This window comes from Natator depressus, chromosome 6 (assembly GCF_965152275.1).
Source record: "Natator depressus isolate rNatDep1 chromosome 6, rNatDep2.hap1, whole genome shotgun sequence".
Classification (NCBI taxonomy): domain Eukaryota; kingdom Metazoa; phylum Chordata; order Testudines; family Cheloniidae; genus Natator; species Natator depressus.
Window position 1 is genome coordinate 80,602,318 of NC_134239.1, and position 72,089 is coordinate 80,674,406.

General features: G+C 42.3%; 1 protein-coding gene and 1 long non-coding RNA gene across 4 annotated transcripts; both read left to right on the forward strand.

Moving 5' to 3' along the window:
- The first annotated feature begins 34,850 nt into the window (after positions 1 to 34,850).
- LOC141989308 (uncharacterized) lies at positions 34,851 to 52,450 on the forward strand. 3 transcript variants are annotated; one of them, XR_012639961.1, is made up of 4 exons: positions 34,851 to 35,036; positions 42,734 to 42,870; positions 48,748 to 48,792; positions 51,724 to 52,450. It is a non-coding gene; the product is annotated as an uncharacterized LOC141989308 (long non-coding RNA). The 3 variants fall into 3 exon arrangements; XR_012639960.1 differs by lacking the exon at positions 34,851 to 35,036 and adding an exon at positions 42,252 to 42,651 and having other exon boundaries at positions 51,724 to 52,449; XR_012639959.1 differs by lacking the exon at positions 34,851 to 35,036 and adding an exon at positions 42,300 to 42,409 and having other exon boundaries at positions 51,724 to 52,440.
- FOXG1 (forkhead box G1) lies at positions 36,115 to 38,483 on the forward strand. The gene has a single exon (XM_074957089.1). It carries the CDS (start codon positions 36,156 to 36,158, stop codon positions 37,554 to 37,556), a length of 1,401 nt encoding a protein of 466 aa, XP_074813190.1. The 5' UTR covers positions 36,115 to 36,155; the 3' UTR covers positions 37,557 to 38,483.
- Positions 52,451 to 72,089: the final 19,639 nt, after the last annotated feature.

Sequence of the window (72,089 nt, forward strand, 5' to 3'; positions counted from 1 at the left end):
TCCAGATTCACCGTCCCAGAACTAGTGTCCCCCCATCCTAATCCAAGTGTCCTTGTCCTGTCATTCCCAGTTCCCTACCCACCCACCCTCAGATCCTTTCTCCTGGCTCCTTATTCAGCCAGTCCCAATTTCCCTCTCCTGGCTCCTCATCCAATCGGTCTCCCACCCACTTCCATGTCCAGTCACTCCCACTGAAACCCCAATCCTCATCCATGTTTCCCATCCCCACTGGATCCCATTCTCAGAGTCCTTTTCTGGGGTCATCATCCAGTTTCAATGTGTGTATCCCTCCCTGGCTCCTTTTCATAGTCTCTTTGCCCATCCAGTCTCATTTTGTTACCCAGACTCCAATTCCTCATCAGATATGCCTCCCCTCTCCCACCACTTCCTTCCCTCTGCCCCATGGGTTCCCCATCACAGTCTCCTTGCCGAGGCAGTCCCAGTCCCCTCCCTCCATTGTTCCTAGTCCCAGTTTCCCTCCCTGTCTCCACCAGCCTCCAGTCCCAATCTTCCTCCCCACAAGGCTCCTTGTCCCTATCTGCTCCCCACACCAGCTCCAGCTCTTCTCCATTCTGCATTTGAATCAGGCAACTACCTCCTCCACAGTGCCTGGACCCAGTAGGGGAAATATTGAGAGCAAAGGAGAGACAGTCTCTCAACCCCCTACCCCACCCCACCATAGCCCATTTGCAATTGCAAGAAAGTAAAAAAAGTAAATTTTATTAAGAACAGAAAGAAAGGGAATACATCTGGAACTTAGGTTATTGCTAGATTTAAAAAGAGCAAATATAATAATTAAGCATCAAGAATGGTTTTCTTGAGGTCCAGCTTAATGGTTACGAGCAAAACAGAAGCATCTGGGGATTAGCACAGAGGAGTCAACAAGCCAATATGGGGAAGAAGAAAAAAAAAGAGAGATAAACCTAATCACATCTTCCTAGACATTCCCTGATCTACTTACATATCTGGGGGTTTCAAATAAGTAATCTCTAGTGTGGCAAATTGCCAGTACAATTATGATGGGTCCCATGCTTCCTCTTCCTGGGGGCGGGGGGATTCAGGGCACAGTTTCCTGTCCCTGAACTAGGGTATCTACTGTCCCACTAGTAACCCAGAGAAGCGTAGTGGAGAGGGAGGGACCCGGGCCCACCCTTTACTCCAGGTCTCAGCCCAGGGGCCATAGGGATAGTGGTAAACCACTTGAACTAGTGCTTCTTTCCCCTGGGCTACTTCCCTCTCCTGCTCTTCAGCTTGTGGAGCTTCCTGCCCTCTCTCTCTGCACAAGCCAGGTGTCTCTTTACCTAGGGTCTTGGTCTTCTAGCCAGCCACAGCACTTCTCCAAACTGCACTCTGCACTCCTCTATTTCAACTTCTCCAAACTGCACTCTGTTCCAACTCCTTTTTCTGGCTGATTGAAGCAGGGGGGTTTTATCAGGTGACTAGCTTCAGGTGCTCTAATTGGCTTCAGGTGCTTTTAATTAAATCTATAGAAACCTTTCTTCCCTCTACATGGGAATAAGGCTTCTCCTCATCCTGGGACTTACATATCTCTCCTAGATCACTCTCCTGCTGCCTTCTGGCCATGCTGTATCACACTAGATATGATCTGATGGTTTTTCATATCTGGCTTAAAGCTTCCTTCAACATAGTTCAGCCCTGTTCCTGCTCTGCGTCTCCTCTCTCCGGACAATAACAACAGACAGACAGACAAAGGGAAAGTTTTTTACCATTTTTTAAAAAGTTCTAGCCCTCCCATTGCCTCTTTTGGTCAGGTGCCCACTCTCTTTCTTTTACCTATGGGCTTTTTTAACTCTTTACAGCTAAAGCAAGTAGAAAACAGCTACTTTTATAGCTAACTGACTGGCTGGGTGTCCATAAAAGGGAGCTACCCCCACACCCTACCTCCCGCCCATTCATTTATCACAGCCTGACTCTCTGACATGGTGTACGGTATAAGTGGGAGGGTGAAAGGAGCCTTTCCCACCCATTGCATAACCATAACTTCTCTGAGCCTACAAGTATTTTGAGGAGGTGGGGCCTGCCCACTTCCTAAACAGCCATTGGGCACAAGCAGTATGCAGTGAGAAGTACCCTGGACTGCATTAAGGGGTGTAGCAGAAGACGTTTCCCTGCACACTAGGGAGCTATGGGAGTCATGCTGCTCCTGAATGCTGGGAGGGGATGTTCCCCATGATGCAGTATAGTTCTGCACCACTCCCAACGCAGGGCTGTGATTTAAAGGCAAAAATGAACCCTTCATTAGTAATATTTTGCTGCTGTGGTTTCTTTCTTTCTTTCTTTCTTTCTTTCTTTCTTTAAAATAGTAATGTTTAGATCCCATCTAGAATATCAAAGTGTCCAGGGAAAGTGTACTCGTATGTTAAGAAATTAGAAGATTTGAATATCTTTCTTTGTAAGCATTGCCCTATTTCAGTAATACAACTTAATCCAAATCACTTGAAAAACTATATATTCTACTGTTGATGGATTTAATTACAAAGAATACTGTTCTAACCTTTCTCCAATCTAGCGGCAGATGTTTTCACTGTATAGTAACTGCCTTTTTAAAATTCACTAACGATATATCATTTTAATAGACAAAAGAACATCGATGATATCCATAGAACTAGCTAAAGCTTTTGATTTAATCATCATGTTCTCTTGATTAAAGAAATTGCTACTCTTTGGCCAATTTATCCCTGCTATTATCTTGGGTAAATTTTCTTGGACAGTTATACAAACGTTGGAGAGACAAGTTCTAATAAAATCTGATACAGTTATGAGTTATTTGGAAATGTTGATTGACCTGTTATTGTGATGAAAAAACAAACTGTGCAATAAGGAATTGTACATGGAAGTGAATACTGAGGCAAAGATTCTGTCTTTCATTCAGCCTCCACTGAGGGCAGCAGAGTAGGGGGCAGATCTATGCCACCATGGGCTCCAGAATAAGACAGAGGAACCTGGCGCTGCTCTAACTGATGCCAGCTGGTTACAGTTCCAAAAGGCTCATACACTAGCTAAGCAAAGCCAGAACTCAACATATGCTAGACATGCTGCTGACATGCCCTCTATGCTGAGACTGAGTGGCAGGGTGGCATAGGGACAAGGTGTCAAATAAGAGTGCATCTGTGCTGGAGAATCTGCTGCTGACCAGGTCTAACTGCTGTCTGGACTCTTCACACTGCTCAGATGGTGCAAAAGGACCAAAACCAAGCCAAGAATCTGGGTCTGTGAAACTTTCTAGAACTTGGGGCTGAGACCTGGCTGCACAGAAGTGAATGGCAGAACTCCCAGTGACTTCTAAGGCTGCCAGTATTTCACGCAGGATCCTTTGTGCGACTGGTTATGGTACTTTATGCTAGGTAATGTCGGTAAAGTGTGCCATTACATTTTCCCGTCAAACTAAAGGAGACTGCAATCCAAGTTGAAAACTTTATTTCCATCCTCCCTGCTTACATAATCATGTTCCTTTACCAGTGAAATCTCAAGCAATGCAAATACAGTATTCCTACTATGAAAACTTCAGTAAGTTTTTAATAGCATATCTTTTGTTTAGCTAAAGTATACCAGGTTCCAGTGTCATCTGTTTGCCATTATGAATTTAGACTTTTCTTCATTTCAAATATTATGAAAATGTCTCTTCATCTAGTCAGATTAAGTAATGAGTTTTTAAATATATTATATCCCGGGAGATCAGCAACTATGATTTTACTCTATATGATTTAGAACAACTCTCCCCTCATCTTTTGCCAGGGAGATGATTTTTTAATCTCAATTAAAAATTAAATCTGAGACAGGTTGGTAGCTCTGCATAGACAACATATTTTATGTAGCTTTCCTTTGCAGATAATTTCTGAAGATGTGTCCTTGGAGATTTTCCTTGGAGATAGTCACAGAGCTTTGGAACACAAGATTCAGCAGCTGGAATACAACCTACATAAACTGGAGAATATGAGAAGCAACATACAGATTGTTGTCCTAGCAGAAGGTTCTCAATCCACCAAGCTCATTTGTTTTCACAGCAGATGACTCAGTAGACCTGAAACCCTGCTAGTAGGCTACACAGCCTCCACGCATAGCATACACAGTTCTCATTATCTCTCCACAGTATCACCAGGAATGGCATATGAGCCTCACTGCAGGATAGAGACTCACATAATCATAGAAATTAGAGATTTTAAAGATCTCTTAGATCATTTAGACTATCCCCCACTGAAGCCGGATTGTTCCCTGGGGGTACATTTTCTAGTAATTTCTCCAATACGTTTTTAAATTCCCCAAGTGATATAGCTTTCACTATTTCCCTTTGAAGACAATTCTAGAGTCTTATAGCTTCTCTTATAACTCCATTAGGAATATTTTCCTGATATTCAGGCTAAGTTTTCCTTTTCTCTATTTCACTCCATTATCCCTATAGTACATATTCATTTGTGCACCCTAAAACAATTGTTTCCTTATTATAATTCACACCCTTCTAAATATTTGTCATGTCATATCAGCAGCTGTCATGTCCCTTCCTCTTAATCATTTTTAACCAAGGTATACCTATTCAAATCTTTTAATCTTTCTTCAGAAAGAATCCCAGCTGATTTTACACCTCCCCACCCCATGTCCCCTTCCCCACATCCCCCACCACCACCCGTGATCTCAGCAGAGTGTCTTTTTTTAGGGTTGGTTGAAAAACATGAAATTTTTTACAGATCATTTTAATTAACACATTATCATGCTTTCCCTGTGGGAGGGAATCATCTACCAATGTTATTCGTGACTGAAAGTTACTATCATCTAATGGTGGTTTTGTGTTGTTACAGGTTGCTCACCGCAATCCCTCATCTGTTCAGCACTTACATTTATGATACAGCCTGAAGCTTTAAATGGACATCCAAAGTTTCTCACTGTGACGGTTCTCAGGGAACCCAGGACTCTGAGTCACCTTGTTACCTCATGCCACCCCCATGAAGGAGTCTTGCTTGTGTTTATCTGGGTGTCAGCTCCCTGACACCACCAGACTGTTAGCCACTCAAGCACTCTCCTCTGGGCTATGCCAGTCCTTAGTTTGCCTTGCATATTAACAATAGGTGTGCCACATGCCCCATTCTCCTAGCATTCTCCTGTAGTGTCCAGCCCCTTATCCACTGAATGCTCACAGAAATGTCAGGTCTGCTATCACCAAAAGAGCAGTATCCACAGTACCTTGTAAGATTCAGTTCAGGACCAGCACTTTGTTTAACAGCGCAGCACTGAGATATATTTATGGTGAAAACAAGACTAAGTGTATTATCAAAGTCTACCGATTCAGGAAATAATGAGTAAGGATATTGGAAAGAAATGGTGAGTCTATAAAAGAAAATCATAACATGCTTTCTAAATACTAAACTTAACTATTAGGTTAACCTCCTGTCTGAAGAAGTTTATCTCACCCAAAGACTTTTGCTGCGTTTTCAATCAAGGTTGGCTGAGATCCCATTTTCATGATTGTAAACCCACAGCCCTGCAGGATAAGAGGCTATCTTCTTGGCCTTCTAGAAATATCCCCAAAGTTATTTGTCTTTACACACAGGCATTTGTCTTTACACACAGGTCAACTCCCCCCCAACCATGGCTTGTTTTTTCCTGTGTGCCTCTTTCCTGTTGACTTTGTATGTAATTGCGCATCCACTGTATTAGTGTACAATGCTTAATTTACACCCTGACAGAGAGATACACATCTCATTCCTTCTGTCTGAAGGGAAACTTGTTTTTCACCTCTGATGGGGACTAATGCCTTGATACAGACTTTAAATATGTATATTACTCCTTACATAGTATATGTACATACATTTCACAATGATGTTAATGATTAGTGTCACCCCAGCTTTCATTTAAAACCTCCCACAACATTCTTTGGTGAATCAGAATGTACATACCAGAATCAGGACATTCCTGTAACCTCCTCACCAGTTGGTGTTAACGTGTTCTTGGTCACGCTCATCAGGGATGCAAAACTCTTGAGCTGGTGTAGAATTTTTGAAAGGGAACCATTTTGGCACTGGAGATAATTCAAAGACTGTTTTCCTGGCCAGTGAGTATCGATACCTATAACTGACAGGCTTTGTTACCATGACTTCAAGAGGCATATCCAAAGTGTGCCCCTTTAAACCACAGCACAGTCAGAAAGCATTATGGATGGGATTTACAAAAACACCTCTGTGAGTTAGGAGCACAAATCCCATTGACTTTCAGTGGGCTCCATTTACTTTTAATGGGTCATTTTTTCGCCTCATGCACTTAAGCACCTTTGAAAATCCCAACTTATAGGTATGTCTTTATTTCCATTATTTACATCAGAGGTTCTCAACCTTTTTCTTTCTGAGCCCCCCACCCCCATAAAAACTCCATGGCCTACCAGTGTCACAACAACTTTTTTTCTGCATATAAAAGCCAGGGCCAGCATTAGGGGGTAGCAAGCAGGGCAATTGCCAAGGGCCCCATGCCACAAAATGTCCCCACAAAGCTAAGTTGCTCAGGCTTTGGCTTCAGCTGCAGGTGGCAAGGCTGGGAACCCTGGGCTTCAGCTCCACACTTCAAGGCTTCAGCTTTCTGCCCTGGGCCCCAGCAAGTCTAACACTGGCTCTGCTTGGCATACCCCCTGAAACATCCTCACAGCCCCTAGGGGGCCCCCGACCCCTGGTTGAGAACCACTGATTAATATAACAGATGCCAAGTCACAGTCGAAAAAACATGACAATAAAAAGGGTTCTGCGACAACTGAATTACTGCAAAATTAACTAGTACATTTGGGGTGCTAGCAGAAAAATGATGCAATAAAGAAAAAAGAAAGAAACACAGCAAAACTTGCGAATGCCTATTTGTGAAAGATATGTGTAAAACACACCATTATCTATGTGTCTACCCTAGAACATATGTGTAAGAGTGTGAGAGAGAAATACAGCTATATGTTTTTGTCACTAGCATGGTAGCAACAGAGGATCCCAGTCAGGCACTAGAGCCCCATTGTGCTACATGCTGTGCACACTACTCCAAAGAATTTATAATCTTTTACGGCTTTCTTGTTATCTCTCCTCTCTCTCTATGTTTGAAGATAATTTCTATTGCTGAAACTGAAACTCTCATGCACCAAAAAAAAAAAGAAGAAGAAGAAGAAGAAGAAAACCATAAAAAGCTGTTGCAAATTCAATTCCCTGAAGCTGGACTATTCTAAACTGCAATTTACTAGATTTTTGTCTTTTTGGAATAAGATTATTGTATAACCTGGGCATGGTCCCCTCAGGTGTACAGATGCTCTTTTAGTTTGCTGTCAGTTCTCTCTGCCTCTTATGCCTATTATGACAGGGTCGGGCCAGATGGCTGCAGGAGAGTAATTTTTTTTTTGAAGCAGAAAAGAATTTTATTTGCATAACACACTTACAAAAAATCACCAAAAAGGATAAAACAAAACTATGCAACAAAACAAAAGCAAATGCAAGGTATAACACAGCAGCCTTCAGGAGGGAGAAGTGTTCAGGCTAGCCTGGGCCCAGAGCAGGGGGGCTTCCTCGACACTCGTGGTCTTCCACCCCCTCGAGTTACCTAGTGCCACGCCCAGTGTCACCGATTATTCCTCTCCTGAGAGTGCCCGACAAGATGGGCACGGCTGTGGGGTGGGCAGTTTGGGGGGGGGGACGTACACCCACATGTGATAGGACCCCTCCTAGGTGACGGTGATGATGGTATCCACAGCAGCAATTGCTGGGGGTGGGGTCTCTCTTTCTTCCCCTCAATCAAAGGATCAGACAGAGGGAACCGGATGGGGTCACCGAGCAGAGAACCTCGGGCAGCGCCCACTGCTCCTTGAAGGCGTCAAGGGAGTTGGTGGACGCCGCCCAGAGGAACTCCACCAGGATACGTGAATGTACTGAGGATCGGAAAACAGCCCTGTAGTCGCAGGACGCTTCATTGGCCAACCTCCTCTCTCTGGTTTTATAGATGGCTGTTTTAGCTAGGGCTAGGAGGAGGTTAACCAGGAGATCCCGCGACTTTGTGGGACCATGGATGGGGAATGTGTAAATAAAAAGGTGAGGGGAAAAGTGCAGCCAAAAGCGTAATAAAATATTCTTGAGGACCCGGAAAAGGGGCTACAGCCTGGCACACTCTAAATATACGTGTGCCAGGGTTTCCCTCATTCCTTCTAAATTTTGCCAGTTCTCCGGCAAAGGGTGCGTGGCAGAAAGGTAAACGCCTAGGTAGAGCAGTGGACCCGTGCTCCACCAGATGGTCTAAAGCACGGGTGGGAGGGAGCTCACCTGCCACCAGTCTCATACCGCCAAGCCAGAGCTCTTGACCCAGTTGACTCGGGCAGAGGAGACTGCCGAATAGATGGCCTGGCAAACCTCCACCCACGCCAAGTCGCCTGGGTCCTGGACCACGAGGAGCAAGTCATTGGCGTACACTGACAGGATCAGCCACAGCTCCGGCTCCCGCAGCACCAACCCTGTCAACCTCCTTCAGAGGAGACAGAGGAAGGGCTCAATCGCCAGAGCGTACAGCTGGCCCGAGAGAGGGCACCCCTGCCGTACTCCTCGCCCGAAGCTGACCGGTTCGGTCAGGGTCCAGTTGAGCCTAACCAGACACTCGGCGGAAGCATACAGCACCTGGAGAAAATTCACAAACTGAGGTCCGAATCCAAACACCTGCAGAGTGCCCAGGAGGTACCCATGGTCCACTCTATCGAAAACCTTCTCCTGATCGAGAGACAGGAGGGCGAATGACAGACCATCTCTACGCCAGAGTTCCAAAAGGTCTCGGACTAGAAATAGGTTGTCAAAAATGCTGCGGCCTGGGACAGTGTAGGTTTGGTCTGGGTGGATCACGTACGCCATCATGGACCCTAGCCGCAGCGAGATTGCTTTTGCTACGATTTTGTAGTCCGTGCTAAGGAGCGAGACGGGGCGCTGATTTCATAAATCGCAGAGGTCCCCCTTCTTCGGCAACAAGGCGAGCACCGCTCGCCTGCACAAAAGAGGGAGGACCCCGCCCTGCAAGGACTCAGCCCAAACAGTGGCTAGGTCTGGGCCAAAGATGTCCCAGAACGCGCGGTAGAACTCTACAGTCAGCCCGTCCATGCCCGGAGATTTATTGGTGGGCACGCGACGGAGGGCTTCTGAGAACTCGGCCAGGGTGAGAGGCAGCTCTAGTCAGTCTCGGTCGCCCATGCTGACCATAGGGAGTTCCTCCCAGAGCACCCTGCAAGTGCCAGGATCAGTCGGATCTGGGGAGAAAAGGCTTGCGTAGAAGTCACGGGCCATCCCACTCATCTCCACCGGATCCGTGAGGGGGGTGCTGTCTTCTGCTAGAGGGCAGGTGACGTGTTTCTTGGCCCCCCTCATTTTCTCCAGGGCATAGAAGAAACAGGAGCCGTGATCCATCTCCCAAAGGAGGCGGATGCGGGATCGAACAAAGGCATCTCGGGCGTGGTGGTCCTCGAGGGCCCAGAGCTCCTCCCGCTTCTCCCAGCACACTCCGCAGAGGAACGGGTCCTCGGGGCTGGCGGCCAGATGCCTTTCCATCTCTAAGACCTCCCTTTCCAACTGCTCTATCGCCGCATTTCTCCGTCGGCTAGTGCCCCGAGTGTAGTCACGGCAGAAGAGCTTGGTGCGCACCTTCCCTAGATCCCACCATCGCCGCGCCGAGGGAAAGGCATGCCGCTGCTCTCGCCAGGCCAGCCAGAACTCCTGGAAGGACACCACAAAGCCCTCATCCTCCAACAGGCTGTTGTTAAAATGCCAATAGGCCGGCCCCGGCCTCTCTGCACGGAGGGAGGCTGTTATGGTGGCTAGATGATGGTCGGAAAATGGGGCCGGCCAAATGTTGGAGGAGTGGGCTCATGAAAGATGGAAACGGGATAAATAAATACGGTCCAACCGAGAGTGGTGTGACCGATGGGCCTCCACCTGGACAAAGGTGAACGTCAAGTGTCATCCAGGTGGTGGTCACGCCAGGCATCCACTAGGGAGTGATGTTCGACTATGTCTCGGTGAATGTTCGTGGCAGCCGGAATCAGCTCGGCCCCTGAGCGGTCCTGCTCCTCGAGGGTGGTGTTAAAGTCCCCTCTCAGGACTAGGCACTCATGAGAATCTAGGGTGCTCAGGAAGTCGGACACCCGCTGATAGAATTGCGGCCGCTTCGGTCTCATTGTCGGGGCATAGATGTTAACAAGGTTGATCACGAGCCCCTCCATATGGACCCGGAGATGCAGCAGGTGGCCCGGCACAGCCTCAGTGACCCCTAGCACTTCAGGCCGTAGGTTGCGGGAGAACAGGGTCACCACTCCAGCCTGTCGAACCGTGAAATGGCTAAAGTAGACCCCGTCCCCCCACTCCAGCCACCAGCTGTCCTCGGCGGTCGGATCCGTATGGGTCTCCTGCAGGAAGACCACCGAGTCCCCCCCCCCGAAGGAAAGAGAGCACCTGGGGCCTGCAGAGAGCCATCCTACAGCCCCTGGTGTTCAAAGTTGCGATAATGAGAGGCATCATGCGGAGGGCTGGGGGTGTGGGGGTTCCCTGTTGGCGGGGGTGTTTGCGGCCCCCAGCGGGTCGCGCAACAGTCCGTGACCCATCCTGTAAGTGAGTAATTTATCACAGAAGCTGTGGACCCGCCCGTAGGCCACGGCACCTTGCCTTCCTGTCCCTCTACCCTCTCTTATAAGGGCCCTTGTGGCTTGGAGGATTTGGTCAAAGTCCCCCCATCACTGGAGAGCTAGCTGTACCTTGTTGCGGGAGCCATGGGCGTCTTCTAAAAACTCCCACAATGCTTTTCGCAGCTCATGGGGGGGTGGTGTTGCGATTTCTCCGTTATTCCCTGGTGGGGCTCTTGGTGCAGCCTCATGGTCTGCTGAGGCGGGCAAACAGGGTGCGGACCACCGACGGGGCGTCTGACAGGCCAAAGTTATTAGGTCCGTCTCAAGCCTTGGGGTAGAAGGGGATAGCGGAGGGAACATTGCAGCTCCTAATGGGTCGCGGCAGGAAAATGCAAAGGCTGCTCCTTGGGGGGGATCCACAAAAAAAGGGAAAGAAATAACCCCAGGGGCAGCAGTAGCATTGCAGGAGGAGGTGGATTGGGCAGGGACACGGGTGGGGGCAGGGGCAAAGGCGAGGCTCTGGGCTTCAGGAGGCAAGCAGCTGAGAGGTGGCGCCTCCCGAACAGATTCGAGGGTTAAGGAGGTGAGGAGGGGGCTCCCAGTGATGCCAGGCGCAGGCTCTGTGGTGGATTTGGCAGCCACGGCATCAGGTGGTGGACTACCTTCTGTAGGGTCCCTGCCTGGGAAGGCGGTTAGGGGGAGGGAGCATGGGGAAAGGGGGACTGGAGTGAGGTTGCCCAGATCAAGGCCAGCTGGCAGAAGGTCATCCTCTCCCTGGGTGACCGGGGTCAAACCTAGGGCCTTGATCTCCTCATACATGGAGGAGAGGTTGTCTTCCGCCACCCCAGGGGTTTCCCCTCTGGTGCCCACCTCGACAGTCGCCTCGGGGTTCGCGGCAGTTTCGGGTGATGTCCGGGCAGAAGGGGCTTCCCCAGGGCTCTTGGAGAGAAGGGTCTCCTGTGGAGGGGAGATCCTACCTTCCAATGCTATCGTGTCTTCCCCACCCGACACCGGCGGATGGATCTCACTCGTGGGCAGAGGGAAGGCTTGGTGTCAGTGCCCTCCTTCCTGGTCTTCCGGGGGGCCTCCGCATCCGATGAGTAAAGCGGAGCTCGAGCCTTCCGCTTGCCTCGCTTCCCCTGGACTAGGTTCCAGCCCTCCATAGCATCGTCTGGGGGCTGGTTAGCAGGGGTCGTGTCGGGGGGCAAAGGCAATGGTTCAGGGGCTCATGGGGATAATGGTGAGGCAGCATGGGGGAGGGGGAGTTCCCCTTGGGGCGGGCCCTCTCCTATGCCCAGTATTATCTTTGCTGCACCCTCCTCCATGGTCTCTGCTGGATTGTTAGCAGCGAGGGCGGGGCTCCCTCGCTCGTCTGGGCATTGTAGGGGAGGTGTCCCTTGGGCCCGGGCGGAAGTAGTGGTGGATTGAGCAGGAGGAGAGGTGGTTTCAGGTGCCGGGCGGCCAGGGGCGTCAGCAACGATGGAGCCCATGTCCTGCCGGGTCTCGGGGGTCTTGGGTGCCCCTCCCCGCCGGGCCAAGGGGCAGTCTCTTCGGACATGCCCTGCTGATCGGCAGAGGTTGCACCGGGCCTCTCCCGTGGAGTAAAAGACCCGATAGCGGGCTCCCTGGTAGGGGACTAGGAAGGACCCCTCGAGCGCCTCTCCGTCACGTGCCGCCGGCGGCGGTAGAAGCTGCACTTGCCGGCAGAAGGAGAGGACATGACGGAGGGTGGGGTCCTTGCAGCCCAACGGGAGAGGGCTGATGACAGAGAAGGGTTTCCCCAGGGTGGAGAGAGAGGGTAACAGGGCGGCATTGGGTAGAAAAGGAGGGGACGGAGGTCAGGACTAGGCGGATGCCCAGGTCCTCTAGCGGCTCCAGGGGGACGAACACCACCCCCCACCACCAGGCCCTTCTCCACCGCCTCTTGCCTTAGCCTCCGATGCTAAGAAAAGGACGACCTTCCCTTACATTTTGGAGGTCACCACAATAGCCATGGGTCCTACCACCCTCGCCAAAGCCTGCACGTATGTCTCCACGTGGGGTGAGGTGGGCACCAGGAGGCAATGGACGCCGTGTTTCCTGGTCATGGTGGGAAAGGGGCCCTGGCCGCTATTGATGGTAGCGGAGGCGATGGGTGGGCGAGATGACGAGACGGCAGAACAATCAGGAACCTTCTGGAGACAATTAAGACAGACTGATTAGAACAGCTGCAGCCAATCAAGGAGCTGCTAGAATCAATTAAGGCAGGCTAATCAGGACATCTGGGTTTAAAAAGGAGCTCACTTCAGTTTGTGGTGCACGTGTGAGGATTTGGGAGCAAGAGGTATGAGGAGCTGAGAGTGAGAACACAGACTGTTGGAGGACTGAGGAGTACAAGCATTATCAGACACCAGGAGGAAGGTCCTATGGTGAGACTAAAGAAGGGGTTAAGAGGAGGCCATGGGAGTAGCCCAGGGAGTTGTAGTTGTCGCACAGCTGTTCCAGGAGGCACTCTACACAGCTGCATTCCACAGGGCCCTGGGCTGGAACCCGGAGTAGAGGGTGAGCCCAGGTTCCCCCCAAATCCTCCCAACTCCTGGTCAGACACAGGAGGAGTTGACCTGGACTGTGGGTTCATGAAAACGTTCAAACTGAGGGCTGCGTGAAGCTCCAAGGCAAGCTAATCCACCAATAAGCGCAAGACCCACCAAGGTAGAGGAGGAACTTTGTCACAACTGGTGTAACAAGTGGGATCTGGTGTCCACAGCACAGCGGAAGAAGAAGGGTGTTTGGAAAAAAAACAAAAAAGGGAGAAGGTTTATTTTTATTTTTTCACCACAATGGAGGAGGTAGTGCAGGCACTGATACAAGCCAAGGCTGCCCAGCAGGAAGCTACTCGTGTCCAGGCAGCCGCCCAACAGGAGGCAGTGCGCCTGCAGCAAGAGACTAATCACCTGCTGATGGACCAGGCTGCTCAAGACCGGGCTATGTTGAGGGAACTGGTAAACCAGGTAAAGGCCCTTACAGAGCTGAACCACAGCCATGATGGGATGCAGATCTTGCGGGCCAGCAATTGGCTGCAGAAAATGATGCAGGAGGACGATGTGGAGGCATACCTCCTGGCCTTTGAGAGGACAGCCCTGCGGGAGGCTTGGCCCCGAGAACAGTGGTCTGGCATCCTCGCTCCATTCCTGTGTGAGGAGGACCAGAAGGCCTACTATGATTTGCCTGAAGAGGCTGCGGCAGACTACCCCCAGCTGAAAGCAGAGATCCTGGCCAGATCTGGGGTAACGACCGCAGTGCGGGCCCAGCGATATCATGAGTGGAGATACCAAGAAAACAAAACCCACAGGAGGAGTTGACCTGGACTGTGGGTTCATGAAAACGGCCAAACTGAGGGCTGCTGTGAAGCTCCAGGGCAAGCTAATCCGTCAATAAGCACAAGACCCACCAAGGTAGAGGAGGAACTTTGTCACACTCTCAAGTCAGGTGTCACTGCTGTCAGTCTAGTAAAACTAGAGGCTATGTTATTTGGGAAGTAGGAATAAATTTGCATGTCACTGCATTGCCTGTGTTATACCTGATCTGTGGGTACTTAGAGCCAGTATCTGGGACTCCCAATCTGGCATCATTGAATGCATAAGAAAGACTTAAAATAAAATCCTGGGTTTTAAAGTAAAAAAGAAACAAACAAACAAAAACAAATTTGTAAGAAAGAAAAAGAAAATGTTGCCCAGTTGGGGTCCTATTCTTCACAGCACAACAATCCCTAAATAAAAATGGAAGCTGAAATTTCAAACTAATGTTTCAAATGTGATGAGGCAAATGAAGATCAATGTTTATCTTATAAAAGCTTCCAAGAAGTCCTTTTGAAGGAAATATTTGGGCAGCTTAGGGTTAGAATGTTCAGTGCTGACAACCCCAAAAATTAAAAAATCACGAGTCAGGCCACAAAAACTCAGAGATTGATTTAGCAATCATTAGATTTTTCTTAAATAATACATTTTGGATTCTTTTTATTTCCCTTCTGTTCCGCAACCATGAGGGCTGGCAACTTGTTTTTGTTTTCATTTTGTCATTTTAAATTAAACCTGAGATTCTCCCCTCCAAGGGCATGGGCTGTAATAAACACTAGCTATCATGAGACTTGTGATGAACTTGTGAGAGCTGGCAATGCTGTGTGTTCCAAAGGCTCCGCGCTGTACCTTTCAGAGGCTGGAACCGGAGGCACTGGGCAGAAGCTCATACATGTGAGGCAAGGCAGATCAGCGCTGAGTGATTTCTGAACAGCTCAGGAAGAGGTGGTGCATTGCTGTGCTTTCCCAGACCACTCCTGAGTCACAATTCCTTCCCTGCTTCTCTCTTCTTCCAGGGGATGGCTGGACATGAACAGCAGCAAATCACCATCCTGACCATGCCACAGCTCCGCCAGCTGGAGTGCTGGGGAAAGGGGGTGGAGGCAAGACTTCTCGCATTGCCTGGCCCTCCTCACCCCACTCGCTCCCCATCAGCGTTGCGTGGATGCAAGCAGGCATGCAGTGCCCCTTTACCCTGCGCGCCCAGACCTAAGGTCCTGGTAGTCTACATAGGGAAATGAGGGGAGATCTTTCTCTCCCTCCTGCGGCTGCATGGGTGTTTAGTATGGGCTACAATTTGGTCCTGAAGGGGGACAGAAAGAAAACATTTCACCCCAGGGTCTAAATTAACTATGGCAGATGTATTACAGGCAATGAGAAAATGGTCGGCTAGGCAATAGTTCCAGGTAGACTCACAGCATCAACAGCACTGAAAAGTGTTCAAAGAACTTACATAAAAACCTCTTGGGAATAAGGACGCTGTACATTCGAGAGAAAATCTTGGTCGCAACTGAGAAAACTCAGCATAGAACCGTTTGTGATCAAGCAAAAGATCTAATTTTCCCCTAATCTTCCTTCTGTGCTCCGAAAGCTCCTAATGAAAAATATGCATTCAAAAGATAGAGATGAGGGTTTTTTAGTCGAGTGTGAGCTGAGAAGCAGCTATTCATGGAAGCAAACCCTCAGCAGTTAATTTGAAACACTCTACCCGCTAATATCAGAGTGGGCATTCAGAACAGAGAGGGTGTGTTTTGGACGGAGCGTATTTTTATAGTTACTATGCGGTACGCCAAGAAAAGAGCACAAAGAAAAGCGATGGGAGGAACGGACGGATAGAGTGGATGTGGTTGCATTGACATTACTATAATTACAAAAGTTTCCCAAAGCGCCCTACATATAAATGCGGTATACATTACTGGGTACTAAAGGTATATCATCCAACACACAGTTAAAAGTGTTCCTAAATTTATGCAGAGTAAATACATCACCAGCAGGAAGGTCTGGAGAGATGATATCGCTGCTAAACACCCTGGGTGCTCCTTTGATCGTCATTTCTCCTTCTGTTTCTGTCCATTACATGCTGAATGGATAAAAGGAGTCAAACACCATTGAGACAATCCTTGAGCCACTTTCAAAGGCAGCAACACAGTTAAGTATTTGCATAGTCCCATTGGTTTCAGTGGATTATTCAGACACTTAAAACCACGCATGTGCTTTCTAGGTAAGAGACAACCTGAGTGTTCTCAACTTCAGCGCTAAAGATACCACCAGAAACACGAAATGTACACTTGCCATTTTAAGCAACAATAATTTGTTTAGGAGAGCTCAACTAAGAGGCCATATCCAGTATTTGGAAAAGGTGCTTTGTTTTTCATCTGAACATATTGTTGAGAAACTAAGTTACAGAGTTAGTTCTAGTGGATCCAGTGCAATGGGTCTAGTACATTCAGTGCAGGTTGATTTAATGACTAGTGTTCTCTGATTATCATAATAAAGTACAGGACCCTGCTAAAGGGACAACCTCGCTACACTAAAATGTTGCTTTTTTATCAGATTTACAAGCGTTTGTTTAAGAATATTAAAAATAGATATAATCGGGTTACCCCTTACTGCTTTGTTTAGGAATCTGCTCTGCAGCTAACTGTTCTCATGACTTGTTGGAGACTCTGGTATAGTTTAAAAGGCATATTTCATCATATTAAATATATGGTAAGACTAAACAATTCTCTTTCCCATTGGTGAAGAAGGCCGTCAGTGAAATGATTGTTACTATATATTTGAAATGTCCCAATAGCTTTCAAATGGTTGGTTATTTTTACAAAGCAGTGTGAAAAAACCTCGATTAAAATAGTTCACTTGAGAAAACAAAGAAGTAACTGTGGTTACAAACTTTATCATGTTTAACCTCTCTGCCTCACTTTCTCTGTAAAATATAGATGAAAACAATAACACCAATCTGGTAGAGCTATCGTGAGGATTAATTAGCTAACATATTTGAAGCACTTTATATACATTCCAGGTATTATTGGTAGAAGTGGGTATTAATTGGTTAGCATTCAACAATGCACATCTGTAACCAAATTAACCATTGAGCTGTGGTTGTATATAATCTGAGTGTCCTTCCTTTTGCTACCCACGGTTTTGGGAGTGCTGGCAAGTATTTGGTGGTATGCTGGGTCTTTTTCATCTCTAGCTATTATGATTCTATAATGGCCTAACTTTCCGGAGAAGGTAAAAATGTTGGTCCCAACCTACAGACGTAGGTCCACAGGATTTTGGATAAGTGGCACCAAAAGTGGAACCATGAACTAGCTGCTCTCATCAGGGCTAGCCTTGGGAAGATCCATGGGGATAGCCTTATCTGAGTCCTTGATGCTTGCGTCCTGAAGAAGTTGTCCTGCCTGGAGGAAGCAGGCACAGTGTAATGTAGCGGAGTGAGGCCTCCCCACAAATTAATGAGCATCCTCCTGTCTGAGGTTCACCTTCCCTATGGATCCCCAGGATCTGCTGGGTTGGGAGGCTGACCCTCACAGTTTTCTGGTCCGTCTGCCTCCCTCCCATGGATTTCTTTTCTGAAAAGGGACCTAGGGGGCTGGAGGGAAGGTGGTCTAACCACCTACAGTAGTTAAATGAGATCCCACACATCACTCTATAGAGGTCTCCTACTGAAACCCTCCTGATTGATTGGTGGAATTTCATCTATGCATATCTCTATATGTCTTCTGTATAAGTCACGCCTCCTCTCTGTAGGGGGAAGGAAGCAAGGCAAAGCAAGTTGGTGTTTGCATCAGGGAGCGAGAAGACATGGGGAACGCACTCTTCCATTACTTATATGCAGGGCCATGTTAAGAACGAGTTATGTTTAAACACAATTCCTTAGACTAGTTTACTCTGAAGCTGTGTCCCTTTTATCAGTGGAACAGAACCCGAGGAAATAGCTTGGAGAGCTCAATAACTGTAAATTAGCAACACTTTTAAAAACTTCGACTGTAGCTTTTCCTGTCTACATGGCTCAAAGACACTAAAGGACGGGAGAGATGGGGGACAGATAATGTACATTGCTGAGGATACATATGAAGCTCTGGCAGTAGGGGTAGATATTCAATAAAGGTTTTAGCGACTAGGGGACACTTGAAGAAGCATATTTCGGAGTCTCCAAGGCATGGACCAGTTTTTTCAGCTTTCTAAGATGTTCTGCTCTCACACTGAGGGAGTCCAGGTCTCCAGGACTGCTCTGCCTTTTCCATTCACGCAAGGTAGAGGTAGAGGATTTTAACTTAAGACAAAAATCTAAGAGAATTGGAGTGGAATGTGATCCCTACAGCAATATTTGGCTGCCTTTTGAGACGGAACCCTGGCCCGTTCCAAATTCTACAGCTGTAGAAAATGTTCCAGACCCATTGCAAAGGGCTGATCATTTTTTATACAACCCGAAATCAAGCGCTGGACTTGTGTTTGACCGCTGACTTTAGCTCCAACTTCGGAGTCTTACTCTTTAAATTAAAAGATGTTTATGTGATAATATGTCAAAGTAAGAATCAATGTATTTTGTAATGCAGTTCTATATCAGGCGTGTTTTATTTGTAGGAATCTTCGATCTGTCTAGGGTCATTTTCCATTTCTTGTCCATTGCAAGCACCAAGAAAGCTGCTGCCAGTTACCTAACCTGTGACACAGATGGCCACAATCGTTTTAGTTAAAATAAAAACTAAAACACGAGAAAATCAGGGCAATTCAAAGCTGACTCTGCATCTGCAGCAAGAAAGGATTACCTTGGTACCATGTGCTCTTCTAGATGCAATCTTTGACACACACACAAAATTGAATTGTGTCTTTTGTTATTCCCCCACTTCCTAGTCTTCGAGGTGACCTTGATGCATGAATGTGAAAGCCTTATTATCATCCCTGTAGAAACCCTAACTTGGCTTGTACTGCTCTGACCTTGTCACTATTCTTTTCTTACACTTGGCGCTTCGAACTGTGTCTAACAAATTAGTGAAGCTAGCAAGCCTTAAAGCAGATTACTGCAGGACAGAAGAGGATAAAAGAGAGTGCAGCGCAAAGCTCTGCCTTGAGAATATAAAATGAGTTCTGGTAATAACATACCGGGTGGGAGAATATGAAAATAATCTATTCGCATAGGAAATAGTACTGAGGATATGGAAACGGGGCAACCGAAATGTAGTCTCATTGTAGCTTGCAATGATCCTACTCTACCCGGCTGCTTCGCTTTTTTCTCCAGTTTGTAAAACTCCTCTTATTTTTTTAAGGACGCCAGACAAATACGTGGTTGTTTTGATGGCTACATATTTTCGGTGTTAGTAACTAACATAGTCCCTCCATAGTTTTAAATTAATATCACATGTAAGAAGCATACGAGAACATCAGTCAGGAAAAGGGTCTAAAGGGCCACATAAAACAATGTTGGTTTCGTTCGGTTAATTTATCTGTGTTTGATTTTTACGTGTTGGTACCATGATTGCAATGATCAGGAAATATACCAAGTGTGAAATCAATGCTTTGACTAGGAAAATAGCTGTTGTTACTTGCACTCCCCTATAAATATTGTTTTTAAAATAACAATTGATTGTTCTGTTTTTCATTAATGGAAACTCTGTTTCCACTTGAGCAAGAGCATTTTTAACGAAAAAAAGTCATGAACGTTAAAAAAATAAAGAGTGCCTTAAAGTAAGGATGATACTGGAATTAGACAATTGTCCTAATAAGTAGAAGTGGCATAATAACTCTTATGTGTATTGCACTCAGGTGTTTTCTCTTTGTAAAGTATGACAAAGCAAAACCTGATTAGAAAATTAATGTTTTTAGAATACGTTGAGGATGTGTTACCAAAATTAAAAGTAGGCTTCGGGGTTGTCTATAGGAACCCCCTGTTTGGGAAATCTCCACTAATCCAATTAGAGAAAGCCCTTACTTTGTGTGTCGTGACAGGTTTCAGAGTAACAGCTGTGTTAGTCTGTATTCGCAAAAAGAAAAGGAGGACTTGTGGCACCTTAGAGACTAACCAATTTATTTGAGCATAAGCTTTCGTCAGCTACAGCTCAAATGCATGCGATGAAGTGAGCTGTAGCTCACGAAAGCTTATGCTCAAATAAATTGGTTAGTCTCTAAGGTGCCACAAGTACTCCTTTTCTTTTTGTGTGTCGTGTTAAACTTGCATAGCTGCGACATAACAATCAGACCTCTGCGACCCATAATAGCTGCTTTAGGAACTGTCAAGAGAAAGGGGTGCTAGTTGAATCCGAAATCATTCAGATGCGCATTTGGCAGAAATTCAGTCTCTGGTTATGACAGAATGGGCAGGGAGTATCCTTGCGTCTGGCTCGCCGTGCATCGGTTCTCAGTGGACTAAAAACCCGAGTGCTTTGCGATCGAGATTTGACAGGTTTCTGGATCCTCCCTGCACGTGATGGAATGGGAAGGGATTACTTCCAGGGAGGGACCTCGCTAACGTTGCTCTAAAGTAATGGCTGGCTACAGAAAGAAAAACAAATATAAGCAGCCATCACTTAAGACCCTGTCTAGCCTCGGATGCTGAAGTGTCCATTGTGTTGAGTTACTAACATGTGGCTGTGATTATTCTAACAGTTCTGGAGGCAAAAATTGCTTCCCAGTTACCAACTGAGAGAAAGAGAGAGAGAGAAAGAGAGAGAGAGAGAGATCTCCTAGTAATCCTAGTCCCTTTGGAAAGTTATCTCTGTTGCTTTCAGAAATTAATTTGAAAAGAATCGACCCCGTAGTCCTCACACCGCGAAAGCCCTCAGTCGCTCTGCGAGTCTATAGGAAATTCCCTGGGGCCCGGATGATTAAATAGGGCCCTTTGTATTGTTTCGTTGTTACGATATAGTTTAATTGAGCAAAGTAGTTGACTCTCAATCCATGTGTAAATCAAGATCATTTTATTTTACTCACAAGGGCAAGCGCTATTGACTGCAACAGGATTATTCTAGCGAGTAGAGGCAAGCAGGATATGACCCGTAGTATAAACAGTCACCTAAGGCCGTTTCGACCATATTTTGTTTGTTATGAATATGCTCCAGGACGTGACGATCCTGTACATTTAGTTCCACGCTTTTGTCCCGAAGAAACAGGGCGATGGGACTTACACAGGTTTGGCCTTGGTGAAATCCGTCACACTGGTCCACTCACATCATCACTCCGCAGCAGAATACGAATGAATTGACTGATTCCCGTTCATTCCACAGACCAAACGGGACCCCTCTTGAGTTATCAGTGGCTCAACAATATTTTCCTGTATGCATGGCTGCGGCACCGGGTTGCCAATATAGCAAGTTTATCAGCTGGGCTATTAGACAGTGAAATCTAGCTGCTGCTCTGGGAAATGGGGAACGAGAGGGAAGCAAATTGCATGTCTCAGCTTTTAGTGGCGTTATCTGCCAAGGTTCCAAGCAGGGAGAAGTAGGAGCCTTTGGCTTCTTCCTAAAGGAATCTGAGAGCATTAAATTGGAGCTCTGTCTGTTTGCCGCCAAGTACCTCTCTTTAGAATATGTTCACATTAGGTATGATAATAATAACAACAAGCGTGGAGAATAATGAGACAGGAGCGCGTTTGACAGTGTGTGAGAAACTCAAATACAGCTGCACTGGCTTTGTCTTTGGTTCACTCACTTCCCCACATTTAGTTCCCCAGATAGACAGACAGCGAGGAGAGGAAACGGAGTGCAGCATGACAATGAGTTTTGTAAATAGCAAATGGAAGGATTTGATTTTCTCTTCCCCACCCCGGGTTGGTTTTACCCGCGATCCAAATAACCTTCCTCATAGAACGCTTCGAAAAAGAGAATGCGCAGGGTGGCTGGGTGGGTGGGTGGGAGGAAGGGGGGGTCATAATTGCAGGTTCCCTTTGGAGTTGGAATAAAAACTCCGATGGCTCTGGTTGCAGAGGAAAGGTACAGAGGCCGCCTCAGCTCAGGCTCCGCCTGAAGGCGGTGTTGTTATTGGTGGGGGTTTATTTACAGTCAGCTCTTGAAAGCACCCAGCGCTTCAGAGATGGGAACTTTGGGCTCCACTCTGCAGTCCTGGCACGCCACGCTCCCCGGAACGCGGGATCGGGCCTTTGCTCGTTGAACTGAGAGCAAATATTCTGTCTCTCCAGCGAGCGCCCTGAATGAGGGTGTCAGCTGGGTTCGGTCTTCAGGGGCGACACATATTTTTAACTCTGCATTTTTTTAAAGCAAAAACACTGTTGTTGTGAGGGTAACTTTTTTTCCAACTTGGTTAAGTAAGTCAAACGGGGCTGCTGGAATATCGCTTCCCATGCGTTATGTCTCTCGGTTAATATCAGCAAAGGCATTCGGTTTAGTTCAGTGCTCTGCTTTGTGGCAAAGCATCTGAGAACCGAATTACGATGAATCATTTGTGTCTGTCAGACTCCATGATCCCACTCCTTTACTCCGTTCATACAGCAAACTCTTTTCGAATCCCTTCTTAATTCAGTTTATTTAAAAAGTGTATTCTTCCCCTTTGTCTCATTCTCCCACACACAGACCATTGTTATAGGAGGTCGAGTTAAAAATATATTTGCAGAACATTAATTGCTCAAAACTTTCTCTGCTTTATTATTGAAGTGGAACACAGCCTCCTGATGATGGGACTGTCTTTTGATTGCCTTTAAACTGTCTCGTGCTCGTCATTTCCTAGTGTGCTGATCTCCTCAGTGCCCATAACCATTTTCTTCTTTCATTCTGTATCCGTATGGTGCTATAGTTCTAGCAGCTGGATCAGGTCTGGCTAGCACTTAACGTGATGCAGAAATAGCCCCTAAAGTTAGAACAACTGCAGTTCCCATTTGCCCTCTCCCTTGCGCTCTGCATAGCGGTGGCTATTGTGCCTCCGCTGAATTGCTGAGTTTGGCTGACCGTGCCAATAACTACCTTTCTGGACTTCTTTATCCACTGTGTTTTCAAATGGTCATTCAAAGCCTTCTCTTTTGCTACTGTTGCAACGTCTATTCACGAGAAAGGACTGAAGCCAGATGCCGAGTTTCTTAACTTTTCTTTGGGGAAGGATAAGAAAGATATAAAAAGTGCTATCGCAAAAGGAAATCGCTTAAAATCCAGTCGAGGTCTGCCAAGTTCCTTGCAATGCAACCAATGAAACTGCAATAATAGAATGAAAAGTGGTTGGGGTTTTCTTTATTGTTTTGTTTCGTTTGTTTGTTGTTGTTTTATTTTGTTTTCCATTAAATCGATACACCCGACAAGGTCTGCCGAAGGGGAAAGATTATTTGAGTTGCTAATGAGAGTTGACACTAATACTTAAACAGGATGATTTCATTTAGTCAAGATTTCATTTAGTCAGATTTTCCTATTTTTCTTACAACGAGCAGAAATTTACCATTATACACTTTGTGCAATCGTTTTAATGATGCTGCCACTTAACTGTTATACCTGGGAAATATAGCTGATTCCTTAATCGGTCTTGATTCTTTCTTTTAATGTCGGTCTTCTGCATGGAAAGGGAGAAATGGAGGTGTGCGTGTTTTCTTTTGCAATGCCTTGATTACAGAAATACCTCAATGCAAAAATACCCTAACACGGTAAGCAAGAAAACGATTGCATTTATAGAGGTTAGGGGGACAGATAGTTTAGCTTGTACCGAAAACTTTGGAACATCTACACGAAGAAGTGCCTGATGGTTTGAAAATCAGAGGCGAAATCTTTTAAGAAGTTTGCATTCGTTCTGCAAATGGTAAACGGGCCTATGAATGGGTCTTCACTAAACTTCATTACCAGTTGTATTAATCTAACAGGTATAGCACATGTCTTGTGTCCGTGAAGAAACGGGGTGGATGTGCTACTTTGGAAAGTAAGTATCATCATTACTTAGGAAAAGAAAGCTGGGGTTCAGTGAATACTGTGCACAGGAGAAGCGCCTTGAATTCAGACGCTGCAGTTGCGCGTCTCGGTCACGAGATGTCGCTGATGCAGTTCAGATCACGGTTATAGGTTTTTGTTTTGTTTTTACTGCGCTTTAATGAAAAGTTATAATTCTATAATGAAAGTTCTTGGATCTCCCCACCACACAAATATTCGATTTGTAACCGATAGGTTAATCATTTTTCTGAAATAAATTATAATGTTTGGGGCACCAGGATCCTCTGATTTTTTCTCTCTGCGATTGTTTGCATCCCTGTGAATGTTCTGGCATTACTTTTTTTTTCTTTTTTTTTTTTACTGGTTATTCGAAGTGTTTGAGAGTCCTTGTGTTTCTTACACGTTCGAGCAGCTTGAAGGAAAATGAGAAAATTGGTCACCGTTAATGGTCAGTCATTATTAAAAACGACAAACCTACACTACAGTAGGGGGGAAATGCGATCGCAGAAGGGGTTTGAAATAAACCCTTGCCAATAATAGGAGAGGCAGCTGATGTGAATTTCCTTCACATAAGACGTGCTTTGGTGGAAGTTTACAAACGGGGAGAGGGGAGGGTTAGCTAAAGATCTCGGTTCCTCCAGACTCGGGATTTAGGGTCTCTTGTAGGGGATATTTGTGGAGTAACTCGTTGTAACGTGTGCTTTGACTGCCGTAGGAGGGGAAAACTCACACACCAGTTGAAATTGTTGGCATCAAAGAGTGGAGAAACAAGGGCTCCCGCTAAAAAGTGGTTAGACTTACCCCCTCTCCACCAGCCCCCTCCCCTTTTTTCCACCCCAAAAGGTTGTGTCCTGTAAATAAAGGGAAACGGTTCACATCCATGGCTGCCCCTCGGCAAGGCTCGAAAGATGAGTATTTTTGTTGTGTTAAGTGGTCGGCATTAGCAGCCTAAACACGTAGAAAAAGGCTAACATCTGCGGTTTAATAAAATGCAGAAAAGAAATGATAGACCTGTTAGTTCAAATGGGAGCCACTCGCTTGGCTCATAACAAAAAGAAACGTAACCACCGGGTTCACTATTGTTTGTTGGCGAGTGGGGAGGGAAAGAGGAACTTCTCCCCTTAATATTTTGTGAAGTTTTAAAACATCAATATTTTTTGCAAAGCCTGTCTGTTTTGAACATTCACTATCGTTAGACAGGAGTGGAATAATGAAGAAGAGAAAGTATGAGCAACGTTGGCCATTCTTAGTCCATTAAGGATCCGCTGGGGAAACAGACACAAATAGTTTGAACTTTAAAAAAAAAAAAAAAAAAAAACAGGTTTCAAAATAATACACTCCTCTAGCTAAAAACAATTGTTGATCTCTGAATTATTGTCCCAAAATTGTTGCACGTTTTACCTTTGCCTTATAACACTCTAACGTAAAATTTAATCGGCAACTTAAATTTCAAAAGCCATCTATGCCCTGGGTCTAAAACAAATAAATTCAGACACGTGTGATGCTTTATTTGTAAACTTGTATCAACGAATTGCACGTTCTAGGCGAAATATTTAATTGACTCTTAGGGTCTGATTTCAATCTGCAAATTCAGGGATCCATATGATACTCCCCAAACTGGAGCCAATGGATGTTCCAGGCAATGCAGGATCAGACTCTTTATGTAGTAATAATCACTAAAAAGGAGCAAATATTTGGCAAGAAAGAAAGATAAATAAATAGATATATTGTTCTAATCGGAGGCAATCAGAATAAGGAAACTCTTGAACGTTTGCTTAAACTCCCCTTGTGTTTTCTAATGTTTGAACTAAGGTGTTTGAATCACATCACTGAGGTTTTGCGTGTAAACCAACTCCACGGGTTTATTTGTATGGCCAAAGTATTAAGCGGCACTCTTTCTCCTTCTCTGGATTTCTCAGCAAGGGCTCAGAACTGAGCAGACACAACCGAATTGTACCCATAACTACTAAGCAATGGGGGCAAGGTATTTATTGTCTAAACAGATTAGTCTGTTGATGGCGTAGCTGGTATTTTTTTATATATCAAAGAGTAAATGAATTAAAAGTAAAGCAATATTAGTTTTCATATGACACAATCATTGCATAGGCTGCCTTCAATCACTTTGTTTTTTGTTTTGCGGTCTCATTAGAATTCTTCCAAGCTCATCATCACGTATAGAAACCTGGACAGTGTAACCTGCATTTCTAGCGACTGATTAAACAATCCTTAAATACATCAGTTTCTGATAACAAGACAAAAGTATTACTTCAAGGAAAATAAAAAAATCTTCACATCTCCCACAGGCATAGAAGAGGCCTCCTGTAAAAGGATTCCTAGATCATGTCAACAGTTAACAAACTGAATCGGAAGAAGCAAATATTGTGATCATTGTTATGGGTAAAATCGGAGCAGAATGTAAAGAGGAATATTAGCTTTGAGTTTTGAGGTAATCAGTGATTAGATTTGTGTTCAGCATAAAGATCTTTTCCTGTAGATGGCGTCCTTTGAACACCGAGTAACCAGTAATAATGTAACTCAGGGAGGCTGTATTAAGCTTCGGGTAGTAAAATAATTAATATTCTTTTTTAGATATTTATTTATTGCGAGGGGAAAGTCATTGATTTCTCATAGGCAAAAGTGTGTTTCTCCTTCACGTGGACGCAAATAAAAACTGTTTGAATAAATAAGTTGTTTCTGAACATTTTGTTGTCAAAGTGTTAAATGTTCCCGTCATTTTTATTCAAACACTAACATGATTACAGCCAATTATATATTCACCAGTGTTCTTTATTTTAGAGTAATTGTACTTGTCACTAATAAAACAGAGACATAATAGATCGCTACTATTCTGGATTTTAAAGCAATTTTCTGTAATTTGATTGAATTATACATCGTCTCTGCTACTTTTTTATTATTTCTATATTTTGGAATCCTGTTTTCTTGAAAATTGCAGCTCTGTTCCTGTTTTGCTGTTTCTGAAGTAATGTACCTTTCTCTAAAATTCATAAATAGAGCCTCGTCCTTTTTGAAATGTGGAAAACCATATTTTTCAGTCGTAAAAAGCTTTTTGGTCTTAAAATCCGAGAGTCCAGAGGAACGCATATACAGTACCAGGGTACTTTGCTCAATGTGGTGCTCTGTCGTATGAGAAGGCAGTACACAAACACAAAAATGTTCCATGCGTAATAGGGTTGATCACTTTATTGTAATGATTTTGTTGTGCTTCTTGGGCTTCAAAACAGAGGAACATGTCGAGACAAGCAGTTCAGTTTTTAATATTTATCAAGGGAGAATAAGTATAGACACAGTGCAACAGAAAAATATAACGCCAATTACATTCCTCCAAGCAATTAGAGCAATTATCTGTATACTGTTCGTATGTTCTTTTTTGGGTCGATTACAGGTAACAAGTCCAAGAGGTACTTGACTATCTTTAGGTATAGACTCTAGATAGATAGACACACAAATGAACTGTTCACGTATGGAAATAATGCATATTAGAAAGATGCAGCGCTCTCGGTTATTTCGCTCAGGGTTGCTGCAATATGCTGAGACGCATACGTATAGTTTTACAAATAAATCAAGATCTTAACACGATAAGCAACGATCTGTATAATACGCTGATGCCAGAAAATGCTCGAAGAATGCTACAAAGACTCTCACAGTTGAATTTAATATGACAAAATATATATCCACAACATAAAAAAGTTGAACATGATTTGCAAATTGTTAGAATATGTGAAATGGTATTGCTTATATATTCTTAGAATGGCCAGACCCGAAGGTAGTCATTGTTCCTAATTCTTTGTATCTGAAAGTAAAAATAAGCATAGTAATTTACAATCTAGGTTGCTTAATTTAAGAGCCAGTTAGTTGTATTTAACCTATAACTGGTGGCGTCCATCTATGATAAAATCTCATTTATTTATTGCCGATGTATTATACTATTATGATTTATCATCAGGAAGATTAGTTGTATCCATCATGAAGAAAAAAGAGATACTATCTATTTTTAAACTAATATAGTTTTATTCAATTGTAATTTGGAACTTTTTCTGTACATATAAATCTTCATACTATCCCATGATTACTGGTGTTTGGAACTAAGAGCAGAGAATATTTTCCAATATGCTTCTTTTACTAATAATATTTTGTCAGTACCCAAAGGGGGAGCAGTTTATTTGCTTGAGTTTCCTGAGCTACCAAGTTATTTTTTAGATGTTTATGTCTCAATTAAAAATAACAACATTCAACATTAATTTCCAAAAACTCCCTGAGAAACACAACCTCTGTCTGTGTGCGTATGTGCGTGTGCCTCATCTGAAAGGTGGAGAGGCGAAAACACACAAAGGAGAAAGGTCTCTGGAGAATTGTTTCTTTCAATATTTTTCCTCTCTACATTGTCATTGCATGGAGAGTCTGTCCGCAGCCGCTTCTCTTTGTTGGACAAATTAACGTCAAGGCAAAACCACAAACTCAGGTCTTTAGCGAAGCACAGTCCATGCTTGGTGGGAGGGACACAAATGGGGTTTAACTTTGTTGCCAGTAATTTTTGTTTGTTTGTTTTTCTGTGTTTGTGCTAGGGCTTGAAAGAGAACAATTCAAGAAACAAAGCAAAAACAAAACAAACACAAAAAAGCAGGCTCTGTATAAAAGACATATCATATTATTAAAAATAATAAATGGAGACACCCACTGTTATGGGATGGTACCAACCCTTCCCAAAGAAACTTATTTAACAATGATAGCAGTTAGGATAAGGCACAAAGCGTCTTTCCATCACCACACCCACCTCCCCAAGAAAGGAAGAAAACATGGAGACCGTTCTGCCCGATACAAAGTGTATTGATAATAATGTACATAGAAAGTCAAATCCCGGTAGCCTTACTCACGCGAGTAGTCCCAAGAGGCAATCAAGAATCGGTACGTACACAACCTCAGTCTTTCAAACTAGGGTAAATCCTATCCTGATACTTGGGATTTATCAGTCACCGCTACCGTATACTGTCTGAAATAGGCACCTTATATAGACGCAGCGCTTTCGTTTGAACCCAAAACATAGAGAAAGCTGAAGTTGTATTTGAAAGTGTAGAAGTTTACCTGGCTTGCAAGTGCCGTTTGGGTGCGTGCTTATGTTATCTGTATGTTTTACGTTGTCTATGGCATGTTGCTCACTTGGCAGTGAGAAAGAATACTCAGCTTCTCTAGGGCCTAAAATCCTAGGTCCATAACTTAGCCTGTCCGATTGGGACTCTTAAGAAAAATCTGTACTCTCTGCTTTGGAAAGAATGGCGCTGAGCCACCTCAGCTATGGAACAGCTGTAGCAAATATGGCTCGTTGAAATGACCAGGTATAACGCTAAGAGATCTATGGAGCGTCATCTGGCTTCGAAAATTCCCCACCAGTCTATTTTTTAAACGCGTCAGAATGAAATAAAGGTGTGTGTGTGTGTGTGTGTGTGGTAGGGGGAGGGGGCTGGGGAATGTGTTGTGTATTTCTTTTGCGTTAGCTACAGCTGTAAACCGCAAAACATTTATATTTGTCATTTCCAAAATAGTACATTTTAGGCGCCCCAAGGTAGCATTTGGAAAGGGTTATCGTGTGTGTTTGTTCAATCCAGCAGCAGCTAAAGGTCTCGGTGTGGAGCGCTGAGATTTGCAAATCTTTCTTGCTCCCTTCATTTTCATCGTATGTTATCGCCAATTATTTAATTCGAGAGGCTAGCTTTGGCAAGTTTATATATAATCAGACTTTCTGTCCAGGCATGTTTTAATAATCGATCATAGAGGTAAAGCGATTTCTTTAAATGTGCAGCATGAGACTTGAAACTTATTTACATTTTTATGTGAATTTTGTTATCTTCTACATCGATTCTGGAGATAATTGTCACTGGTATTTTATTATTATCATTATCATTACTCCTGTATTTCCCTTGTGAGATAGGAAGAACTTTTGCTGTACTATGTGGAACATATTTAATGTATGCATGTGTTTGTAGACAGATACCCAAAACACTCTTGATAGTTTGGATTCTGAAGAAAATTAAATCAACATCTTAACATGAAAGTTAATATTTAATGCAAACGTGAGAAAATTCTCTTACAGTTCCGAGCAAGTCAACTCTTGCGAGGGTCTGAACACTCCAACACTTATTAATCTGATAAGATTATGAACGTTTAACATTTCCCGTCAGATCTCTAGCTTTATTTTGATTGGATTGGATTAGATTTAGATTTCGTTCTGTTCTGTATACCCGCAGAGGGAAATGTATGCTTTATAATGTTTACTCGTCTCTGTTTCTGTCACCCTTAATTCTATCTTGTTTCACCCTCACAACATCGATAAACGCTTCAGTCCCCTGCAGCAATGGTTTCCCATTTCCAAGTTTTCCTCCCTCTAGCATACGCTAGAAACTTAAATAAATTTAACGTTAGAGGAACCCTTTAAACATGGTTGATTGCTTTCATTGTTTTAATGCTATCTGTCCTGCAGCTGGATAGACTCCTCCTTATACAGTATACAGTGCCCCACTGGCAGTTCTTTCTTTATGGTACAGTGCAGCTTTTCAAAGATTATCGAATGAGAAATTTAGCTCTTCTTGAAACATTTAACAACAGAGTAGTTCACCCCCTCGGCGGGAGTGGGGGTGTGAAGAGGTTGAGGAGGTGGGATTATAAAAAGTGGGGCCACGGGGAGAAATCACACAAGTGGCCCGAAAACAACGGGGGGAAAAAACCTTAAAATGTTTGTATTTAAAGGGTACTTGCAGGGTCTTCGGCACAATATGTGCTGCTCTCCTTAAAGGGGCTCTCAGTGCCAACAACCATTAGTCATCCAGTAGGAACTTTTCATTACAGATCTATCATTAGGGGGAGTTCCCCAGACGTCTCGTGAAGAAACCCGGCAGTGGATTTCAAAATGATCCAGTTTGATTCGCTTAGTGCCTAGGGACCTGCTTCAATAGACTGGAGAAATACTCACCAGAGTTTAAGGAAGTGCCTGGATCGCCCAATGGTCTTTGCAACATCCATTTCCTCTGTGGATTCTTAGCTTGCATCCGAAGTAGCTCCCAGTCTATCCTTGAAGTTAGCATTTATGGTATCTCAAATAGGAGGCTCTCCCAGAGAATTTTTTTTCCAGGTTTTCAAGCAAATTTCCCTGTGCCACAATGTTATGATGGAAGGATGCTGAAATGACAGGCCTCGCAGACGCTTGTCTTAATCATCGGCTTCTTAATTTAGTTTTAGTGCTGAGGTTTTGTGCTTGCGTGCGTGTGCGCGCAGGAGAAGCGCCTGACAACCTGCAGCTTCCTAATGAGTGACGAGGCAGGGCTGCTGCAGCGAAGTAACACTTCCCTGGTGTGAAGACCTCTCACTGGGAAGTTTAGTTCACTACTGTTCTCGCAAACCTAATCGTATAACCTGTAACCAAAACGCACAGAAGAAGGATACAACACGCTAAATAGAGTAACTTCTAATCACTAAATGTTAGCACCATTACCAGCTGTTAAGGAGTAGATGAGAGTTGGCTAGAGAGAGGACACCTATACATTACTGTATATATGTAAACATATCGGTGTATTATAGTAATTAATCTATCATCTATCTATCTTCACAGAGTTTGACACATATTGTTGTTAGTGCATTGCTACCTACACATCTAAAATGTCCTATAAGCAAGATATCAGTGGATGGTTAGGCTGGTTTGAAAGTAGCGCTTACTTTAATTGGTCAAGGAACGTGAAACAAATAAGGGAAGCGTAGACCCACCGGGGCAAATATAGAGCACTTGATTGTATTTAATATGTGATTATTTGGATGTTAAAATGAAGTGTTCTGACTCATTTCATGGATTCATGATGTCATCGAAGCCTGGGTATTAAACATGGCGGAAGAAACACTAATTCATTTTTAAGGTGTCATTACATTTAACCAGCTCGTAACATCTTTGGACTATGGTACCTCTACCTTCTTCTGAAAGCAAGCAAGCAAACAAACAAACAAACAGAAAACGTACAACTTAAGCATATGAAGAATACGTTTACACGTTTACACCCGGGTTCAATCAGGTTACTGGATGGCACAATTTTACCTGGTTCTTTAAAATAAATTAAGACTAAAAGGAGAATGGGCAAACATAGACAAATAAATAATCGAAGCTCTGTATGGAAAGTACTGGAACGCGGAATTTCAGCTAGAATATTTAGTTAAGTCTTTATCCTCTGAATTAGAAATTGTTTTCTATTTTCTCATTCTATCGCTTATTAAATGAGTCTATCTGTTCAAGATGCTAAACTAATGTGTAATAGGTACACCAGGTGAATATACACCAACGGTGAGTGTGCACTGCTGAAAGGAAATACACGTCACACAAAGAGCTGAGTGACACTCTTTGCGCCTGTTATTCTTGGCTTGCGCAGGTAACACTACTCTTCCCAACTCTTATTCTCAGGTATTCCACATGGGCTTCCAGTTTAGAAAACACTTCCCTTCGAGGCACTCTCAAAATAACTCCTAATCTTGCTATAGTCTTGGGGTCAAATCACCCAGTCTTTATTCCGTTGTGATCTAGGCAAAGCTGCCACTGAAGCGAAAGGGAGCTCTGTCTGGGTCAAATCTAAGAAAAGAGTGTAGGGTTTGGCCGTTAGACGAGCACATTCTGCATTTCCAAAGTAAATATCTATATTCTATAAACTGAGAATATAAACAGGCCTGTAAGTTAAAGTCCGTCAGAGATAATAATTGATGCGGCTTCTATTACATATCCTTTCGTCTCCTGTAAACAATGAATGAAACCTTCATGGCCTTAGAAAGATACGTCTTACATTTTGGAAGCAGAATTTCCTTTTTAGGGAGAATTGTATACCCTTGGTATTAAAAATAATATAATAAATTCTAAATTTGGGTACAATGCTTTATTCTACAGCTATGACAAATGGCTGGACACTAAATTTAGATTATTAGGCATTTTAAAAGCACGTTTCTCTCGTTATTAAGCCCTGGTTCAGAAATGCAATATGACGAAATGTTTATTTTTTCCCCTGCTACATTTTCATCCTCGGTCACAACGCAATGTAAACGCAGCTTTGACCTAAGAAACCCCTCAGAGCATTAAAATTTCAACAAGCGATGTCAGTGTTACATTAAACGACATCTCCTCCAGTTTTCTGCAGAGCACGGATTTGAATAAAACGTTCAATGTTAACAAACAATACACACGTTTGGCACTTTGTGTATTAAATGGTTCAAAGAGATTTGATAAGGCACAATGCACCATTTACACAGACCTGATTGAGTTAATATAATATCAGCAAATTTTACAGCGAAATGAATCTGTTTCTTTTCTTTGTGTTTAAAACCAGCACAGATTACAAATTTTAATGATCTGAAAATGTTTGGTATACAAAATCATGCTTATTTCAGTATTAGCAAAAACACAAGAATTTTTTCAACACAAACACCCAGCTGTGTCTATTTTAAAAGCAGTTCAATGACAGCTTGCACTTATGAGCATGCAATCAGCTAATTTCGCTTTTTTTTCTTCTGTGTTAATCAACACTTTCCTTCCTGCATATCAGAGTACAAATAGTATAGTTACTCCACATCAGTAAATGTTTACGTAACCTGTCCTTTCTCAAGAATCCGGTTACACCGAATCATTACATGCTAGACAGAGTAAGAAAATGCACTGGGCCCAGCCACCCCAAAGGGATCCCATGCACCGTAATAATACATATTAAATGTGCATCATCATTATCATATGCACAGACCTTACCTTTCCTCTGACCCTGTCCTATCAGAGGATCATGCCATAGTCCACACCACAAGTTTTCTGAAGAATTCCAATACACTGGATACAGTTCTGTGCATTGATATGATTATCATTTAAAACGATTAAAAATACGAAAACATTTATTTTAAAAAAAGTTTGATCATTGACTTCTATTTTTTGTCAGTAGCGCCCTGTTACAAAATAGGATAAATAAATACAATTGTGGTAAGGTCATTCGAGGTTAATCCAATGCACAGAGTTCATGCCATCCCCAATTTCAATCGTTTATTATTGGCCAATTGTAATTGTTCTTCTTCTTCCTCTTTTCTTCTTCTTCTTCTCTCTCTCTCTCTCTGACACACACTGAGTTCAAAACTGAGTTTCCATAGGATGAATTGCATTTATTACAATTGAACTTTTCACATATTATTTTACTGCATCGTTCTTTTTTTTTCTTTTACCCGCCATAATCCTACAGAAGAAGCACACAAGTGTAAGGTATTTATGCAGTGATAGAGTAAAATGTCTGTTGCCCTTTTGTATTGCTTTGTTTTTAATGTGATCCATATGTTTTCCCTCGGTGATATTTTGCCCTTCTTCTTCCTCAGTAAAAAAGCCTATGTGTTTCAAGCCTAGAGTAAGGAAGGATTTGATCTGGATGACTTAACACTGAATTCCTGTCCCCAGGAAATCTTAGCCGTACACTCACTTCTTTCCCATCGTATTTATTTAAAGAACATTAGTAGGAAAGGAGTGCTACAAGATAATTTCATTTAACTCAGCAGCACCCAACTCTTATGGTCCCAGCCCCTTCTCCACCCCCCCCCCCAAGAATAAGAACAGCAGAACCACAACATTACGGATCGCAGAAACAAAGGAAACAAATTGCAACACATAGTGGGTGGATTATTTATATATCTATTTCATGTATACATACATATCTTTACATGGCCTACTTTTCTTTCCCGGTTGAAAACGAACGCGGTGAGAAGAAGAGAAACCAAACAACAAGAAGCGTCATACGCTGATGTTCAAAAGAAACACCTTGAAGGAAGGAGCATTTCCCGGGGAGAAAGAGTGGTGGGGATCATTTCCGATTGCAAGTGAAACTTTAAAGTGGCAATAAGGCGCAGAGAATGAAATTCAGAAGATAGGAGGTTACAAGCAAATCCTTACAACGTGCATTATTTTCAGTCTTATCTCCCCCCCCCCCACACACCACCTTGTTTTTATCTCCCCTCCCCCCATCCTTTTAACTCACACATTTCGGAGATTAACAAACAAGAGAGCAATGGCCCGAACGGCTGAGCTTGTCAAGTGCACCATAACTGGGTGGAAGTAGCCGCAGCTCGTTTCTTCCCCGAAGGGCCGATGTGCAGGGCCCCGACTGCCCCGGATCAAGATCACGTCCTATTATCCCCGCTTTCCCGGGAGAGGACCGAGACGCAAGGAGGGTTGTAAGTAAATCTTTCCTTCTCTCCCCCCCCCAAAGATACAGCCCCCTGCGACATAAAACCAACAGAGCAGAACAAACACACGGGGGGGGGGGGGGAGAAACCCTCCCAAAACATGTTTCTAAAGCAAGCTCCAAAAATATTTGTCCCTTAAAACTGATGTTTTCAAAAAGTAAAAGCTCATCAACACAAGGGGCCTACAAGAATACACTGCGCCGAGAGACAGTGCCTGGCTCCGCAAAGTAGTACCTCTCCTCTCCCAGCACCACCACCACCATTGCCTTCTCCGGCCCCCTCCCCCAACCTCTCACTTCCTTCGCCTTAAAAAAAGGGGTGGGGGGGTACAAGCAAACTTTAATCGCTTAGAAAAAATACTGAAGTATAAAACTAAAATGATCCAATACACTGGGATGGGGAGATGTTGGTTTCAGAGGAGTGGAGTGTGGAGGAGAGGGAGGCATGAGAAAGGTAAGCCTCCGCAGCAATCCGTCCTTCCCCTGGTATCCCTGCGCGGCAGGGGGCTTTGGCGGTGCTTGGGAGCTGGATGGGAGGGGGGGCCGCAGGAGGAGGAGAGAGAAGGGGCGAGGGAAGAGGAGGAGAGGGGAGTTCTGATTGGCTGGCTCCGGGAGAGACGCTCCTGCACGCCGAGGTTTCTGATTGGGCGACCGGTGGAAAAGGTTAAACCAAAAATTTTTTTACAGCCCTAGCGTGTGTCTGTAGCTCTGAAATTAATTGTGGCTAAAGCTGTCTCTATAGCTGCCTCTGCTGCTCTCCGCCGCCGACCCGCCCGGCTGCCGCTGTCCCCCCCCGGGCTCTGGTGGAAGCGGGGGGACCGGGCACCATGCAGGAGTGCCGAGCGGGGCTGTGATTGCGCTCAGGGGCTCCGAGCCGGGGGATCGGGGTTCGGTTTTCCTCTTCCCTCCCCGGCGGCTCCCGTCCTTGCTACATGCCTTGCCGGCGCCTGCGACTGCGGTCCACCTGCACTGCTGCCGCTCCAGCCCGGGGCGCCGCCACCTCGCTGCCCCGCGCGGCCGCCGCCGCCGCCGCCGCCGCCCCGCGCGCTGCTGCCTGGGCCGCCGCCGCCGCCGCAACTTTCCCCCCACCCCCCCGGGCTAGTGTGTGATGTTGGACATGGGAGATAGGAAGGAAGTGAAAATGCTGCCGAAATCCTCCTTCAGCATAAACAGCCTGGTGCCCGAAGCCGTCCAGAGCGACAACCACCCCAACAGCCACCCCCACCACCATCCCCACCACCACCACCATCACCACCACCACCACCACCACCACCCGCAGCAGCAGCAGCAGCCCCAGCGAGCTGCCCCGGCCGAGGAGGAGGAAGAGGAGAAGAGCCAGCTCCTCCTGCAGCCCCCCGTGGGGGCGGTGGCGGCGGCGGCGGCGGCCACCGCCTCTGGCACCTTGGAGGTGGCCAAGGAGATTCTGCCGGGCAAGGGGGAGCCGGGCTCGGCCGCGGCAGCCGCGGAGCTGGAGGAGAAGGAGAAAGCGGCGGCGGCGGAGGAGAAGAAGGGGGCGGCGGAGGGGGGCAAGGAAGGGGAGAGCGGCAAGGAAGGGGAGAAGAAGAACGGCAAGTACGAGAAGCCCCCGTTCAGCTACAACGCGCTGATCATGATGGCCATCCGGCAGAGCCCCGAGAAGCGCCTCACCCTCAACGGCATCTACGAGTTCATCATGAAGAACTTCCCCTACTACCGGGAGAACAAGCAGGGCTGGCAGAACTCCATCCGCCACAACCTCTCCCTCAATAAGTGCTTCGTCAAGGTGCCCCGCCACTACGACGACCCGGGCAAAGGGAACTACTGGATGTTGGACCCTTCCAGCGACGACGTCTTCATCGGGGGAACCACGGGCAAGCTCCGCCGGAGATCCACCACCTCCCGGGCCAAGCTGGCTTTCAAGCGAGGCGCTCGGCTCACCTCCACCGGACTGACATTCATGGATAGGGCTGGATCTTTGTATTGGCCTATGTCCCCTTTCCTCTCCCTGCACCACCCCCGGGCCAGCAGCACTTTGAGTTACAATGGGACCACGTCCGCCTACCCCAGCCACCCCATGCCCTACAGTTCAGTGTTGACTCAAAACTCTTTGGGAAACAACCACTCCTTTTCCACGTCTAATGGGTTAAGTGTTGATAGACTAGTCAATGGAGAGATACCTTATGCCACTCATCACCTCACAGCAGCAGCTCTGGCCGCCTCAGTGCCATGTGGCTTGTCAGTCCCCTGCTCTGGCACCTATTCCCTAAACCCTTGCTCTGTAAACCTTCTAGCAGGACAGACAAGTTACTTTTTCCCCCATGTTCCTCACCCTTCAATGACTTCTCAAAGCAGCACTTCAATGACGGCCAGGGCAGCCTCCTCCTCCACGTCTCCACAGGCGCCCTCCACTCTCCCTTGTGAGTCCTTAAGACCTTCTTTGCCAAGTTTTACAACAGGACTTTCCGGGGGACTTTCTGATTATTTCACACATCAGAATCAGGGGTCTTCTTCAAACCCTTTAATACATTAACATCCATGGGACCAGACTGTAAGTGAACATTTTACACACATTTGCATTGTAAATGATACTTAAAAGAAAAACAAAAAAGTCCAGGTATTTTTTATTAAGTCCCCCATTTTCTGTACGTTTGTTCAGTCTTTAGGGTTGTTTATTATTCCAACAAGGTGAGGAATGTCAGCAAGGTGCAATGTGGGGAGATGACATTGTAGACTATGAAGTTTGGAAGTCAAAATTATAGTAGAATGTGTATCTAAATAGTGACTGCTTTGCAATTTTTATTCAAATATGACAAGTCTATCACTAAAAACCTCCAGATTTTCCATGTTTGCAGTATTATAAGTTATCATGGATATGTTGGTGGATGCAGACCCTGAAAAAATACTAAATTTATTAAAACAATGAAAAAATTAAAATGTAATTTGTATTTAAGCAGAAGTAATAGTAAAAGATGCCCAAGAACTACATTTTGGCCATTGATTATTTTGTCCTTTTCTTTAATGAGCTGATTTTTTGATTTTTGTTTACTTTTAGACCAAAGATTGGGTTTTAGAAAATGCACTCAATGTCCGAAGTAATTTAAACCAACAACAACATTGTTTCAGCTTGCAGCACTGCCCGTTCAAATGAATCAGAAGGGGACAAAATTAATGATTGCCTTCAGTTTGTGTTGTGTATATTTTGATGTATGTGGTCACTAACAGGTCACCTTTATTTTTTTTCTAAATGTAGTGAAATGTTAATACCTATTGTACTTATAGGTAAACCTTGCAAATATGTAACCTGTGTTGCGCAAATGCCGCATAAATTTGAGTGATTGTTAATGTCGTCTTAAAATTTCTTGATTGTGATACTGTGGTCATATGCCCGTGTTTGTCACTTACAAAAATGTTTACTATGAACACACAGAAATAAAAAAATAGGCTAAATTCATATATACTTGATAGTTTTTTTGTCTCTTTTATTAAATAGAATTAATATGCAAAGGGCATTAAAGCTATAGGGAATTCAAAGTGCTAGATAGGTAGGCCCCCATTTTTCACATGCTCCTTTTTTTCTTAATTGACGTTGTATTTTTTTTAAATCTACATTATATTTTTAAAGGAGCAGGCGATTTAATCAAAAGCTAAGACCACTAGATTTTTTTCTTTTTTAATCAGAATTCCCCATTGACTTCAATGGGGAGTTCTGCTTAAAAACTGTTCGTACGGCATGGCCCCAGTTACTATACTACGTATTAAATTAGAGGCGTCACAGACGTTACATCTTGAGCTTATGTAAATATATGTGTATAAAAGAGATAATTTAAATATACCCACTACATATATAAAGTTATATATATATATATATAACTTTGTGATAATTTCCAAAACTAATTCAAGGAATAATTCTTCTGAAAGGGTTAATTTTATTTTTAAGTCAATTGGGGACATATAAATGGCTTACATTTCTATATATTTTGTATAAGGTGTTTAATTTCCGTGTTTGGCTTATATATGGATAGATATAGCTAGATGTAATACATGTGTATACATATAAAACGACAATCCTTTCCTTAAAGGGGGGCCGGGGGGAAGACGGTTCAGGAAGCATATACACTTTTAATGCTGCAAACACGTTTGCTTAAAATATGTGTAAAAGTATTCATAGTTATCAGTCACCATATATTGTTCCTTTGGCTGTTCCTCCTCCCTAGCGCCCCCCCCCACCCCCCCGCGGTTAAAGAGTCTAATAAAGATGTGCGGAAGTTGCCGTATATTACAGTGAAAGGTAGTGCTGAAGTGGTCACATGTTGTAATGGATTGCATGGCAATGTTTCATATTTTCAAAAATAATTATCAGTTTAAATGTGAAGCACTAAAATGAATCTTTTACACATTCTGCCCTCCAGCGATAAATATTCACTGGAAGCCCACTAGCATATAAAAACATACGTACGTAAGTATCTTTCATTTGATGGAGAATTGAGCCTTTTGCTTTAAGGGGGGCAATGCTACTACTTTCTTATGCAGTACTTGATCCTAAAAAGAATCAGTTTCTTGATGAGTTTAAGAAATCCTATGAAAGCCGCAACTCTTGAAAATAATTAGAAAACTTGTGCAAAAAGGTTTACGAACTAATTGGATCCCGCAGTGAGTCCGTGGAAGACAAGTTGTTCATTTGTTACAATTGTATAGTCTGAAATGTGTTCTGCAGTAATGCAATAAGCCGGCTACTTCTCACAATAGGCCCAATGAAAAATAATCTCTATCCCGGAGATGTTATCGGCAAACACTTTAAAGAGTTGATCTTAAAAGACTGGGGGGTAGAGGGGGAAGGAGTAACAGCAAACCTAAATTCTTGAAACGAGAATATTGACGACACTGGGACAGAGAAAAAAAGATCTTCTGAAAATAAGAATTAAACAAGCAGAAGGAAGCAAATCTGTAGAGAAGAGAGAGGAGTGAAAGGTTAAGAGGGAGATGGGACAGCAAGCTCTGCACATATGGGGAGATGGAGAGAAACCGCTGATATTCTTGGCTTCCATTCTAAATTCAGCAATTCAGATGAATCGTAACAGGAAGGAAAAGGTTGCTTTGTTTTAGTATAAAGGGATGATACCTCTTTGAAGCCCTCCCCCAAATTCTTCACTCTATTGCAATTTAAATTCATGCATCAAAGAATAATTGATCGCAACAACTACAAATAAAAAGACCTCGAAACAATCAAATCTGAAATTGCACTTGATCAGAAAAAAATCTGTGTGAGTTTAAACTGTTAAAACGTGGAGTCTCCGTTAGGTATATTTTTACCTAAGCAAATTAAAAGAATGGCATCTGCTGCAGCTGACAAAGGACATGATTTATTATTTAACACTTGCAATTGGTTGCATATTGTGGGAAATTCAATAGCACGTATTTAAGGTGTTATTCCATGTGCAATCCCCCCCCCCCCCCCGCTCCCGAAAACGCCGATAATGTATTGAGGATTGAAAATAGAAGCCAGATCGGTTGAAAGCATAATCTCGCCATGTCAATGTTTTTCGTGGGTTAATAAGCATTAATTAGGTAAACGTAATTGATAATAATTCTGAGAAAAGGTGTTACAACTGTATTTTTATATATGCTTCCAAAAGAGAAGGTTTAAACAAGCACTCATTCTTTATGCTTTACTTAAGGTTCAGTGATAAACTACTGCCTAAGCGATTCAGGTCTTATTGACTTTTTCTCTTCCCATTGAAGCGGGGGAGAGGAACATGTTTGATTTGGTAGTTTACTCAAGTTACCATATAAATATTACCTGGGATAAAAATGTCTTTGGAAGGCAAAGTGCTAACGTAGTACTATATTGTAACAGGCCTATTAAGGCCCAAAATTTGTCTTGGATTTACCTCCTTCCCACCCTACAAGTTAAACCTTTTGTTCGTTCATGATGTCTTTTCACACATACATATGACAGTTTGGTATGGAATTTAAGGCATTTTTTTATCCTTCAAGCAAATAATGATGTGAGCTGATATTGTTTCCATAAACTCTTGGCATGTGAACGTCTGACGTCGAACTTTTAAGAACTTTTACTGATTTTTTAAAAATTATTTATCACGTGTCAAGACATACTAGGGGCCTTTGTTGGCGTTTCGTTATTCATATTGTTTATGGGTTTTTTAGAATTAAGAAGCTATTGCTATTTTTCTGGTTATTGCACTTGTCGGTATAGTTCATATTAAAGAAACTTTCAAGTGTATTTTTACTTGAATGAGTAAATGATTGAGTGGTAATGAGCTCCGATATGAGTAGAAAACACAGCCCAAATTTATAGTGAGGCATTAAGCGAGCGTCCTCGTTTAATTTCGATATTTTCTTTAAAATATTTTATATTTCTCTAACATATTTTATATACCATAAACTGGCTTCATTCAAATTCTAAGTGTTATGTAGAACAAATGTGAGCCAAAATCATTTAAATGATAAAAAAGGATGATATAACCTACCCTAAATTCGACGGTTATTTGGATGATACCTTTAAAAAATGTCTGACCCCTGTACAAGTTTTGGTAGGAGTGTATTGTACTCATTGTGACCCCTTTTGCATGATGATTAAAGTTTATGTCCGAAAGTATTCAAAGGAGATTTTCTTCACCTCCTCACCACCCGTTATGCGATTAGACTCCGGCAGCACTTACCCCTTCCTCAGGCAAATTTCACTGAATTCCAGTTACTCCATAGCTGAACTCAATGAGAATTTGGCCTTGGCAGAGTAGGTGTTGAATAAGACCCATTGTTATTTTTTAGTGTTTGTATTATTTTATTGGTCATAATATTTTCCTAAGGACAGAAGAATCTATAGGTGTATATATTTAAATCTATATTCATATAGGAACACAGAGTTAACCATATGGAAGCGAAGATAAACCCTTATATATGCTCTGTCTTATATACGCTACTATATATACACTACTATATACACATAGATATTCTTTATATACTTATAGAATATATAAAATATATATACACATATATAGAATATAGACATATACAATTTATTATCTATATAATTTTTCACAATAGCTTCTGGACAGATTTGTATGTCCAGTGCTCTTGTTTTGAAGAATGTTTTCCTGTGGTGAAGGTGCCAGGGTAAACGGGTCAAAAAGTGGTGGAGAACTGGGTTAGCAAAAGGTGAAGGTGAAGATCATTAGAGGTTTTAGGGCTGGCTGTGGCTGTTCTGCTGGGTTTGTGTGGCTGTGCCCAGAGGGCGGAGTTCCTGCATATTCCTACCTCACCGGAGAACCTGCCCTCAACTCCACTGCAGTTTATTCCAGACAGATGGGACCCTCCAGAAAGAAAACCTGCCCAGCAATCTCAGCAAGCCTTCCCGCCAGCAGGGTAGGTGAAGTTAAAGAAAACCTCCACTACTTCTCCCTACAGGCAGATCCCTGTGATGCGAATTAAAATACATGACAGACTTCTGTCTACACATACTATTTTCCTCAACCCGAATAATAACCAGCTCGCCTGCACGACTGAAGTAGAGTTTAAAAAACACCGGTTACATCTGAACTGTTTGTGCCCAAAGTTAGGATTGTTCCTCTTGTCCCTCCCCCGCCCCCCTCTTTAATTTTAACCAGGTAAGCTGCACATTTCTTCATTATTTTATAAATTCTGCCAGAAAATCTATGAGTTTATTTTTAACTTTATTTCTTTTTCTAGTTAAGAGGACTAAAGCCAAGGAAGTGACACATGTGCAGTGTTTTGTTTGGCTTTTTAAGACGCTGGGCAGAACTACCTGTACCTGCAAGAAAAGAAAGGATGCCAGGGTGGTGGCGATACTTTTTCGTGCAGACTTGGTGAGTGTACATTTTATTCCTCTGCACTCGTAAAACGGCTGTGCTCACTGGTATCAGCAATATTTACACGTAGATCTTGGGACGTGATTTATCTTTTCGATCTCACCATAAAGTGGAAGTATGCTTTAGCGTGAACAATTTAATACGTGCGTTCCTTTTCCAGAATTAAAGCTGCTATTTAATCGAGGTCTTAGTAATAGATGCCCTTTCGGTGTATGTGCTGGAGGGGAGGTGGGGGTAGACTGTGTTTCTAAAAAGTAAAAAATAAAATAACAACATTTAACTTTGGGGTTTTACAAATAGGGATAGGTTTTTCGGGGGGGGGGGGGGGTTACGCCTTTCGGGTATAGTGAAAATATTGTTAAGTTTCCGAAACGCACAGGAAGCTACTCTTGTCAAAAATTATATGAGAACAAAGATGGAGACTTTTAAAATAATGTATATAAAACTAGCATCGCCTTTCCTCTGGATATACCAGCAGGCAAACGCTTGCCCCCAGAAATGGAGAATGAATCACTTGACAATTTCAAGCTCCACTCTAGAGTTTGAGGGGTTTTTGTTTTATTTTATTTTATAATAGATCAAGGCATTTCTGCTCGTCTTTCCCCCTCCCCCCCGCCCTAAAATGCTGTGCCCCTGCGTGCCAGAGATATTGAGATTTTAATCTATTTAGGTGCTATACTTTGTAAAACGAGAGGGTGGTGACAGTATTGTCCTGCTCGATCTATAGATTTGACAAACTTGATCATATCTCCAGGGGGGGAAAAAAACCCTGCTTCTAGACTGACTGATGTTCTGGCTTTTATGCCTTCGAAACGGTTGGGGGGGAAAGAACAATACACCTTGCCCGACTCTATTAATGATTTTAATTCCCTTGTTCCGCAATTTGTAATCTCATGAAAATTATTATTTTTTAATACACCAATTTAAGTTACCAAAACGCAGTGAGATAAGACACCTGCTGAAGGTAATAGAGCAAATGGTAATGAAGTATTGAGGGGTGGATCTCCCCATTCACATTGCTGGAAATGGAAGCCGTGTACAGTTCGTTTTCCGGGAAATTTATATACAAAGCATGACTTAGCTTTCAAGAGAGTTGACAAATTGTTGACAGTTTGGCAGAAACCTGCCTATAGATTAAATTGGTTCCGTAAGGTATAAATAAGACATTTGTTGATTTCTTTACAAATGAGTTTGGATTTAGAAATCTATAGGTTTATATATTGGTGCTTATATCGATATGCTTCTATCGGTCACTATAGCTATCTCGGTCGTACATCCAGTGCAAAGCTGCTGTGAGAGAGACAGCAATAGGGATAGCCGCAGATGGTTAGATCGAGAGGTATATAGATATAGCTATCGCGATGGATATGCTGCGCTTGCCGTCCTCAGAAACAATGTGAGCAGTGAGGAGTCTGCCGTGCCTGGGAGCTGCTCTCAAAGCAGCAAGGTGAGGGCGCTCTTGTCAAACAGGAGAGCTGGAGTTCCTTGCTTGTCACACACATACAGGTTCGATTTTCAGGTGCCAGAGAAAATGAATATAGAGCAAAGCCATTTAAAAAAAAAAAAAAGTCGATCCTTAGTGTTTACACAGTGCCTGTTTCAGATCTCAGCACTTTATCTGCCAGTTGATAAAACTGTGTTTTCCCTGTGGTAGACATTTTTAAAAGGATTTTGCCCCTTTCTCTTTCCTGTCCCTCACCAATTTGGCAATGACTCTTACAATGATTCGGCTGATCTGCTTCTCAGGCAAAGTTTACATTTGCTTTAACGATACATACCGTTCGGTGATCGCAGCTGGGGACGGGTCGTGTTGGATTTTTCCTGTGAGCTGACAACAATATGGGAATCGTGTATTAAAGCACAAAACCCAAGCAACTGCCTTCTTGCCCCTTTTACAATGCCATTTAACAGAACACAGCATCTGAGCAAGTCACCTCAATAAAACACTGGAGAAATGTTACAGATATCAGTGTTTTAATTGAACGAAAGGATTATCAAAAACATCTTAATGGTGTATACATATAATTACCTCGCCAAGGCTATCAAATAAAATAGGAAGCATTTTTTTCTATTATCAATGAGCAAGGTGGAGATATACTATTAAACATTTTTAATAATAATAATAACAATTAATTAATTACTAATAATTCTGTGGATGAGTGCCAGGACACATTACAATACTTAAAATAGGATTCCTTCTGTTTATGCCTAGCTGTTCTTAATTCTAGCGGACAGATTTAATTAATTTAGGATATACAGTCACACATGAGGCTGAAAAAAATCTTACATTTGTCATCCTGCACTAAAAATATTAGTAAATAACCCCGATAAAGTTAACTGAAAATTGCTGCTTAATGTTAAGACTGATATTAAGTGCATTCCTCATTCAAGCGAATCTGACTCATTCAGGTCAATAGGGGTTTGGAACTGCAAAGAAGGCAGGGACCCGATGGGCTGTTGGTTTTATTTTCTGTTGCACTGCATTCAGCAGATATCCTTTGCACGGTGACATGAGCCGGTGAGAAGAGCCGGATCTGCCGAAGTCTTGCGGAACAGGAGCTGGTGGAGCTCCGACGGTTTTTCTCGGGATTCTGAGCTGAGTCGGAAAAGTTGAATTCTATAGGCGAGACCCTGGCTAAATTCCCGGCTGACTTCAATGGGGCCAGGACGTCCACCCAGAAATGATCTGATAGAGGGTATTTAAGGTTAAATGATCTATTACATTCATCATATGCAATGGCAGATAAGATTGCCTTTAACGGCCAAAAAAATCGTGTTAGGATCTGCACATAAAAAAAAGTCACATAATTTTTCAGTGGATTCGACGAGAGGCTCAAACCCTTTTTTAAAAAAAAATTGTAACCGCATGTAAATAGTTAAACCCTGCTGTTAAAATTCGCGTTTTCCAAAGGGCTACAAGATTTTCGAGAATTTAATACGAGTAATACACACCCCGACTGCCCTTTTCAGGTAAAAATCTCAGTGATGTTATAGCAAAGATGGCATTACCCTCCTTTTTCTCCCTAGGTGCGCGCGCGCGCACACACACACACACTTCCAAACAGGCGTGTCAGTTCCACCAAGGAGACTCTTTAACTGAATATGTTAACTAAACAAAAGCTGAAACAATTATATGCTGACAGATTATTAGAGGAATCTGTTCAAGGGAATAAATGCAGATCTGATTAAATGTATCAGATAATAACTAATATTTGTTCATGCTATGGCTTGTAGCTGATTTTCAAATGCTATAGTGGTTAGAAAACCTAATTTTGTTCTTCTGAATGCACTTGCACTGTGTGTGCGTCTTGAAGGGAGAATCTCAGTGACATGAAATGGAAATTGTATTTTTGTTATCAAACGTTACGCATTAATGGGAAACACACGTGAACCGTATCAAAATTGCATTGAGCTAAAGTGTCAATGATCTTTTAAAAGAAATACATTCCACTGCTTTGGGAAGATATTCTGATTGTAAATATTGGGGTACATTTTCAGCATGAAAATTCTTAAATCGGCATTAAGTAATCATATTATTATTTCCATAGCTGCTTATTCTATTTTGGTAAAGTTGTCTACTTCTGGAAAAATCGGAAAGCCACCTTTTCTGTCAGATCATGAATATAATTTATGACAAGATGGAAGGGTAGGAGTTATTAACACTATTTTTGATGATTAAATCGGTGGAGTTAAAAATTACTAATAATTAAATATGGATACTGCAGATTGTAAGTTGGAACAGCAAAATCGATTGTCTCTTCATCAATAAGACAAATGTTGGCTTGCTTCCTATTGATTAGTGTGTTTATTTATCCAGAGGTTTAGGTATTTACTTACATATTTCGGTTTCTTTGTCTCCTGATTATTATACCAGGTTGGTTTGAAAGAAAGAGCTTATACCGGGAAACACTTGACAGATCCATTTTTAGCAAACTTGATAGTGGATTATTGCAATCCAATAAATTTAACAAATTACTTATACATGCTTGCTTTTGGAGCAACTAGGAAACTGTTTCAGATTAAAACCTCTTGTTGCATTCAGGGTTTTTGCTTTGAAATAAAGATAAATTATGTTTAGATACTTTTTTATTTAAAAAATAACCCTTTTAAATAAATGGTTTGGTGGAACTGAAGACATTACATGGGAATCATACTTTGGCTTTATTTCCCCACTCTCTCCCTTCCTTTAAGTCTAAATATGATCCTAGCAATACAATAGCCTCAGGAGTTTTCTAACAGATAGAATTTCAGAATCTAGGGTTATATGAATATATAAATCAGACATCGGCTGATTTAAAAAAAATCTGCATTAAGATATCACAGTCGTACAATATAGTGACAAGATGCTTTAAATACCTTTGCGTCTTCATGTTTTAATATATTAAAAAGGTGTTGAGGCTATTCCTGTGAACTCTTTCAATAATTGGAGCATCATAGATTGAAATGGATCTTTTTTTAAATCTACATTTTAAATGAACATTAAGATACATCTGATGAAGTGAGCTGTAGTTCACAAAAGCTTATGCTCAAATAAATTGGTTAGTCTCTAAGGTGCCACAAGTACTCCTTTTCTTTTTATTAAGATACAGTAGCATCTTCTTTTGCGGCTGTTTCGGGAGATACAGTGACGTTTCAGCCATGTTTGCTATACTATCCTATAATTCAGGAATGATAATATTACAAACGGCAATATTATTCTGCTCACAAATACCCATTCCACTCTATCGTTAAGGAAAAGCTGTAAAGAAGCAGTGTAAAAACGTAGTCACTGAGGAGGAATTATTCCTGTGGTAGTCATCAGATCATTATACTCCACAATAAGAAAGGAGCCAAAACATTTTAACGGTGAAGATAATTAACTGTTGGAACAATTTACCAAGGGTCATGGTGGATTCTCCGTCACTGGCCATTTTAAAATCAAGATTGGATTTACACACACACACACAGCATTTCTGTGGGGGAAGGGGGGGGAGTTCTATGGCCTCTGTTGTACAGAAGGTCAGACTAGATGACCATAGTGGTCCCTTCTGGCCTTGGAATCTGACTCTATTACAAGAAGGAATTATTTATTTTGCATAGGTGGTGAATTCATACGTTTCCCAAGCTGTGTTTCAACTTATCTACCCCAAAACTGTCATTAACATCTGTAGGTAATTTTCCTGTTTGTCAGAAGAGTGTTTAAGGGTAAGCATTATAATATCAATACTGTTCTAAAGGTTGGGAAATGAAACGAATGTGGGATCCTTTGTTTATGATCCTGCCTAGCTGTCAAATCGCAATCTAAAAATATTAGTGCTTTTTGACTTTGAACAACTGCTTTCTTGCAACTTGTAGATGTAAAATGCCAGCGCATCAGATGATCGCATAGATAATCTCCCCCCGCTCTCTTTCTCTGGTATAGTTGAAGGTATATTCTTGAATCTTATAGCATTAAGTCTTTCCTGTGAATGAACTAGAAAACACTCGACAGGTCGTGAATAATCGTTTTAATGAGTGTGTAAAGCGTGCGACGGGGTGCACGGAGCTGTCGGGTTAAACAAACAACTTGTACCCTGACGAAATCTGATTGTTAAAGTGCAAAGTGGTGTCAGTCCAATTTCCATCCCAGTCCTAAAAACCACAGATCTAAGTCGCGGGAGTCCAATTTTCCCCATTAAAGAAAAATAACAATATTTTCTGAACGCAAGTGTGATCTTCTTTAATGTTAGTCCACTCCTTACTGAACAAAAAGACCATTTGCAAACCATAAAGGTATCAAGGTTCTTGATTTGGTTTTGTCTTACGGAACAAGTTAACAAGTTTATTTTTGACATTTTACTAGAGATTATCTGATCGATGTGGTAAATATTTTCCCACTTTTTTGTTTGTTCACAGATCATTCGAGGTAAACATGGGGTTAACTGGATCTTAATAACTGAGGTGGGTAACACTGTATTGAACTAAGATTATAGCTATTAACATTTGCGAGATGTTTGCATTTCAGGTAGGTGATCTAGCAAAGGCAGGTACCGGAATTGTGTTTAATTAAGATGGAGATACTATAATGTTCAACTATAGACACTTTGTGAATACTCAATATCCAAGTCATCAGCTCCCAGGAAGACAACTGTCAGTAAAATGTTGTGGAAAGAGATAGAGACTAAAAACTGAGGGGGAAATATTGCAGGTGTTTATTATTTTTATTTATTATTATTTTATTTAACAATAAAATAATTAATAACGGTTAATAATAATTACAATATAAATAACAACCTTCAGATAACTCAGAGCATCCGATATTCTCAGGAGAGACTGAAAGGTTTGCCTATGTTTGGGATGCTCAGAGTTCTAACTGCTTTTCAAAGAGAGCCCCTTTATTTACTCAGAGAAAACCTCTCATTAAAATCAAATGGACTTTTACCTTTATTATTAATCAGCATCACCATCATCATAAGCTTATTTTTACGGCAGCTAACGCCTTCAAAGTGGGCCCACGTGGGCCAGACCCTGGAAATCCTACTGAAGTCAGGATTTGGTTTGAAAATACTAAGTGCGGGTCCACTCAGAGGAATACATAAAACCGAATCATTGAAAGCAACCCAAATGGAAAATCAAACCCGTTTTTAAATTCCCAGGCTACACGTCTCTATTTAATAGTTTTTGAAGAATTAGGTTAATACAAATCAACTATATACATATCTTTATATCTCTATATATTTTGCATGCATATAAGTACAGATGTGGCGCCTGATCCTCTGTCCATTGATATTATGGAAATTTTGCTTGTGACATCAATGGGATCAGGATCTGGCCCTTTTATCATTTTGTATGGACATGCAGATGGCCTGATGACAGTATTTTCACATGTTGATTCCAGCCTGGTATTTCTATACTTCGAATTAAAACTCTAGATTTATTTCAACAGGATAATTTGGTACCGAACGCAGGGATGTTGTAGGTATTAAGGAAAGTATATACATTGCCTTCTTGTCCTAAACGCAATAAAACTTATCTTGGGTCGGTGCCATAGAAATCACTGTCAAAACGTCCATAGATTTCAGTGGCATCAGGTTCGACCCGTTTTGCAAACATTTATAACTAATGCACCATACGATCCCACAGGATTGAGGGAATGAAATCTGAAGAATATCCTATACAGTGAGCTATCCTTTGACAAACGCGGTGTTCGAATGTTATGATTCCATCGATTGTTTTAAATAATTAGTTTACTCCGGCCACCCGCGTGATGCAGATTGCAAAAATCCAATCTCTGTGTAGTTCTACCATTTAAGGGTCTCCTCCTCTGTTTCCTGCGCACCCATTGGGGTCAATGGGAGCTAGGGTTCAGAGATTAATTCCTCACGAGAAAAGGAAGACACATTATTCACAGAATAACACGCCTGGCACAGACAAACATAACATTCTGCTACTTTCTGCTAGCCCTGAATTGATCCTGACAAAGAACCGAAAACAAACAATGGCTTCTTATGTTTTCGAAACATTTTCATTTTTAACAAAAAATGTTTTCAAAATGTTTACTTTGTGTAATACGCACCTACACCGTTCGTCCAGTAGTTTAGGGAATAAATAAGGTTGTCTATGTGTAACCCTTTAAAAAGTAGTGTCTGTATCATCCACAATATAGGCTCTCTATATAATCCTGTTTCAAATATACAAACACACACGATATGAGGTTGTGTGTGTTTGTGGATCTACTTCTCAGAAGAAATGCACTATCAAAACACTAATTATATTTGAAAGGGAGCCGATTATTTGTCTGAGAAAGAATTACATCCTTGAATGTATATTCGGCACAGATCTCGTCTCCTGTCTGCAAAGAGTGTTGCAATTGTAGATCTGTCTCAAATGATGTACCCTAAAATGCAGGAAGGTGTATCACATTTCAGTTGCAGAGAAATGTGAGATAATCCATTTCTTTTACACACATCTGTAGGATGGTCGTTAAGGGAATGTTGAAATCGACATGCAGTTGCAACGGGAACGTGTTAAGAACATACATTCGTGTTCTTTACTACCGGAAACACAACGCTTTTAATATATAGACACGGGAATGATCCCAGTTAGTTATTAAACACTGTAACTCACCAGAGTTTTGGCCTACAAATCCTGTTTATTTTTTAAAAATGCCAAATTTGACATGCACATATTACTTTAGCTTGTAATTAAAATCTACCAACGGTGTGAATCATCAATGGTACTTTTTAGATTGTAAATGTATTTACTGGGTTTTAAATGATTAATAACCCGATTAAACAGATTTCCTCGTCTCGCTAAACTTGTGCTGCGAATAATGATGATGATGACGACTCTTTCTGAATACCAGCTGTAGCAGGGAATCTTGAAATCCATTTATCTGAGTATATTTTGTTCTGGTCTTTTTCAGGGTACTGCTCCATAGTCCTGCTTTTTTAGTTCTTCCGCAACGCCAGGACTGGTAGTCACTGATGACAGCCCTTAATCCAGATTCATAGGCTGGATTATTTTCATGTTTAGGGTGACGGGAGAAGGCGATTTGTCCCTAAAATGTACTAACTAGTGAGGCCACGGGAGACCTGCTTAGCATCTGGGCCTCAGGAGATGGGTACTTTTCCCTTTCAGAATGGTTCCCGGATCATCTTTCTTTGGCTACCGGAAAATGCCAGGGGGTTGAGGGGGGCTGAGTAGAGCTCGCCACAGGCGTGAGGCAGACGGTGCAGTGTAGAGTGCGTTACTGTGTGTGGCTGTTTCTGGGCTGTGTTCTCTACCACTGAATGCATCCGATGAAGTGAGCTGTAGCTCAGGAAAGCCTATGCTCAAATAAATTTGTTAGTCTCTAAGGTGCCACAAGTCCTGGTTTTCTTTCTACCCCAGTAGGTATCTTTGGAGGAAGAAGGTGACATGAAGAGGCGCGCCTGACAGCCAAAGTGGGGTAACTGTCCGGGAGAAGGACACATGATGAATTGGGAGCTGCGTGGTCACGGTGCAAAGGCAGAATAGGACAGTGTGCGGGTACCAAACGCTTCCCGCCCCCACCCCCACCTCTTGAACAACAACGCAAAAAGAATTGGGGGGAGGGGAAGAGAGATGGGGGTTGGGAGGAAGAGCTCGGAGGAGTTAGTGGCTGTCTAGAGTGTAAACACGAGCCCATCATCTCCTCGGGAGGAGGGGAGTCTGCTTTTGTCAGACCTGCTAGTGTCTGGAAGATAAAGGCAAAGAGGCCACTGGACCAGCCTGAGATTCTGCCTTGAAATCTGGACCCAAAATGATTCAAAGGACCAAAAAAAGGGGGGGGGGGGAAATAGTCTTAAAATCTCCCAAGCAGGCAGCTGTCCGGGGTTAAGACCGGTTACTTGTTAATTGCCTTGATACCGCAGAGAGGAAAGGCTGCCGCAGAACTCGAGGGGGAAAACGGGTTTAAACAATATCTGATTCCTTTCGTAACTTGGTGCAAGGCTCAGTTCCGCTGCAGCCCAGGCAGCTCTGGAGGTTGTGGGGAGGCTGGAGATGTAAATGTTGTAACTTCTCGGATTGCGTGTGACCCTGAGCGGTATTGCCATGATAACAATAAACACTTTAAAATTGACTAAACTAGCTCCTTCGTCCGTCAGCAAACGTCGCTTCGAGTCTCGAATACAATACTGTGGAATAGTCTAAGCGAAACGTTGCTCTGCAAAAACACTTCCCTTGCCAATCTCCCAGTGACTGGGCACACCCTGGCTCTCGGAGTTCTATAAACGACGCCGTCTTTCTATCAGTTACCAACAACAGGTTAAAATTCACTTCTATCCCTGTGTTCGTGGGAAGTGTGAGTGGGTGTCGGCGTGTGCTGGGGGAGGGGAGGAAGGGATCTGTTGCAATGAGTTCGTTTTGAATCTGCACCCAGACCCCCAGACCCCGGGCAGTCAACTCCAGTTTTGGTCTGAAAACATATTCGAGAGAGCTCAGTGGGGAGAGAGAGCGAGCGAGCCAGATCCCTTCATTTTACTGGAAGTATGTAGTATGCGGAGATCTGTACTACAACCAGACTTGATGTGACTATGTCTACGGTTTCTTTTGCTACCTATCCACATCTCTTATATTTAAAGGGAAGAAATAACGTTCCCTATGAATAATTACCCAGGGTGGCAGCCAGTATGGGGAAAGTGAATGGGGATGGAATTAGGGATAGAGCAATGTCCTGCCATAACTGATGGTAACACAAATTAAACAAGTATTATTGGGTCATACCATCCTATCAGTGCTGGCCCCAGCAGGGAACGAGGTGCTGCTGTTCAATGGGGAATATTGTTTAAGTGCTTATGACAATAAATGGCCCATTGCTATTAAAATAAAGGGGCGGTTGGGTTTCTAACAGTTGTATTTTTAAAATATTATCTACTACGGCACCTGTGACAGCTAAAAAATAAAACTGAAGAAAAAAGGGATTCGCATCTAAACAATAAAAATAAAATGTCTTACAGAAGAAAGCTAAGAAGGGTAGCGAGATAAGTGAGAGAGCTCTGTGTCCAAGGAAAACCAGACTTAGTTCACTATACCTAATATACAGAGTTAGCCAGTGTGTAGGATATACAAATAAACATCACAAGAAGATGCAGTTATCCCTGTTGAAATCAATATAGAACTTGGTTTAAGGTACAATCTGCAAATAATTATTTGTATATTGTATATTTGTAAAATAGATTTGTATATTTTTTGCTATCATTTTATCGGGAAATTATAATTTTGTTGATTTCCTCCTTTTGGATTTCGCCTCCCTTTTTAGTACACAAGAAACTGATTCTGTTTACAGTACCCACCACATTGTTTAATTACAAGAGACAGTGAACGATGCAGGGAAGGGAATGTTTCAGATAACGCTGATGAACGATTTCCCAGATATTTAAATTTACAACGTTTGTAGCTGGATAATAAATTGTAAGGATGTAATATTCTAGAGGGGAGCAAAAGGAAGGCAGATGATACACAAAGTACAGAATATTTAGGGACCATCTAATGACTGATGTTTACTATTTGTAAATTGTAGCCGTTGTTTGTAATAGGTTTCTCTTTTCTAACATGTCTCTTTATAAGGAAAGAAAGATGTGTCATTTGATTTGGCGCATTGCGGACAATAATGTTATTAAATCAGTTTTCTATTGAAATATATAACATTTAAAAGAGGCATGCTCAGAAGCAAAGGCTTTTAATGTATCCTTCTGGTAAACGATGTTATTTGGAGTAGAGCTCCAATAGCTCCTAGCCCAAAGCAATAATATCTCCAGAGAAATGAGAAAACGAAACAGTACCACCCTAAAGCCCATCTACATTTTCAGCAAAGCAGAAAAAACTCTTGCAATTGATGCTATACTCTAACGGCAACAAACTGCTCGGCCTAAATGAGTATTAAACCGCCCCCAAATCAGCGACAGCGTGGCTTTGTCAAAATGAAACATGTAGGATTTCGAAGCTTTCCTAACCAGAGCTATTTCAGACACAAGCTTCTTTCGATGATGGTGGGATTTTCTTTTTCCCTACACGGGAAATGTGTAAAAGTAACCAAAGTGCTCTTTTGTAAATTACCAAAATGTAGTCTTTTGTTGTTGTTGCACTCACTGCTCCAGTTTTATGAAGCCCGGACTGCACTTTCACATCGTGTCATCCTAGAGGCAGCCCCTAAATCTAGACTGAAACAACATTTTTATCCCGTCATCAGACACGCAAAAAGGAAAAGTAATACATTTGATCTCCTGGAGCAAAGAGAGCGAGATACTGTAGCCTCCAAGCCTCTTTCAAACACTTCAGCGACTAGGAATGGGGGTGGGGGGGGGGGGGAAGGGGTGTGCATTAAAAATGATAAAATAAAAACATGATATGAAGATATATTTACTGTCAGCTGAGAGCCAAAACATTTATGCTCCCACGCTTTTTTGGAGCAAATAGGAACTTAAGTGATGCATTTTAATTATGTTAAGAAAATAACCCAGGGTCTCTTTTTTTCAGAGTCTAAATAAATAACAGAGTGTTCTGTACTGATGATGTCTGTAACTGGTGCTGTCCTCGCATATGCAACCACTACTGTGAGCTCTGAGAACCTGGGAAGAATGGGGTGTTACTGGCAATTTATGAAAGGAACTATCCATTATTTGTGGGTTTGCTGAAACAAAACCGAAGCAAAGGCTTTTCTGACAGTCTGAGAGGTGAAAAGGGGGCCAATATTTTCCTAAAGCTACGGACCGGGATGATGTGTGTCTAATCTCACCATTGTTTTAAGCCTGGAGTGAGGAACGATTTTCTTTCTTTCTTTCTTTTTTTCAAATGGGTTTTAAACTCCTTTAAATGGTGGGGAAAGGGTAGGTGTTTCCCTGATACACAGGGAACTGGATGCCCTGCAGTCTCCCAGATCAGCTTGAGATTTTTTTTTTTTCTCTCCCTGGTCTAACCTCTGACAACTTTCTCACTGCATACAATGTGTGTCTAGTTTCCAGAAGATTGTTGAGACCTTTCAAAAAGGGAAAGGTACTCAGCAAAACCATTCCTTACTCCATGGGGGGTTGGGACGGGGGGGGGGGGACCGCTTCAATTAAAAGTGGGATACATTTGAAGGGGGAGCTCTCTAGGCAAACTACTTTCTTCTTCCTGCGACTTCAAGACTTTGGAATCAAAGGGCCCAGAGGTTCTACATCGGCGTCTGTGTCACAAGCCAAAAGGATGCAGAAACTGGAGGGGAGGGAGTGATGCTTAGATAGGAAATGTCAGCTGGTTCCAACTCTTTATTTGACCACAAACAAGCGTTTGTGGTGATGAGGTGGTGGAAGGGAGGTATGCATACGGAAGAAGAGCTGGAAGGAAGAGGAAAGGGGAAGGATGGAAGAACCCGGGCGGCAGTGAAAGTCAGAAACGGGGCTGTAAGGTCAGGGTGCTTAAGCGTCCTCAGCCGAGATAATCAATCCCCAGAATACAGCAGGCCAGAGCATGTAGCGCTTGGCCAGGTGACACCAAGAGCTGGAGCTGATCAGTGGCCGCATGGTCCAAGCTCTAGCCGGACTGCTTGCTGACTGCTTCCGGCCGGTAGCAGCCCAGGAGGCTTCCCAGACTTCCCTATCATCCAGCCCAATCCTCCTTAGATTTACTGCCGCCCCTACAGGACAGTTTAGTTTGTCCTCAGTCTTCCCTGCACCAGCTCTTCCGTTCGGGAGCCTAAAGAGCTCCTGGCTTTTGTAAAACCCTTGACCCCTTTCCTGAATTCTCCCTTAGTAGTTCCCTCACTTTGCTCCTTCTCCTGAGACTAGGGGCTAATCCACATTCTTTCTTCCTGCTCCCTGCCCCACCCCCGCTGCTGTGCCCTGGTGGTCCTGGAGTATAACTAGGGGGAATGGGATAACATACAGAAAAGGAAGAAAATAGGTTTGACTATTCACGAAACATGCCGTAACTAGGAGATGTGTCAGGCTGCGGAAAAGTCCTCTAAGGTAAGTCTGGGAAGCCTCATTTAATGCAATCATTTAATGCTGGACTGGCCAAAACTCTGGAGAATAATGTACTCTGTCCTTGCACTGGCAGGGGAATGGAGGAGGTGGCCTCAGAGTTTCCTGCACCTGAAACATCTATCAGTCTATGATTTTGCAAAAGCACAAACCTATTCAGTACATTAGTTGGATGTTCATGCTAGATACATCAACATAAACTCTATTCAGGTATTGTGGCAATAAGTACCATATCAGAACCTAGATAGTACAGAAATGGTATCAGCAAGGACAGAGTTAGCACTGTTGAATTTTGACTGTTACCATTAAACTTCAGAGGTAACATCCCAGGGCCAGTGAAAGGGCCCATTTCAAGTCTTTTGCGGAAGTAGTGTTTGAGGCTGGCAGCCTCTGGAATCAGGAAGAGGGCCCTGCCTTGGTTTACATTCAGAAGGTCTTCCCCTCACAGGGCTAGAAACTGATTTTTTTAAAAACTAATAGAATCTTACGTTCTGCATAAACTAGTGAGACCATTGGGGAAGTGGCCCATTCCAGCTCACTTCAAACCCTACCTCTATACCTGAAACAAGCAAACGCCATCACTTTCCTTGTCCACATCCAGTTTTTAACATTCACGAGTGGCTCCTTTGTAAAGCAACCTTCACGCTGGGTGTATGCAAGCACACCATAGGCAGATGCTTTTAGTTTCCTAGGGACAACACTTCTCCTGGCAACTGGCATATTATCATTCATTGGGCCTTTCATTAATGTCTTTCTGGTCCAGATTTCCAAAGATATTTAGGCACCTAAAGATGCTGGTAGGCACATAGTGGGATTTTTAAAAGTTAGGTACCCATCTCCCATTGATTTCAAGAGTTAAGTGCCTACTTACCTTTGAAAATGGTCTAATTACATCTGATGAATTAGAGTTCATACTTGGTCTGATCCAGCATTTCTACATGGGCAAAAGCTCATTGACTTCAGTGATCCTCTTTTTCCGCTAGGTGGACTGCAGTATCATGTCCTCTGTATGTAAATAGCAGACCCCACTATAAGACATTATGAGGCTACTGTAGATAGACAGGGGAAAGAATGTCACGCCTGATTTCTAGCAGGTGAGAAAAGTGGCGTGTTTGTGTACATGAAGGAGTAAGCAGAAGCTGAGCTGAATGATTAGGTGGGAAAACCATAAAATTCATATTGTATTCTTGTTTTCTTCTGTGTAATATCTGATTTTGCTGACACAGGACTGGTGGAAACAGAACTGGAGCTCCCTCTGATGTCATAAGTGTTCATGCTGTTCTTCTTAGACCCAATATTCGAGTCCTTCCCCACACTTCAGGATGTCCCTGTGGCTCCAGGACTGAGAGCTTTCTTCACCCAGCTACCCAAAGCAGAGAGCTAGCAAGTTTTAGATGCATTTCATTGATCCCCTGGATCTTGTTGCTCCAGGCCTCCAAATGGCTTGAAGAGGAGAGAGTGTAGGAACCATGTGTCAAGCCGGAGCTGCCAATTGCCGAAGTGCAGGGCAGCTTCTTCTTCCTCAGTGAATAGTTTGCAGCACTGGAGCATTAAAGGAAATACGATATTGTAATGATGTAAACACTGAACATTCTTCCAAAGCAATGAGCTAATTTAGAAATGATGGTGGCTTAATGAGGTAAGCAAACCTGCAGAAATGGATCACTGGCAGTTCTTGGAATTTCCCTTTACATGACATTAATAACAATCACTGTACTCTGGGCCCAATGCAATGGTTCTTAACTACCCATACTGTATGTTATTTCAGCTTTACACACTACACGCCCACCTTAATATCCTGAATTGTCACTTCTGTGCCCCTTCCACTCATTGGTGTGTGATCTAACCTGTAGTTACATTTGGGATACTGCATACCTCTGTATCACTCCATTATGGATTGGATGCAAATATGAAGCAGCAAACAGTGGCTGGTACAGTTGAAGTCACCGTCTAGTAATCCAGGTGTCTGAAGAAACGGTATCATTGGCCTAGTGAGCTGAAGAAGCGTCTGAAAATAGAAGCGTCTCTGTCCAACAGTTAGATAAGGGGTTGAATATGCCTGCAACCTATATTTTATGCTATTTTTCAGCCTCAGCTTTCCACAGACTGAAGGTCTGTAGGTTAGTGCATATTTTGAAGCGCTTGCCACCAGAAGACATATCTCCTAATTTAATAAAGGATGCTTTGGAAGTTGCTAAGCAATTTATAGAAAACTTGATATTTAAGAAGCTCATTTGTTTGTTTAAATCCAAGGAAAGTTGCATATTAGTAGCACATTATGTAAATAACAAAGAAATGTACACTGGAAAGGGAATAGTTCATTTCAATACTTTTTTGTTTTGTTTTTTGCTTTCTGTGTTTTGCAATTAAAACCACTTTAATTCTCTGGTGGAGTTTTACCAAGTATTCAACAAACGTTATTTATGTATAAAACTTCAACAGACTATTGAGTATGCAAAAGAAACAAAGGGAAAAATGAAGCAGGTTTGTCTTATGGTATGTGTTTATTTTAACCTTTCTTCTTCAAAAATCCTATCTGCTAAGTACTTTTATCAGACACTAATTATACTCTTTCTAAAAAGAATTTTTCCAACACCCTTCAGTGCCTACACCCTTTAATCATATCTCATTACATCTACCTAATCCATCTCTTTTTCACATTGCCAGGGCTCATTAACAGTTTTAAAAGCCAATCTTGGACATTATCATTCTCTGCTATAGAATTACAAATCGTACCAATAATATTTTATTATGAAAATGATGGACAGCTCCAATTAGGACTAATATTATTTGATGATATTTAAGCATCACAGGAAAAATTAACTTTTAACATATATTAGGCTAACAGAAGTAAAAAGTTCATATTAAAAAAACTACACAGCACTTTTCCCAAGAAGCTATTTTTAGAAGCTGTTTTAGCAGTGGATCAACAATCACTTTGAAGGGAAATGATCCTTGACTAACATTTAGCAGATATTGTGCTTCATGGATGTTTGATAGGCAATACATGTGCCATCTAGTAAACAGCATGGGTAATCCACGGGATCTCTGTTTGTGCGTGAGTGGAAAAAATAAAAGATGAGGCCAACAAATGGCCTTCATTCCTATGCTAAGTGCATGCCTTACATCATTGCACTATGAAAAGCTTACAGAAAATGTCTCTACTGTGGTATTAGCTAAAGTGGAATGATTAATGCTTGATGAATAATTGATCTGGCGAATTTTGCCTCTATTTCTGATCTCGAATTGTCTAGATTGCAAAATTCTTCACTGTATTCATCACTGAAAATTATTCGTAAATCACTTCACTGAATAATCCTAGGTCTGCAGATCCTTCAAGAAAAGTTTGTTGTGAATTTTTTCAATTTACACTGTTCTAGTTAATCACATAAATCACATGGTATTGTTTGTGTTCCTCTATTTCAGGATTTATGCAACTAACACAGTGTGCATTAGGAATTGTGAATATTACAACTGAATATATAGGCCAGAGATGTGCCAGTTTACACCAGCTGAGGATCTAGTCCATGATTCACAAATAACACTTCACTGATTAGTTACATAAATCATCCAACCATGGAAAATTAAAAATACTTGTGTACCTAAACAACACATCACAGATTTGGACTGGTATATTTTATTGTAATTTTTACAAGTCTCAATTTGTGCTGTGTTGGTTAGTTACATAACAACTAATTGTTTCTGTTCCCTGATTGGATGACTTAAATAAGCCAACACAGTATGTATTGCAAACTGTAAATGTTACAATCATATAGACAATTTGAAATTTGCTTTTGGTGAATAGCCAAACATTCAAGCTAAAAATTAATTTCCCCAAGGATTTGTGCTTGCAGAGCTCAGATTTAAAAAAAAAAAAAAAAAAAAAGGTTATGACTAGAAATGTCCAGAGGACACTGATTCTCTTTTGCAACAACTTTTGAGATTTCAAAAATTGTTTTTGTTCTGCACCGGAATACAAAGCATGCACACATCCACAGGGGAAGAAAATTACATTTTAATTAACGAGTAGCTCTTACCCCTTTACTGATAATGTACTTAATAGATGCTTTATTACATTGAAGGGAAAAGTAAAATTAGATGACAGTTTTAAGATTGTGAAGAGATCAAATCCTCTTATTTAAGCAGATATAAGGAGTACATTGAAACATGCATATAGTAGAACATTATTGCATTTGCACTGATTCAACTGAGTGTTCCCTACACTGCGTCCTGACCCACCAGTGGGCCATGGGAAGGTTCTAGATGGGTGGCCACATTGAGAGCCCGATTAACCCACCATTGCTTAGGCAAACATACTCTTCTCCCAGACTGGTGTGGAGGAGAGGCCCCGGTCAGGGTGGGGCTGGAGACTGAGCTTGCGTTTCACTCTCTCCACAGTGGCACCTCCCATCCTGTGGGGCTGGGCCATGGGGTTGGGGCTGGGGCTAGCTCCTCTATTCATTGCAACCTGGCATATGGGATTACAGCACCACCCTGGTTTGGCCTGGTGGTGCAACCCTGTGTGCCAGGTTGCAACACTCAGAGCAGGGAGCTGGGCCCAGCACCACAGCACAGGAGCTGCCACTGAGGGGTCCGTGAGGGGCAGGCTCATTCTCCCCCCTCCTCTGTGGCCTCCCCTCTATGCCAGCCCAGGATTAGGGTTGTGGTGCCAGAGAGGTGGGTGCATATATTTAATGATGGGTTGCAAAAAACAAAACAATATGCAATTGGTGGGTCACTTTAGTAAAACATTTGGGTAATTTACATTTCTTTTAGCTTTTCCATTGCAAGTGTCTTTTAAGTATTTGTAACTTCACTAGAAACATAACCTCCTGGATGAAATTAGTATTGCAAAGTGTCAACCAGAAAACATATTTTAAACAAAATCTGTTTGGCCATTTTGAAGTTATAGAAGTTGAAACATATGAGAGGTTCAGTTTGGTGCTTTTACATGTTAAGAACTCTGGGGACATGGACCCTACAATTGTCCTGCACTCTCCATGGACATTAACACAGACAATAACTGCAGGATCAGGCATTGCAAATTAAATTCTTCTTTAGGGTGACCATACGTTCCGTTTTGGCTGGGACAGTCCCCTTTTTAAGCACTTTCCCTGCCGCCCCAACTTTTTTGACAAAAATGGGTATTTGTCAAAACTGATCAGTTGGCAAGAGCAAATGAACAAATGCCTAATTTATCCAAAAAGTTGGGTGTGCCCGCCCCATGGGAGGGGCATGGAGGAATGTTGGGGATGGTGGTGATGCGAGGTGCCAGACAGTGGAGTTTGGTGGGGGTCAGCCCCAGGCGGTACGGGGCTCAGCCCTAACACCAGCCATGGGTGGTGCAGATCTTGGGAGGTCAGCCCCAGCCATGGGTGATGTGGAGGTGGGGGTGGAGGGTTAGCCCCAACCATAGGTGGTACAGAGCTTGAGGGGGTCATCCTGAGTCCTGGGTGGTAGATGGCTCTGGAGAGCTCTGGGGTGGGGGTAGGGCATGGTTGCGGCCATCCCATTTTTACTTTAGGAAATATGGTCACCCTATTCTTCTCCATGGGCATGTTGCAGGCTATTAGTGCCAGGTATGGATTGATCATGGGCATGGTGCATGTATTTAAATAGAATGGACATCTTTTATTTCAATAATAGAGTTGCAACAGAGGCAGAATATATTTTGGTTAGTCCGCAAGTACATTTGCATGGTACCTATTTTAGAATTTATATCTCACATTTCTGAACAAGGCACAGATGAAGACTGGGTTCTTGTTCCAAAGAGCCCACAGTCTAATTATATGGACAATATAAAGCACAGTGGAGAACAAGGTGAAGATCCAATCGTGGAGGGTTTTTTTTTTTTAAATATTTGTAATGGACAAGTGAAAGCATTTGTATTGGGGGTGGGCTAGTGTTTGTGGGCCTTGCAGCAAAGTTGAGCTTTGAAGAGTGGATCCAAAAGAGAATGGTAGATGCCTGGCACGCTGGAACAGGGAGAGAGTCCCAGGAATCAGAGCAGCACAGGAAAAGGAAAAGGCAGAACTGTGGCAGAATTTGTTTGTACAGTAAAAGGAGTGATTGGGCAGTGGTAGGAAATGCAAGCAGAGATGTAGGAAGGGCCCCGTTGGGAAGACCCTTGAAGATGGGGGACAAGGATATGGAATGATATGGAAGGTCAGAGAAAGCTAATGGAGTGAAGAAACCTGAGAGAGCAGATTTTAACTACAGTATTCTGATTGGAATGGAGGGGATGGTCTAGCAATCCAGAGAAGAGAAGGTTGCAATGAATGAAATGGAACATAACAAAGGCACTTACATGCTTTCTAAATGTAGTGATGCAAAGGAAGTGTCATATGTTTGGTATGTTGTGGTGAAGGACCCAGAAGGCCTTGGCAACTGCCTTGATTTGTAGGAAGAAGGAGAGAGGGGAGTGGAAAAACCCCAGTTAGGATCTCTGCCTGGGTGCTAGCAACAGAGGAGAGGGGAAAGAAAAGAGATCTTAGAAGAAAAATAGAAAAGGAGTACTTGTGGCACCTTAGAGACTAACCAATTTATTTGAGCATAAGCTTTCGTGAGCTACAGCTCACTTCATCGGATGCATACTGTGGAAAGTGTGTGGAATCTGATGAAGTGAGCTGTAGCTCACGAAAGCTTATGCTCAAATAAATTGGTTAGTCTCTAAGGTGCCACAAGTACTCCTTTTCTTTTTGCGAATACAGACTAACACGGCTGTTACTCTGAAACCTAGAAAAAAAAATAAATCAGTTTTTAGTATGTTCAGTTGCAGCTGGTGGTGAGCCATCCTGGGTATGTCAGGCAGACAGATGTTGATTTAGGCATTGTAAAAATGCATAGGAAGACATAGTTCCTGACCTGAACAGCTTACAATCTAAATAGGCAAGATGGACAAAGGATGGGAGAACTGGTGTCTATTGCTGGTGTCTAAAGGTCTGCAGAGGCTCCTTTTGTAGGAAAGTCTTTGGTCCTGAGATTGGCTCTTCACCCAGTAATGCTTCTTTCTCTCCCACAGACTGTGTAACTGAGGGGCAGGGGACTGGCCACTGCACAGGTGCAGAAGGTGTAGAGAAGGTGAAAGAGCCATGCAAGGGCTGCTTTCTCTCACCTGAATGCAAGAGCTATGGCTCAGAACTATTACCTCTAGCCTCTGAAAGGCAGAGGAGAGAAGGTGGTGCATGGGTGGCAAGAAATTGGGTTTCACATGACATCCCCTTAAGAGATGTAAGAGCAGCTACAATTCACCAGCAGGGCAGAAAGCTCTGGATGGGCAGTGAAACCCCACACTGCCCCCATATGTACCATTGTTTTAGAGCAATGATATCCCTTGATTGGACTAAGAGCAGACACAGGTTAGGAAATGAGATGCAAGAAAAGATAGAGATTGACTCTAATTTTCTCTCCATCATTTCAGGGGGAATAGGGTTCACAGGCATTAATAGACTTTATGGAAGAGAGTTTTAAAGAGGGGAGGGTGAAGGCATGGCAGATTGTGTCATTGAGGGTTTCAGGCATACAGAAGAAGGGGCTGAGATGACACTGAAGAAACAAATAAGGGGATGGTTAACTGCTTAGTTGGTGGAGTGAAGGGGCTTAAGGTGTGAATGGAAAGAGTTGAGAGCTGGAGAAATAGAGCACAATGAAATATTAGACGCTTACTATTTAAAAGCTTAGCTGAGTGTTTCAGTATCTCTCTATCTTCTGCAGTCCAGTTGTTTTTATTCAGTTGTTTTGCACTGTCAGTCTGCTTGGTGTTGTACAAAACACAAAAATAAAGATCATCCCATTTCTACTGAACATGCGCCACATGGCATATTAGAAAACGTGATGGGTCATAATATTAAGGTTTTCTTTATAGCCTTTGCTTTAAGACGATGAAGCTTGATGGGAAGTTTTATGGGAGAACTAAGAAAACATTCTTTGGGAATTAAACAATGTGCTAAACAATATTACATTTTTCCTTGACAATACTGTACAATTTTGCTGCAAATCCTGCTCACTTTACTTATGAATAACCCCACTGAAATCCAGGGGATTGCTTCTGTGAGTACAGCAGGCAGGATTTGGCCTGTTATATTTAACCTACATGAATGAAGATAAATAAGTTAGTTAGGTGGTCATGGTTAACAGACTGTCTGTGTTTTGCAAGTTACTGAACATTTCTAAAGAGAGTATTTCTGTACAGTACTTCCTATATCTTGGTAGATGGTTTTCAGATTGTTTATGCATTATTTAAATGCTTAAGACAACTTTTATATTTAATATTACTCCTGCTGGAAAAATATACTGAGGTAGGAGTAGATCTTACAAGGTGTTGAGCACTTTGGCCATACTCCAGCATAGCATGTAATGTGCTTAACTTAAACACCAGTACTCCCGTTGACTTCAGTAGGACTACTCACATGATTAAAGTTAAGCACACACTTAAGTGCTCTGCAGGAATGCTCTTCACCTCACACAATCAAGCCTTTAATAAATCATTTGTAATTTTAAAAATCTTTAATAACATTAATGGGTACAATTTCCACATGGACCTTACCAAGCCTACTGCCACATTGCTACTACAGTGGTATACAGTAATTACACAATATGCAAAACAAGCCTCTATATGTATATATTTGCCAAAATTGTATTTGTCTGTTTTTATATCTTGGTCATACAGTATCTAAATAAGGAAGTGTTTTCCTTAGGATTTGAAGTCATGTCATGGTATAACTTCAAAGCCAATTAACATTCATTGGCAAATCATTTAAGATTTTATGTAGGTTGCCTTAAAGATATTTCCTTCCAAAACAGTTGTTACATTTTTTCCATGTTGCTGCATGGTGGATTTTGTGCTTAGCATCTGACATGTTTTCTCAACTACTGGTTTATAATGAAAACATGGAGATACTCGGGGGAACGTGATAAAAGCAAAAATCCTATGATCTCTGCAAGGTAAATGACAGCACTGAAATTGTCACATCTGGATCAAAAATATTTCATCTGCTTATCTAAATAAACAAATGTAAACAAAGATAATTAGGATCATATCTTGATGTATGGTTCTTGTAACAGCTTCTTGCTTCTCAGTAATGATTTGATTTGGTCACGATCATTGCTATGGTTAATGTCTTACTTAGCTTTGTTTCAAGAAACTAATGGAAATATATATTTTGTTAATTTGTTTTTTTTATTCTATATTCCTTTTCCTATTGATACCATATAACTTGTGTGTTCTTATTGTAGATCGTGGTACCTGAAGTTTGGTATTATAAAAGGAGGAAATGAAATGGATAGTGAAATACAATAAAACAAACACATCATGTTTTAATAATAAAACATTATTGCTTTTGTTATTATTGTTTATTATGTTAGTAGACTCACTTAAGTTAATAGAACGTCTTAGGTAAGTAAACCATGAAAATTTAAGCCTTCATCCTTTGTCTAAATTGAAACAATAGAGCTCATAAAATACACATCAGATTCGCTAACATGTAGCAGTGGAAATAGAGATACATTTCTGTCAAATAAAGAATAAATAGAGAAAAGAACACTGGTAAAATCACAATCATTTTAAAAAATACTTTCCCACCATTACAGCTATAAGATTTATTTTAAAAAAATATTTCTCCTCCCCCCCACCTTTGTTAGCCAATTACTACTTTGAAGCAGGAGTTAAAATGGGAAGGTATATTTTGTAAATTGTATTAATTCAAAAATCTTACAAAGAGACTATTTTTGATATTTGTAAAGATACAGATTTAAATATTTTGTTTAAATTCTAGTCACATGTCTTGCATAAAAATTAAGATAATCATACCTCCTTGTTGAGCTGAAAATGTTTTCTTTAAAATTTGGTCACAGGTCCTGCAATTAAATTAATATAATCATACCCGCTTGTTCTGCTGGAAATAAAGTAGTTGTTTAATTAAACATGCCAGTTGTTTATAATATCATGTTTCAAGAAATACTTGTTTGAAAGAGAGGATAAAGATTTATATCAAACATTTCAATCTGACAAGTAAATTACATTTCCTCTACCATGAAGAGAGGTAAAGCAGGAAAAAATGGTTACAATCTAAGTGTAACTTGGATTGTTGCACTGAGGAAAAGCACACTTGTTCTCATTACTCAGAGATATGATATACATCAGGCTACAAAGGTGACCTTTTACAATCTGGAGATTAAAGCTTTGTGTTTTACTGCCTTTAATATGGGGATTTATGGATGATTTAAAAATTGTTCACACAAACTTGTATTGGTAACAATCTTTTAATAGCTAATGAATTTAGAAATGGGAAAAGGCTAGATTTTCAGATTAAAATATGGACAGAATGTGGTGTATATATATATATTAGTATACCTTAGAAGAACAATAGTGAAAACAAAGCAGTCTTGTTTTTAGTAAGTGCCAAAGCAAGATTATTCTCCCACCACCTGAAAACAGAAGCACTAATATCATGCATATAGCACATAATCAAAAGCCCATAGGCAGGTCTTTCAGTCAAAAGAAATGGTGCTGGAAACAAATGCTGGATGATCTACAGCAGCCCTTGTTTTAAATATGTTTTCGTTGAAGAAATAAATATTTTAAAGTCATTGTTTTAAGTACTACATTGTTTGCTAGAAAGTTCTCTTTCTCCTTGTGGTAACTGCAGTGCTAGGAATTGGACTAGGGCTCCTTGAGGTTTTACCAAAGTAAACGACTGGTTCTTCTAAGTGATTGTATTTTTGTTTAGCCCTCTTGTAATTAAACCATATTTTGGGGAGAACCGGGGGGGGGGGGGGGAGAAGGTTGTTGTGGGTGGAGAAGTTCTTTAAATGACCTATAAGATTTCACATGGTTATCAGGTCACAGCAGCTTGATGCCTCTATGTGACACAACTCATCAGACATTATATAATTTGTTAAATACCTGGGTGATTTGAGTGGTGGGAGGGAATGGTAACAGTATGTCACATGAATCATTTCCAGCTCTAAAAGACTGCCATAGCACCTTTTGATAACTCAGTCTAGGACAATATGCATATATTGGTATCCACAACAGTGGAAACAGAAAGCTAAGCTTAACTGCTTTCATCGTGTAATTACCTTAATAAAACAAAAATGTCAGCCTCTGGTGTTGTTTTTTGTGTACATTTTGGTGTAACTTCACATTGGCATATATATATATTTTCTAGTGAACCACAAGAATGAAGATGGGTATGATTTTGCAGGGGTGAAATAGGTTGCCTGTCAGTTGGGTTTAGGCGACAGTCTGTCTGCAGGCCGTAAGATGATCTGCATAGTGCCAGAGGAAAGCAGGCAGAATTCCTGGCTTGCAAGCATAGATATTGATCTACCGTAGCCACCTAAACAATGCCTCACCTGTTTGCCTTGTCCATACCTTATTTTACGCAGTCTAATGCTTGTTTTGTTTGACTTTTCTTTTATTTCTGTGGATCTGAGCTTTGATACACTTTGGGGAGTACATAAACACAGTGTTGTACTTGAACATCACCATACTTCAGAGTACTCTGGTGGCTTAAGACCACCCCTCCCTGTACAAGAACAGCACTGTTATTGAAAATTATGAGCAAGCAGCTAAATAAGTAGGCCACATACACAACTGTTTGATCTATCAGACTAGTGTCCAATAACATTGAATGTGAGATGCTACTAATTACTGCACTATGTACCCCAGTTAAAATTTCTTAAATTGGAACTAGTAAAAGGCTCTATTTTTATTAATTCTTTTTTGGTAGCTGATAGTTAGAAGATAAGTTACTACAGCATTTAAAATTCAATGCGCTCACTTTGAAATACAACTATGTTACTGTGTACTGCCTCAATCAGTAATGAAATAGAAAACGACATTCATTTCCCCAGTAAACTATAATATAAATATTTTACCACCATTTATTATTAGTTTGCCATTTCCTGCTGACAGCTATTCCAACTTTGCCAGCAGGCACTAGGTCTTACAATTGTATTGTGCTTGAAACAAATAAAGATAAACACAATTTCTTACAAATAAATCAACAAAATTTGTGACAAAACCTCTACTGAAGCTAAATGAGCATTTCTTTTAAGTGCTGACACTTGGTATTATTTAATTTGCATACAGCACATTTCACTTTTGCTGGAAAACAATTAAGTTAACGAAGAACTAAATCATCTGTACTCTCAGGGATAATTTAACATTGTTTGATTTTAAACTGTTTTATGTTAATGCTGTTTAGGAGCAGCCTACATTATGGGAAATCTTATCAGTAGCTTAAACCAGTGGAATACTTTTGGCCCAGTAACATCTGAGATGGATGGATCAAGATGTAACACAAAACTGCCATTGACTTCAGTGGGAGCTGAGTCAGACAATACGGAAATACTGTAAAATATAGAAGGCTGATCCTGTGAATCCTTGAGCAGTGCTTCACATTCAATTGCATTACTTGCTTGAGTAAGGACTAATTAAATGAGAAAGGCTTTTGCAGGATCAGGACTCACATTTCCTTGTCTAGAATATTCTTGGGTACTAAGGAATGTACAGTGAGGTGAGATGTGTAAAGGAAGAACTTCATAAATGAACCAGATTCTGCTCTCAGTTATATCCATGCAACTCTATAGTAATTCCATTGACTTCAGTGGAGTTACTCTGCTTTTCCACTGGTGTACCTGATAACTGTATTTCTACCATCCATTTGTATAGACTTCTGGCGTAGCTCTTTATAAAGATGAAACACTACATGACAGAAATGTAAAACCTCTACATTTTGTGCCTTTTTGTTCCTTATATAACAAGCAATAGGCCAGGGTAGAAGGATTCACAAAGCAGAAGGAAGAATTCCAGGGCAGAAGATAGAGGATCCATACCCAGAACAGAAGAAAGAATTCTGATCTTCCTGTTGCTAAGTCTGGCACTATTCATTTTCCCTTCTAGACTGACATAATTAATAAAATCTGCATTAATTATGCTTTGTTTTTCTGGCCAGCCATAGCACCATACACAGACTCTCCCTGTGCAGGAACAGGAGTCAAATGTTTGAGACAAGAATGTCTATATCTGGCTATATTTGGGTCAGAGCAAATACCCACTGATAAGTGGCAGTCATCGCCATTAGACCCTATGCTAATGGTCTTTGCATGGGTTTGAGCAATAAACTTAGCCCACGCTCCCCACTCTAGTTTTAGATTTTCGGGAACGTACATAGGCACAAATGCCAGTCAATATTTGTTTGCAGGGGTGTTGTAGCTGTGTTGGTCCCAGGATATTAGGGTATGTCTACACTGGCACTTTACATCGCTGCAACTTTCTCGCTCAGGGATGTGAAAAAACAACCCCTGAGTGCAGCAAGTTTCAATGCTATAAAGCGCCAGTGTACACAGTGCACCAGCACTGGGAGCCGTGCTCCCAGCGCTGGGAGCTACGCCTCTAATGGAGGTGTTTTTTTTACAGCGCTGGGAGAGCTCTCTCCCAGCGCTCTGCCACTACACAAGCCATGCATTGCCAGTGTAGACTAGCCCTTAGACGGAGAGACAAGGTGGGTGAGGTAATATCTTTTACAGAACCAACTTCTGATGGTGAAAGAGACAAACTTCTGAGCCATACAGAGCTCTTCCTCAGGTCTGGGAAAGGTACTCAGAGTGTTACAGCTAAATACAAGGTGGGACAGCATAAGTAGTTAATACATATTGTAAAAGACCATTCAAGGTGAAGTGGCTAGTTAACAACTCACTGCAGTCATAGGACAAAAAAAGGTGGGGGGTTAATGGGTTGCAGATTGTTAAAATAAACCATAAATCCAGTGTCTTAAGTCCACGATTTTTAGGGTATGTCTACACTGCAATAAAAAGCCCAGCAACATGGAGTCTCAGATCCTGAGTCAATTGATGGGTAGGGCTCAGGTTGCAGGTCTAAAAGCTGCTGTGTAGACATACAGGTTCAGACTGGGGCTTGGGCTCTGAGACCCTCCACCCCCTTAGGGTCTTGGAGCCCAGGCACCAGTCTGAGCCCAAATGTCTGCACTGCAATTTTTAGCCCCACATCCTGACCCCCACAAGCCCAAGTCAGGTAATCCAGGCCAGCTGCAGCATGCTGAGGACCTTTTACTGTAGTGTAGATGTATCCCTAATGTCTAACAAAGTTACAAATTTAAGCTTTAAGGCTCATCCTTTGAAGGTGTTGTGTAGGTTTCCTTTGAAAATGAGGACTGAGAGGTCAGGTACAGCCTGATTGATTTGTGAAAAGTGTTCACCAATAGGGATAGGGTGTTTTTGTCTTTTATCATTTTTCTGTGAGAATTCATTTGAGATTGTAGTGATTGTCTTGTTTCACCTCATAATTGTAATTGGAGGTTTTAGTGTGCTGGATGAGGTACACTACTTGTTGTGATAAGTATGTGTAGGACTCATGGATTTTGAAAGGTGCATTGTGGGAAATTATTGATCATTGTAGCAGTGAAGATATGTTGACAGGTTTTGCATCTGTTGTTCTGGCAGGGTCTGGTGACGCTCTGAGTTGGTGTGTACTAGTCTGTGGGGAGCTTGCTTCTGATGTCAGAAGAGGTGGTTCAGGAAAGATTTCTTTCAGGATGTGGTCCCCCTCAAGTATGGGTTGTAATTGTTTAATGATACTCCATATGGGTTCCAGTGTTGGGTGGTAGGTGACATCTAGGGGTGTATGATCGAAGGGTTTTTTTCCCCCTACATTGAAGCAGTTTCTCTTGGGGTATTTGGATGTCCCATTCCATGATGCAATTTACTTCTCTAGTGGAGTGTCCTTGTTTGGTGAAGTCGGTTTTAAGTGCATTAAGGTATATAGCCTGGACTTTCTTTTCAAAGTATATTCTGTGGAATCTGAGTGCCTGGCTGTCGATGACAGATTTGTTGGTGTGTTTAGAGAGTTTTCTGGATCTGTGAAGAAAGGTGTGATGATCTGTTGATTTCCTGTATATACATGTCTGTAGGGTTCCATTGCTGAAGCTGATTGTTGTGTCCAGGAAGATGATGCTGGTGTGCGAGTGTTCTAGAGAGAGTTTGATCGATATGTGGTGGTTGTTGAAGTTTTGGTGGAAATCTATGAAGGAGTTTAGGTCATCTGCGCAGGGGATGAAAATATCATCAATGTATCTCAGGTTTATCATTGGTTTAATGGTGTATTTGTCCAGAAATTCTTCCTTAGAGTGTCCCATGAGGAGGTTTGTGTATTGGGGAGTCACCCTAGTATCCATGGCTGTTCCCATGGTTTGGAAAAAGTGTTAGTTGTAGAATGTAAAATTGTTGTGGGGGAAGATAAAATGGATGAGTTTGACAATGTGTTTGGGGTGGATATCTGTGTGTTGCCCATTGCCTTGTAGATATTTGAGGCAGGCAGCGATGCCATCAGTGTGAGTGAATTTGGTGTATAGGGTTGGGGACATCCATAGTGGCAAGGATGATGTTCTGATGGAGGATGTTAATGTTGTGGAGCTTCTGGAGGAAGTCAGCTGTGTCCTGGAGGAAGTTGGCACTTTGTGTGGAGAGTGGTTTGAGGATGGTTTCTATGAGTTCTGATATTCCTTCACTAAAATTGCCATGGCCAGATATGATAGGTCTGCCTGGGTTCCCTTGTTTGTGTATCTTGGAAAACATGTAGAATGTCTTTGGGATGCGTTTATGTAGGATGAGGTTGCTGAGTTTCTCTTGGAGTTGTTTGGAGAAAGATTTGATGATATGCTTAAATTCCTGGGTGAATTGTGGGATGGGGTCTTCTTTGAGTTCTTTATAGTCAGTGTTCAGTTGGGTTTGTTAACATAGTTATAGTGGTTG

Bases quoted from the DNA above. Each gene is read 5' to 3' on its own strand.
- FOXG1 (XM_074957089.1), top strand. From the start codon at position 36,156: ATGTTGGACATGGGAGATAGGAAGGAAGTGAAAATGCTGCCGAAATCC.